Raw genomic sequence first — 71,601 nt, 5'->3', positions numbered from 1 at the left:
TTGGAGTATAAAATCCATGCCATTATTTCCAAGGGTGAGATTATGGTTCCTTAACAGTATGAGGAGAGAATGTTATGAAAAACACATTATCTTCAAGTTATTGGTTTATTGTTACACTCCATGAGTCCATTATATGTGATAAACTTCATGCCAATCCAAGTCACGTGAGTTCTTCTTTTTCCCTTGTAAGTTTGTCTGTCTCAAAAACTGTCCTATTAATGCCATTTAAAATGTGCTTCTAGGTGAACGCAGTAACCAGTGTCCTCATGGCTTCAGTTTGGATTCATCTGGGCCCTACTGTGCCGGTAATGTTTCATAACTAATAACGGAAAGACGTGGCAGTGAGGATACAATATGTCATAACGATGTCAGTAATGGTTATGTTAAAAATAAATTTAGTTAGTGCTGTTCCCTAGATGATGATCTAATGGCTTAAGGAGTGCCTTTGAAGCGGTCCAAATGTGTACAACTCGGCTACACTTAAACCTGTGTTGACTATTGATATGTTGCACTGTAGATGAGAATGAGTGTGAAGCGGGTAACCCCTGTTCTCATGCCTGCCACAATGCCATGGGCACCTACTACTGCTCCTGTCCACGAGGACTTACGATCTCTGCTGACGGCCGGACCTGTCAGGGTACACAAAATACACACACTCACGCAAAGTATTCAATCAGTCAAAAACAAGACGATGCTTTTTATATATATATGCATATTGGGACAGGCCTGCTTATGTGCCCAAATAGTATAATGTACACGTTTATAGCCACAGGTATGTATAAACACACATGCCTGAATACACATCTACACCTGAAGCTGATAAATAAAACATCCAGCTATTCCCATGTCCTCTTTGTTAATTGACAATATAAGTATTGCTCTGTGACAGAGCCAACATCTTTTATAATTCAGTCATTTTCCATCTTCATAGATATTGATGAGTGTTCCTTGGGTGTGCACATGTGCCATGACGGACAGGACTGTCAGAATGCCATTGGCTCATACCGCTGTGTGATGCGCTGTGGGCGGGGTTTCAGGAGGACGGCAGATGGCCTAAGCTGCACAGGTACAACGATATTCCAATTCCTGGAAAACTAAATTGTGGTCATCACAATCCACTTTACTGCTGAAAAAAAAGTCCAGTTTATTAAAGTATCTAAGGGTGATACACTGCTTTTTCCTCCCACTGATTATCTGCTGTTCAGATGTGAATGAATGTCAGGAGTCAAACCCATGCAATCAGCACTGCCTAAACACCATTGGTAGCTACCGCTGTGCCTGCGAGCCAGGTTACCAACTCAGGAACCGACGCTGTATAGGTCAGACAACTGTCCTTCACTGAATGCTTTATTTGTGATTTAGAATAAAACGTCATATCTAGACGTCAGGCATGATATCAGTTTCCTAGCTTTTTGCTATGAAATGTCCTAATCTTAAATAAGACTTTTTCCTAATTCCTGACAAGTAGAAGTATAATTTGTGTTGACCCTCTTTTCCCTCACTGTCACTCCAGATATAAACGAGTGCAGACAGAGGGTGTGTCGCTTAGACCAGCAATGCAAGAACACGCGTGGTGGCTACACCTGTATTGACTTGTGTCCTAATGGTATGACCAAAGGTGCCAATGGAACCTGTGTGGGTGAGTTTCAGCTGCAAAGCGGAGAGCCAAAGACTGACCCCAGCATTCCCCCAAAAGTCAATCTGGATGAAAGCATCTGCTTAAGAAATCAGGCCAAGACAAGTTTTTCTCTCAAAGTCATTAAATCTCTAAACAAGAGATGGGTCTTTCTGTAAAATGAGATATCATATATGCCTTGAGATGATCACTGAGATGTTTCACTAAGTAAAGTAGTAATCAGGCGTTCAATACAAATAGTGCTGGAATATTTTAGTTCTTTCATAAATTTAGTCAAGACTGTTGTCCTCCTGGCTCTGTGCACTTAGTATAAAAAGCTTGTTGTAACTTATATTTGTTAATGTACCTTTATAAGGATATCAATGTCTGTTCCCCTCCTGCAGACATTGACGAATGCCGAGACGGCACCCATCAGTGCAGATACAACCAGATCTGTGAGAACACCCGAGGCAGCTACCACTGCACCTGTCCCCGTGGCTACCGTTCTCAGGGGGTGGGGCAGCCTTGTGTTGGTATGTGCATTCGTTGTACCGTTTTACTCTTAAACCTTGTTCCCCCGCTCCTCCACCTCGCATCGGGCCTGGGCTAAAGATTCGTTTCCATTTATTTAAGATCAACAAAATGCTCACGATTTTCAACATTATCTATATTCACATACTATGTTGTAGGGATAACACTCCATCAGCAGCGATAATACTGAGCAGTCTTCTGTGTGTCGCTGAAGTGTTACCAGAATTGGGTCCTGGTTTGTAATGTATAAGAAAATGTGACTATCACATTACATAATATAGCTGTATGTAGTATTTTTATTTGCATTTTCTTATATAGCTATATGTAGCATTGTTATGCTTGTTTCCTTATGCAAACCATAAGGTAAGTTTTCACCTTCATGGACTGTCCACCAGTGATGTCACTGGAGGACACAATTTCGGCAGTGTTTCAGAGACACATGGAGTACTGCTCAACATTGTAGTTGCTAATGGAGTGTTATCCCCAAAACGTGTGTGTGTGTGTGTGTGTGTGTGTATGTGTGTGTGTGTGTGTGTGTGAGAGAGATGTTAAAAATTGTGATTGTTTCCATATAGTTTTAATCAAGTCATATTTAAAATTAGAAATTTTGTTTTATTCGGTTGTATTCTGTGTTTGCTTAAATGCGCGTTAAACAAATTTTCAAATGTAAGTTTGCCTTGTTCTGTCCCACATGCTTTAATCCCTTAAACTGCCTTGCTTCTGCCAGCAAATTTCTCTGTGATTCTCATTAATTTCACCTCTTTTCAAAAAATCTCAACAATGCTCTGTTTCTGCTGCCATCTATGTTTTATAGTTACCACATCATTGCTCGCCACACCTTGCTTAAATCACTAAAATGCTGCAATTGAAAACTCCCTTACTAACCTTGACCTCAAAACAGAACATTGAAAGGCAAGAATCGGGTTTCTTTTTATGGAGAAGGACCATATAGTGTTCATTATAAGGTTCTGCTGTAAGTCAACACAGTAAACCCGTACCTGGTCAGACACGAGGTAGAACATGGGGAAAGAAGAACTGCAAAGATGGGAAAAATACAAATGAATTTTTTTTAAGCCGTTCATCACAAAACCAGCACCATCTCTTTATGGCTCTGTCACTCTTACTTCCTCTCTTTTCCACTCTTGACCTTTCCAGTTGTGACCTTTCCTTTTGGGTCTCGCTACTTCCTTAAGCCGCTATGCTTTGTAATGGCATATATCCGTTGTTCCCCCTGTGACATCATTAACACTGTCTGTCTATGTGACATATTTCAGCAATCAGTTTGGTCGTATACCTGATATCAAATATGAATATTTGATATTTTTCAACAGGAAAACATGTCAATATAGTGATCATTATTGCAACAATTTGAACTGTCTTCAAATGAGCACTAGTCGTCTATTTGACATGAGAAGTAGTTGTCTTGCTCATTCACGTTGAAAGAATGCATTTACAGTCTCGATACATTTCTGTCTTTTGGACGTGAAAATGTATTGACTTTCAGTGGGGTAATTGACATATCCCCTTTTCTTTTTGTCCCCCCTCCTCAACCTTATCTTCATCTCCTCTCTTTCTGACCTCCTCATTATTTTAATTCATTCATCTTTCCTTATCCACCTCTTCATTCGCCCTTTTTATCTTCCCTGTATCTGTCACATAATTTCCTTTTTCCTGTATTCGTTCTATTATTCCTGTATCTTCCCCTCCTCTCTTCCTTTCTTAATCTTCTGCTTTCACTCGTCTCCTGCCTTCTACACTTGCTCTCTCTCTCTCGCTCTCTCTATCTCTCTCTCTCTCTCTGGTGCTGGTCCTTCTTTGTGCTGAGGGCAGACATTAATGAATGTGAACGGCTGCCTCAGCCCTGCGCCCACCAGTGCGTCAACACTCCTGGCAGCTACAAGTGCACCTGCCCACCAGGACGCCACCTGTTGGGGGATGGCAAATCCTGCGCTGGGCTGGAGAGGCTCCGCAGCTACGAGAGCTATTTATACGGCTACCGAACCTCACAGTCCTCTCCCGAGCGAAGTTCCCATCACCGCTTTTACCACAACCTAGCCTCTCAGAGCTACCACTCTTACGCAGCCAACACAAGGGAGCACAATAGAGGTCGTAGCCGCAGGGAGACCCACACACAATCTTCACAGCAGGTCTTCCTTACCTGTCTGCAGGGGTTTGAGGCTAGCAATGGCCAATGCTTAGGTAACTACAGAAGAGAGGTAGGGCTGTGATGAGGGATGAGGGACGGCTAATAATGGGACTGTCTGTCAATCTATATGCTTGGCTACGCGGCTGCTTTAAGGTTTGCTCTGTTTACTTGATTTGAATGTGAAATGTCAAATCAACTTTATTTTGCTCACTGATGTCTGCATCACATTTCTGTGCGTATGTGTTAACAGACATAAATGAGTGTGAGATGAGAGACACCTGCCAGCATGAATGTATGAACACTCCAGGGAGCCATAGGTGTCTCTGTCCTGCTGGCTACCGCCTCATGACCAACGGAAAGACATGTCAAGGTGAGAATTCTATAACTGCAATTTCATTCTTAAAATCTGAACTGTTCCATCAGGTAAACAACATCTGAAGTATCTTAACCGAACATTATAACCCTTTTTTTTGTAGCAAGTAATAATGCGCGTGTGAGACAAGTTGTTTAATGTGACCGCAGATATTGACGAGTGTCTGGAGCAGAATATACAGTGCGGGGCCAACAGGATGTGCTTCAACATGAGAGGAAGTTACCAGTGTATTGACACACCTTGTCCGCCGAATTACCAGAGAGACCCAGCCACAGGGTAAACCCCCACTGAACTAGAATGGGAACAACTCACCTGTTAGAAACGCTGCTCTGCGACAACAAAAGTGAAAAAGTGACATATCAGCAAGGCTGTGTTTTCAGTTTTTATTTTTCAAAGCCATCCGGCATGCCGGATTTCGCCACAAGAGGACACTGTTACATAACCTCACACGAACAGGAACAACTTTTGGATCCGTGGAAACATAAAATCCGGGTGAAAATCTGCTTAAACATATCTGCTCCTTTTAAAAAATCTGGGTATTTTTCGGTGAAAATCGGTAAAAACCGAAAACACTGAGCCTTGTATATCAGTTACAACTTAGTTCCTACCACCTTTTGAACTGTACTCAATTGAAACTTGTTGTACAACACTTGCATAACCTGTTATTTAATCCCGTGTCTTAGATTCTGCCTGAAGAACTGTCCACCCAATGACCTGGAGTGTGCACTGAGCCCCTACGCTCTGGAATATAAGCTGTTATCCCTCCCATTTGGCATCGCAGCCAATCAGGACCTAATCAGGCTAGTGGCCTACACACAGGACGGCGTGATGCACCCCAGAACCTCTTTCCTTGTGGTGGATGAGGACGTCACATTACCTTTTGCTCTGCGGGATGAGAACCTGAAGGGTGTGCTGTTCACCACGCAGGCACTGCGGGAGCCCCACACTTACCGCATGAAGGTGCGAGCGCTGTCCTACAGTGAAAACGGAGGCATCGAGTACCAGACTACGTTTATTGTCTACATTGCTGTCTCCGCCTACCCCTACTGAGAGCACTTTACATGATGCGAGAGGAAGAGGCAGAGACAAATCATCAACATCCTCTGTGTGCAGTACCGCTAAAATAGAGCAAGCCCGTGAGTGGGTCAGTGTGGTCTGGAAAGATGGCCACATCAGTAAATTGACTTTTTTTTTTAAAGGGAGACTTTCTCAGAGTGTGGGAGAGAGGCCAGTGTGGGAGAACCGTACTGAAAAACCTACAAAGTAGATTGACAGTGTGTGTAATATTGAGCACCAGGTGCGTTTTACAAAGGTTTAATACGGGGGCTCTTTTTATGGGCAAACATGGCTCATAACTGGCCTGATTCCCCAAAACCCTTTTGACAATACTTCATCCGGACTTTTCTGTTTAAATGATGAGTAGTTTGTCTAGATATGCCCCCCCCCCGTCCCAAAAGAACGTTATTTATGAATTATCTGGAATGACTCCTTAGAGTCGATAGGTCCACAGCTGGCCCAGAATGTAGCCTCCCACCCTCCTCACACCAAAGGTCAGCGTATATTTACATCTACCTATTATTAACTTATTGGGAAGTGCTTGAACATGAAAAATGGGCAGTTCCCATCCTTGCTTAGGCCCTGTGAGACCAGTCCCTTAAGCACTGATGTGACTGCATACAAGTAATTTTCATCAGCCTTGTAACGTGTTTTATCCTGGTATAATAAAACTTGACTGACAAACACTCATTGTCCTCAGGTAATTGCCCATCATAGTATCCCTGTTTCACACAGCATATCCATTAGAAACCAGTTGTCCTTACCGTCCTATAATATCCCATCCATAGTCAACTGCCAAGATGTATTGTATTTTTATGATTTGTATATAGGTGTTTTTCCTCATTGTATTGCTATACTGTACCAATTTTTTATAAGAAAATGTAATAAAAGAACCAATATACAATCAAACTGAGCATGGTAATGTAAATGAAGGCGAACAGCTGATGCATGATTTTTCATATCAAGATCACCAACCTGCCTTTTGGGGGGGGGGGGTTCCCCTTTTTCTCCCCAAATGTACTTGGCCAATTAACCCCCACTCTTCCGAGCCGTCCTGGTCGCTGCTGCACCCCCTCTGCCGATCCGGAGAGGGCTGCAGACTACCACATCCCTCCTCCGATACAGGTGGAGTCGCCAGCCGCTTTTCCCCTGACAGGGGACGTAGTGACCAGAGGAGGCACTAGTGCAGCGACCAAGACACCTACCCACATCCGGCTTCCCACCCACCCGACAGAGCCGGAGGTAACACGGGGATTCAAACTGGCGATCCCCGTGTTGGTAGGCAACGGAATAGCCGCTACACTACCCGGATGCATTGCCAAGCTGCTTAAATGAGCCCCCCCAACACTAAAGATAAACAAACCACTTCTTTTTAATTTACGTACCTTTTTTATTTTATCAGAAAAGCACAACATAAAAAAGGAATATCTGAGTAAGGCATTTTGTACATCAGTTTGGTATGTTCCATTGAATTTTCACCCTTGGTTTGAAGAGCATCAGTGGCTAAGATACACAAAGTAACATAAAGCATCCGGCTTTCAGAAATCTGGTCTTTTTCTAGCCATTGCTGCATTAGAAAAGGTGTCTAATGTCCGAATGCATCGCCACTGATGACAATATTCAAACATGAAAACCCATGTCCACTAACTAGTGAATCTAAACGAGCAAAACGTGGGTAATGCTTTTCTGATTTAGCACAAGCAAACTCATTTGAGAGAAACCCCACGAGTTATTTTCACTCTAGATGCTTACACAAGCGAGGCAGAAAAACGAATTTATGATGAACTCATTTCCTCATACGTCTATTCGGAGCACCCATGACTGGTTTATTTCCAGAAGTAGCAGTAATTGGAAATGACCAAAACAAAGCAACATATTTAAAACTGGGCTTTCATGTGTGAGAGTGTGTATAGATCTATATACATATCTATAGCTATATCTATATATATATATATATATATATCTATAGCTATATATATATATAGATAGATAGATAGATAGATAGATAGATAGATAGATATTAGCATCTTGATTTTAGTCTTTAAAATTATTCTCTAATATGAAAGGGCTGCTTAAATCATCAATGTATGCTTCAGTGCTTCCATGAAAAGCAAAATCAATCATTTGGCAACAGATGAGCAGATATGACAGACAAGACTTGGACAACATGTCCAGGGTTTCTCCCTGATCGTATGAAAGGGACGATGTTTGTGGTTGTAAAAACAGTATATTCTCCTTTGGAAAGAGTGGATGGCTATATTATTTTGATTATTCCACACCAAATTAAATTGTGAATCGAAGAGCTGGATAAGAAAAAAAGTACTTTCAGAAAGAAACCCAACACATCTTGTAAACAACATAGAAAACAGGCATGAAACCCTTGAAATAAAACAAGCTCAAACGTTGGATCATACAGATTTGTTTTCAGGGTGAGACCAAGTTACGTCTACCAAACCAGATTAGGAATTTATATAAAAAATCACCCTCCATTCAGGTTGCAGCCAAAATCAGTTCCCTAATGACCGTCTTTGCTGCACAACAAGCAGAGTAATTCTGTTAAACTCCTGAACCCTTATCTTAAACCGGGTTGAATTTGAAAAGGAAAAAAATATGACAACAAAGCAGTGACGGTCCAAAGGGAGATGACAAAGTATAATCCCAGATTATCATTCCTGGTGAAGAGCAAAATCCAAAATGAAACAATCTGAGAAAAACAAAAAACATGGTAATGCATAGTTTTCCTGTATGTACAGAAAACTCGACCTCCAGTAAACAGCAGCGCTACATAACACCCTGTACAGTCTAAGAAGGTGGATGTGGGAGAGAGACAGACAGACATAGGACGTGAGGGGTAATGGGGGATTAAAGAGAGTGGCGGTACAGATAGCAGGATGTGCTGCATCGTGGGTAATAATCCCCAACTAGGGCACGCTGAGTGGATGGATATATGAAAGACCCCCTTAGGCGAGTGGGCAACCCCCCCAGCAAATCCACCACCTTCCATCTGCGACTGCGCTTTTCAGGAGGCTCCTACTGTTAAAGCTTCAGAGAGAAGCAATGGGGAGGATTTACTGAGAATCACACTTTTATTCCATCAGGAAGTCTCCAATCAGCACTGAGGCAAAGGAAACACTGAGAATGATGATAAACGAAGACCGTTTTCTGAGAATTTTCCTGAGAAACAAAGCTAAAATCACCTAACATCTGTATACTATGTGCAAAGTATTTGTATGCATGTGTCTAAGTGTATATGTACGTACACGCACACGTGTGTCTGAGAGAATCAATGGGTTATAAAAATGGCAGAAATCGTGATTATCACTACTCTCAAATGTGTTGTGAAAAAAGTTGCTCATCTGAGTTTAGGTCATGTGTTCGTACCAACTGTTGTGCATCATGTGTGTATGGATGAAATGGAGGCAATGAAACAGATATGGAGCGCGGCACAGATCGATCTGTGGCGTGGGAAGTCATATGTAGCACCCTGTGAGGAATACCATATAGGCTGTGATCGTACAAGGGGAGAAGAATTCAAAAAAAAGAGAAAAAGATTTTTAACCAAACGTGACCTAGATTTGGTGGTCTTTCTATGTCTGGTCTAAGGTGAAGAGCGCTCCCTTGGGAAACGACAGGTTAAAAATCTGTTTTTCTTATTGTCCCTGTGCCATCCGTTAGATTACATTGTATACCAGAACACTACTGCAGTGTAAGTGTCCTCTGCTCTTCTGTTAGACAGTCTTCCTGGCTGTTAGCACCCGCACGATACAGCCCACTCCACCTGCTGAAAGGGCCTGAAGACAAAGGATGAGGACATTTCTGATTATGATTTCTGTGTTTCGAGGAATGAAATTCAGTCTCAAGGAAAGTTATCCAGAATGTATTTCTGTAGCGTCCGTTATATTTTTTTGCATATCTGGGCAGATTTGTATTTTCCTACATTGGCCTTCTACTTCCTGGCCAGGAATACATGCTATGAGGCATTTCAGAGAAGATCATACTTCTATCTGACAGATTACCATTGATGTCCAAGGTCTATCAATAATTCGTTTATATAAGTGGTCAACTTAAATTGACAAATTATGGTAAATTTATTTTATGGCCATATCTGAGAGAAAGGGGAACTTTAAAGGACCAGTCAACAACATGGACATGTTCCATGCTCTTCATTTTTCAGACCAACTAAACCCCTAGAAAAGCTTGGAGCTGGACTGATGGACCGGAGTTGAATTCAAATCTCGCTGAACACATCTGACAAATGTCACGTCTCCTTTCTAATCTGGCTTGTTACTCTTCCACAAGTCAACACGCCACAAAAGAAGCCTTTACAAACAGCAGACCCACCTTTTCATGCCACTGCAGGAGGACAGCACTGCTGTTCTCTGACGGCCTCTCAAAGCCTTTGTAGATGTATTTCATCAGCAGGTCGACACCATTCTTGTCTAGAGACTGCACTGCTTTCTCGATGTCGCTGCTCTTAAAGGAGCTCAGCACTTTCAGTACTAAGCCCTCAGCCCGCTCCTGGTTACAAGAAACAGATCTAGAGATCAGGATTGCTATGCACTTTTCATTCCACATTTCTGGACCTTTTTCAGACTTTGAAGATATGGTTGATGCTCCAATATGATGCATGAAGATGTCAGACAGTAGAGGATTTTTCACTGACACACAGTACTAAATGTCAAATGACAATGGCCTAGAATTATTTACAAATTTCAAATATTATATCCATCCATCCAGCCACATCCATTGTCTTAACCGCTTATCCTGCTCTCAGGGTCGTGCATCAATTTCTACTCTTTTTGTACAGCACTCAAACCCTTCCAGACCTCGAAATTAATAATTTCATTTTTCTATCCTTTGCTATAATTTCCAGACCTGCAGCGTGAACTCAAAAACTCAAATATCATTCCTGAAATGACATAAGTAAACCAGACACAGTATTGATCAAGTAAACGTGTGGTGGGGCATTTGCCAAGGCAACATGGTATAATGCTTCCATAGGTATTCAACGTCTCCATGAATGGGAGTTGAAGTGTTATTTCTTATCGGGCAAGAGGGCGAGAGTCTTCCATTATTTGACAGATACAAAAACTCACTTTAACGTTTTGGTTCTTTGTGTTGATTGGTGGGTTCTTCAGAACTGCTTGCAACGCCTCCATGAGATTCCCTGTGCAGAAGTGGTTAAGGATGAAAACAAATGGAAAGTCTTCCCCAGATAAATATCACAGGGTTCCCACCTCTTTTTTTTTTTAAGAAATCAGCTTTTCATTACTTGTGCTCAGAAATACACAACGGGCGTTGCTGGAAGCAGGTCACATCATTCAGGGTAACAACCAGTGGAAGCCTCAGCAGTCTCTGGATGGACCGTGTGACTTTCAGCTGGTCACTGAACACACGCCTCAAACTGCAAATACAGATGTGCAATCTCATGCAATCTTTATGCAAATAGCTAAAAACATGCAGTCACAACTAAAAACCCCGGTAACACTTTAGTATGGGGAATATATTCTAAGTAAAAAAAACTTAATTACTAGTGAATTAGTAATGATCAAGATGTCACTTTAGTATGGGGAACATATGCTAAGTAACAAAAACTTAATTTAGAGTAATTTAACACTATTAACACTTGTACTTTTGTGTTTTGTTATGTAAGAACAGACCATATTCATTACGTGTTAGTAAGGGAGAATAACTCTTCTTGTGGTACTACCGCCTTATAAAGTCCATACTAAGCAAAGCATATTGAGATGGTACTACTAATAAGCAATAATTCTGAGGTTATAGAGGGAAAACTCAGTTAATGGCTTACTGGTTGTATAATAAGGCCATGCAGAATACGGCATTAATAAGTGCTTAATAAAGACCAATGAAGAGCCAATATGTTGCTAATTTGCATGCTAATACACACCTAATTAATGGTGTATATGTTCCCCATACTAAAGTGTTACCAAAATCCCATTAAAGAAGGAAGTGCAGTCTCAGCGGGCCAAAATGCAATTGTGTAACGTCACTTGGCACTATTCCATGACCTTAAATAACATTCCCAGGACATCAGGTCAATCTCATAATTTCCCAGGTGTTATCCAGGATGTGGCAACCTTGAAAACCTCTAAAAAGACAGCTGCGAAGAACCGAAACGATAAGTCATGATCGCTTTCTGCAAGCAGTGTGCGCACGACGCTGACAGCAACGCTCCTCACATAAGGGAACTTGAGCGATACTGACTTATAAGGTATCGGCCTGCTGCACTTCCTTGTCGAGTGGGGGGGCCTGCTGGCTCGGCACGCTCCCCTCCACTGCCACCAAGTGAAGCTCGGCGCCGTTTAACGTTGCGATGCCCTGCAGTTCAGTTAAACACGGTGCGTTTACGTCTCCCGGAAGCCCGGGTCTCGGGAATGCGGCTCTTGGATGAGTCCGGACAGCGACCCGCTGCGGGGCGCAAAGAGGCAGCCAGGCTCAAGAGATGTGCAAGAACACGCCCATCGCATAGCTTCAACTAGCGCACGCTCGTCGAACATTCCCGCAACGCTAACGCAGAAGGGAAACGGAGGCGCTACGTGTCTTTGTTTGTTTGTTTGTTTGTTTGTTTGTTTGTTTGTGTGCTCTGTTCTGCAGACCATGCTCACGCTCACAGCCCGGCTCGTAATGAAAGGATATTGCCTAATGAGCGAATCCACCTCTGCCTCGTCGGGACCCAGCTGGTTTTCTCCTCCGTCCTCCTCATCCACGAACTTGTTCTCGTCGTATTCGTCCACGTCTACTCGCCGGAAGCGGTCTGACACCGTGTTCTTCGACATTCTGTGAGGTCTCGGTGTTTGGTGCCGATGAAAAGACAAGAATTAAGGCTCCTCTCCGGCCTTCGGTAGTTCCCCCGTCTACGGCTGTCCGTCTGCTTCCTTCCTCCCCCCCCCCCCGTCGTTACTTCCGCATACAGCGCGCCCCACAGTGGTCAGAAGTAAAACTGCGTGTGCGCGTGTGTGTGTGTGTGTGTGTGTGTGTGTGTGTGTGTGCTCTTGTTCGGTAATACTCGTGGGTACCAGTTTGATTTTTTTATAACCATAACAGGATTTTTTTTGCAAAGTGAGGACATTTTGGCCAGCCCTCACTTCTTCAAGGGGGTTAGGATTTGGGTTTCAGGGTTAAAGGTTAGAATTAGGATTAGGTTAAATTCTGACGTTTAAAATTAGGGTTAGCGGCTAGGGAAATGAATGTAGTTAAATGATGGCCGTCACAAGTATAGAGAAAAAACGCGCGTGTGTGTGTATGTTTCCACTTCAGCCACTGGGGGGCGACCACGCCTAAGAAATACAGCAATAAACGGTAGTCTCGTGAAGTCCATGACCACCTGTAAACGTTTGGAAACGTGCTGCTCACCCACTTGACAAACCTGAAAACTGACCGAGACTCTGAGTCGATATAGAAGTATGGTGGGGTGGCACGATTCTTCTTTTTAAGGTGTCATTTAGGGCCACTCAACCCAGTAACCATTTAGAACTTGCACATGCACTGTGTGTGCGCGTGTGCGTGTGTGCGCGCGTGTTGGGTTAGGTACCGAGATACGCACATGTGGGGGAATGTCTGCTGATTCACTGCAGATACTGCCTCCCAAAAAACAACAAAAAAGCTATGGTGGAAGTATCTCCTTAACTTGGTGTGTAATGGGTGAGAGAAAGCGGGTCTTCAGTGGTGGTCCATGATGAAAAAAACCTCCTCGTAAGTCACCAGAGGTTTGACTCGGCAGACTGACTCCATGATGTCAGGGATAGCCCACGTCAAATGAGGTTGCATTTTTTCTTTTTGCAGGGAAAAAAAACTTTCCATTTTGCTAATGCACCCTTTACTTGTCTTTATTTGAATTAGAGAGAGAGAGAGAGAAGAAGAAGAAAGAGCGAGAGAGAGCATGTGGTATAAACATAGAGTCATATGCACTTGACTTATCTTTGGGTGGAAAAGTGATCTAAAATAATACTCCCAACACATTTTCTGACTTAGATCCCCCTTTTCAGTCTGGAAACCAGGAGTCATTAAAACGTAATACTACTGTGGATATAAGGACCCATGGGCACGTTTTTTTTCCCAAAGCGGGCCATGGAAACAGCCGGGGAGATTGTTGCAACAGCCTTTTTCTGGGAATTCTTGGCAGATGGGACATATTGATGGTATTTCATTGAAGTTTTTTTTTAATATATTTTCCTAATGGGCTGTGTCTAGACTGCTGGTTCTTTGCCGTAGGAAAAGACAGGATATCATGCATATACTTTTCCCTGTTTGAGAACGACTTACTTGACCTTTCTACCATATCTCATGAGCCAGACAGGTTCCGGCCTGTATCAGTGGTGTGAGAAATGATTGCTCACTGCTCCGGACATGGCAGAAGGCGTATTTGAATTTGAATAACACAGCCAGAATATCAGGTGGGTGTTAGAGAGGAATTGTGAAAGTGAGGGAAGTCAAAGTGCCTGTAACCACACACACACACACACACACACACACACACACACACACACACACACACACACACACACACACACACACACACACACACACACACACACACACACACACACACACACACGCAGGTATGAATTCCTTAGATACACTGACCTTGAATATAGCCAGATAAAATCAACAAACATGCAGGTGAATGCACACATACGCCCCTGCACTCTCGCTCTCTCTCTGTCTCTCGCTCTCTCTCGCTCTCTCTCTCCTTCTCACACGGTTTCGTGCATTGGTCCTGAGTGTCCTCATTGCGGGCATTGTTTTGTGCCCCAGCCCATCTATGCTATGTGCATGACTCAGCCCATCAAAAGGCAAGTATACAGGCACATACATGACCCTCACGTGAATGTGTGAGTGTGTAATTACCAAGTCACCCCCCCCCCCCCCAAGGAGCTTCAGTATGGAGAGATGGAGAGCGTTCTGTCCCCTATATGGTGAAGTGAGACAGACAAGCACTTTAGAGGTGGTGGATGTCTTTAGGCTATGAAGGTGTCTGTCTGTCTGTCTGTCTGGACTACGGCACTGAATGTCAGTAGATCTATAGGGCATTGGGCCAGATGTTTCCGTGCCTGAGAAGAGGACTAGCGGAGTAGCAAAGTATCCTAAGCACATAATTAATGCTCTCATATGATGGGAATCTTGCTCTTGGATGATAATTTAATTGGGGAATGTAATGATTTACCGGGTGCTGTGTTCAAGCAGGCCTTGAAGCTTGGAGAGACTGTGGGTGGCAACTTTCATCACAGAGGAGAAAGTGTTGCAGTTATTACCCTCATACTGTCGTGTAAAATATCCCAGTTGTAAAGCTGCAATTTAGAGCATGTTGGCAATTAACTTTGGTGCAAATATGTAACGTCTCAAACGAACTGTTTTCCCGCTGGGCATGTTTTAATAAAACGCATCACTTCCAACTCATCATATTGCATTATCACAGGACTTTGGATTAGATGCCACAAAAGATTCCAGTTTGAATGCATGAATAAAAAAAAAAGGTCTTTGTAGTGTGTAAATTTCCGTTTGTACAACAAAGTGTGGTCAAGGCTTCCGTTTGCCGCTAAAGTTATTCTTGTTCAGATTTTATGAGATTTTTTGTTCTTTATTATTATTATTTTTTGTGTTGCCAGGAATGGAACAAACAATCCCCTCAAAGTGATGTATGGTGATATTGAAGTCAGACAGTAAAAAGGACACCGTTGGAATTTCCTGTCCTATCATTGTTAGGTATTTCGCAATAAAAGCCACCGCCCTGCATAGTCCAGTGTAAAATATGTGCGAGCGCGTGTGCGTGCATGAGCGCGCGCGCACACCAAGCGGTTGTGAAATAATTATTCTCAATATGATTTGACGAGACCGCCGTCGGTGCTGTGCCCTCCCAGGGTACCGCCGGAAACTGTCGAATCTGCCGCGGCGACCCCTGGGAAACAGGGAAACAAGCCGTAAGAAGAAGAAGAAGAAGAAGAAGAAGAAGAAGAAGAAGAAGAAGAAGAAGAAAACGGCGTCTTGAGGACGTAACGACCCAGCCCAGCCGTGGCCTGGGTAAACGTCAGCGACGGTAACAAAACAAACATGGCGAGACGCTGCCTTTCTGCGCCTGTCAACAAACACATCACGCAGAAAGCGCTTCAGACACGCTCTTTTACTTCCTTTATGGATGACGCGTATCCTGCGCACAAACACTGTCAGTGGTGTGATTTATTAGTTACAGTACAGTCATGAGGATCATTGTTTTTGTTTAATTTACTGACACCTTCGGAAATTAATTGCAACGGTGTTTGTTTGTGCAACCCAAATTCCACGGGGAGCTTTTCCCAACGAGACAGAGTTGCTATTGTTGTTACGTCACTGCCTTCCCTACCGCCAAACAAACGAGAATTAGGTGGGCCTGAGTTTCCCTCTTACTCTACTATCTGTTGGTGAAACTCCTCCACCGAGTTGTCCCGCATGCCTCCTTGGTATACACAACAACTGTGCATCCTCTTCAGATTCCCTGCCAGATGCGTAATTCTTTTGCCGTGCAACGTCTCGTTTTTTCCAAGGAAGTCCGACCTAACAGGAACAATAAAAATAAAAGAAATAAACAACATGCATTCACCATTTAGCTATTTGCGGTCTTAAACAAGCCAAGCAACGAAACATAACAAATAAATTGGGGTTTTTTTGCATGTGAATCTTCTGGATTGTAACCCCCCCCCTTTTTTCCCTAAATGTTATTGGCCAATTAATTACCCTATTTTCCGCTGCTCCACCCGCTCTGCCGATCCGGGGAGGACTGCAGACATGCGGAGTCGCCAGCCGCTTCTTTTCACCTGACAGTGAGGAGTTTCACCAGAGGGGACATAGCGCGTGGGAGGATCACGCTACCCCCCCATCCCCTCCCCTCCCCTCCGAACAGGCACACCGACCGACCTGAGGAGGCGCTGGTGCAGCGACCAGGACACACCCAAATCCGGCCTCCCACCCGCAGAAACGGCCAGTTGTGTCTGTATGGACGCCCGACCAAGCCGGAGGTAACAGGGGATTCGAACCGGCGATCCCCGTGTTGGTAGGCAAAGGAATAGACCACCACGCTACCCGGACGCCCCTGGATTGTAATTTTAAGCAAAGAAACAAACAGAATAATGGTGACTCAATGTGCACAACTTGGTCCTTTTGGTTTGCCTTTATTTAACAGAGAACTTGCGTGTTTGTAATGTCATAGATGACTTAAAAATGTAACTTATTGACCCAAAACTAAAAACAAAAAATACATACATACATACATACATACATTAAAACTACAGTACTACTTTACATATCTAATACAGTGTTCAATATGTACGTATTCTACATCTATAAAAACAAAACTTATAGCATCATCAAACTATAGCCACACAATAAACCATATACGTGCTTCCACAAATGTCTTCATGAGACAAGTATTGCTTGTTTGCTGCACACAGCTTGGAGGATGACCTCATGTCAGTTTTACACAACGCATCACATGATTCCTCTTAAACATAAATGACAGAAAAGGGAAAGGGTTTTTTTTTAAAAAGAAAAAAAATGAATAAACAGCTCTTAATGGCCACCATGCACAATTGGGACACCGCAGACCACCACCCGAAGACCTCAAAACCCACTTTTCTCAGCTGCGAGCTGGAAGGGTCAGCAGTGTGCCTGTGTGAAATTCCTGCGCTATCTGTGCGGTGCGCGGGCCCCTGCAGGTATAGGTGTAGTGTGTCACATTCCAGGCCTCCCGACCCTGCAGGTGTAGGTGTAGTGTGTAAAATTCCACCGAGCGATGCCACCAAGGCCCGCCATTAAAATGACAAATGGATGCAGTGATAACATCTTGGTCTCACTACCCAACCCCCCCCATCCCAATCCCCGCCCCACCCGGACCCCATCCTTCACTGTAACCCCGCCTCGGGTAAACTGGCCCGTGAAAGAGAGAGAAAGGGGGTCAAGTAGATGTGGAAGGGAGGGCATCTACAGTAGCTGGCTAATGGACGGGGGGGAAATGACTTGACAAAAACAACGGGCGTCTAAGAGGAAGCCTGAAATAACACGGTCAGGAAAACAAACACACTTTGAGCCCGACGGAGAGTAACGAACCACACCGTGGCACCGAGAGAGCATGAATGAGCGGGGCCGTTTCCATGGTATCCAGTCTTGTTTTGTTTTTCAAAATGGTGGCTTCCACGTGAGACACGCCCCGCAGGCAGGGGAACAGGGTGTGCTCCCTGTAGAGCTGGGTAAACATCACCGAGATGTTTGAGGTATCCAGAAGGGGTGCGCTTGGCGTGTTTAAGAGTTGCCATCACACAAATCCAAATCCATGGTTAAGGAGCTTCACTTCCATGTTCTCAAGCAAGATTACGTGTTTGGACAAGCAATCCAGCGGGGGGATCGAATAATAATAATTTAAAAAAAAACAACAGGTGGAAAATTAACCTGTGAGAGATTTAAAATTCCTTATCAAGTTTAGGATTTTTTTTTTGCAAAAACGCTCAGCTGGTTCTTTGTATCAGACCTGCTGCTCCTGTTTCACATTAAAAAAGTGATAACATTTTCCAAAAAGAAAATCTAAGAAAATCACTCAGCTTCGCCTAACCAAATTCTTCTGTTTTAATCAGTCTCGAAAATTTGCCGCCATCACTTCCGATTTTTTGCCCGTGCCTCCCTCTTGAGGAACTTCTTGTTGTTGATCTCACCGAGGGAGAGCGACACGGAGCAGCGGGAAGGAGTCTCCTTCCTGTACACGATGCTCTCCTTGATGGCATCTTTGATCACCTGCAGGTACAAAAATGAGGTTAGATTCAAAAATGCCGTTCTGGATACCCACTGGGGTAAAATCTGCTTGCTGACATTCTCCAGCAATTCTCCCACCCCCATTTTTTTCTCCCCAATTGTATCCGGTCAATTACCCCACTCTTCCGAGCCGTCCCGGTTGCTGCTCCACCACCCCCTCTGCTGATCTGGGGAGGGCTGCAGACTACCACAAGCCTCCTCCAATACATGTGGTGTCACCAGCCGCTTCTTTTCACCTGACGGCGAGGAGTTTCGCCAGGGGGATGAAGCGTGTGGAAGGATCACGCTATTCCCCCGTCCCCGAACAGGCGTCCCGACCGACCACAGGAGGAACTAGTGCAGCGACCAGGACACATACCCACATCCGGCTTCCCACCCGCAGACACGGCCAATTGTGTCTGTAGGGACGCCTGACCAAGCTGGAGGCAACACGGGGATTCGAACCGGCGATCCCTGTGTTGGTAGGCAACGGAATAGACCGCTACGCTACGCTACCCGGACACCCTCCAACAATTATTTCAAAAAGTGTAGTAATTGAATTACCAAAAATTCTAAAACTGTTACTCTTATTGTAAAGGAGAGGTTTAAAAATCAGCTGTGATTTAACAGCTTCCATTAATGTCCCCTACCTTCACAACATGCTTTACTTTTATGACTCATAAGCCCAGAGACAGTGGTAGGTTTTTCTTTTCAATGTACCACGTTTCGGAACGACACTCTTCAAGTAGGTAGAGGAAAAACAAATTAATCCCACACAATTTTAATAAATATAATTAAGGGATTGACCAGAAAAGCAATCTTGATTGAAACACAGCTGATGCACAGATAGAGAAATCGGCCTACACACATTTGTTTAAAGTTGCATGCTACGGGGGGGGGGGGGGGGGGACCCAATTAGTGTTCGCTAACTCAAAAAACTCTGATGTAACTGGGGTGGGTTTTGCATACATTACCGCTAGGTCACTGAATTGACGTTTAGGTTCCTGAATTTTACTTCAGAATCAGCGGCTGTTTTGGTTGACAAATGGGCTTTACGTAGCACAGTGCTGCCTACCTGAGCCCGCGTCCATCGGCGATGCACCGCGGGCTTCAAACAACACTTACAGATCTGCAGCCGCTCTTTGCAAAGTGTATGAAGTTACCTGGGGGAAATCTGGCATTGACACACTCTGAATGAACTTGACTTCTCTCTGATATTACACAAGGTGCATCACATGTAGGAAGTTACTCAGCAGGAACAGGACGCTGACAGTGAGTGAAAGTCAGCCTGACCCATCACATACTCGGCCCTCGCTGAGTGACACATCTACACGAGTCAACTCCTGTGTGTAACCCAGTTATAGTCGGATTCTGGGTTTTGATATTACACAACAGCTGGTCTCAGCCCGTGTGTGAGGGGAAAAAAAAGTATTCCAAAGGATGACTGTCACTTCCCACCAGAGCAAAAATACAAGGCTAATGACTTGAGTAGTTCACAAATGAGTGGAAGATTAAAAGGACTGAAACGACTGAATTAATGGATACTATAGGACGAAGTTTGGATCGTCTGTGTGTGTGTGTGTGTGTGTGTGTGTGTGTGTCTATGTTTGTGTGTTACATGTGTATTAGTGTGTTTTATATCACATAGCACTGACTCAGAATACACTAAAACAATGCAACAATCCTCTGCTGACAGTTGATGTCAGCCATTATCTTGTGGCAAATCATATCCCCTCCATTTACCTGCAAGACAACGCGAGACAATGCAAGCCAATGCGAGACAATGCAAGACACGCCATACTGAAGTACCGGGAGTGAACTGACCTCCAGGTTGTTGAGCGTGTTGAACTCCATTAGGTCATGCAGCTGTGTGTAAGCCTGGTTCGAATACTGGAAGTTAAAGGTGGAGTATGGCGTCTCGGGGTCGTCAAATATGTCAAAGTCTGCCGACTCCTTCTCTTTCTCCGTCTCCCTGGGGACTCCTTAAAAAAAGGCAATGGAGAACAGGCAGACAGTTAAGAAATACATTTTTTTTAAAAAAGACTCGTTGAGGTGCAGGGCAGAGACCGAAAACTGGAAAGTCCAAACATTTGCAGTGTTTAAAAAAAAATCATTAGTAGATAAGTCAAGTCAAGTCAAGTCAATTTTATTTGTATAGCCCAATATCACAAATTATACATTTGTGGGCTTTACAACAACACAACATCCTGTCCTTAGACCCTCTCATCTGATAAGGAACAACTCCCTAAAAAAAAACCTTTAACAGGGAGAAAAACAGGAAGGAACCTCAGGGAGAGCAACAGAGGAGGGGTCTCTCTCCCAGGACGGACACCGCGCGATGGATGTTGTGTGCACACAATTTACACAATACAACATTGAAAGAGGATAAACAGAATTATACTGGAATTATAAAATATATGAAGAATATGATGAGGAGGACGCCAAGCAGTGTCCAGACGCCACTGGAACAGCCCAGGACCCACGTGACCAGCATCACCATGTAAAAAAGATATATACAAGATATATAAAAAGAAAAGAAACTATATATAAGATATATTAAAAGAAAAGATAAATATATATATATATATATATATATATATATATAAAAAGAAAAAATAAAGAAGAAAAGATTTGAATCAAAATGTTAACATTTAATTAAGTACTGTGTGTTATATGGCCTGGTTGCTGGTGCAGACTGTGCATCGCAACAATATATTTATACCAGACAGACTTAACAGTCTCCTCTCCATCCCTCTCTCTCACTCTGTCTGTCTGTGTGTGTTAGAGATGTGTATGGGATCGCTATGCTTTATTTCCAGGGCTCTGTAAACACTGTGATGCTGCATGCTGCTGCATGCTGCACGGTACAGTGCCGTTCAGTGACAAGGTTTAGGGTGGGGTAAGGGGGGGGGTGTTCACGTTTCCTTTCTGCATTGTTTAAGATGTTTAAGATTGTGTTACGATTCAAGATTCAACACTTTACTGCCATATCAGTGCAACACAGAGGATTTTTTTTAAAGATTAATAGATTAAAAAGATTAAAATAAGATCTCAGTATTGCAGTGCCAGTGCATACAGATGAAAAACAGAAAGGACAGGGTGCGTCCCGTTAAAGCTAATAAGTGCTTGTGCTTTGTCATTTGTTGCTAGGCAACCTCCTTGCTTGGAGAGTTCAGGTGTCTGAAAGGGGTAGGAGCTGTTGAAAAGACAAGAGGTGCACCACTGGACACTGATCAGTCTTTTGCCAGATGACGGAGCATGCCGCTCCCATCTACCAATAGTTTCCAGGATGCGAGGCAGGGTGAGAGGAGTCAGCCGGCAGCTGCAGCTGAAGGGAGACTGATCCCTACGATTTTAGAAGTGGTATGTGGCAACTCCTTCAGCTGTTTTCTCTCATGTCAATGAGAATCTCTCATTGTAAATTATAGTCATTAAATGCTTTCTTAAAGTTTCATTTCTAAATCTGTTTTTGCACTGTACACCTTGCTCACTCAGGCACCTGTTTCACATCTGTTGGTTCTGAGGGGGGGGGGATCTCTCATTCTGACGCTCTACCTGAGGTTTATTTCCTTTTTTTTCCCCCTGTGGACTTTTTCCTTACCAAAATCTAGGGTCTACATGTCATCCATTGTCATTTACTGTAGTACCTGTTTTTCATTGTGTGAAGTCCACTGAGACAGTAACTGTGGAATCAAATTCAACATAATTCCATGTTACAAATGTACCAAACACGCCTCTCCACTTGAGACGACCACTTGATGCCTGTAGAGAAACCCCAAAATCTCTTCCACCCGCTCTGCCGATCCGGGGAGGGCTGCAGACTACCACATGCCTCCTCCGATACATGCGGAGTCGCCAACCACTTCTTTTCACCTGACAGTGAGGAGTTTAACCAGGGGGATGTAGCGCATGGGATCACACTATTCCCCCCAGTCCCCCCCCCCAAATAGATGCCCCAACCAACCAGAGGAGGTATTAGTGCAGCGACCAGGACACATACCCACATCCGGCTTCCCACCCGCAAACACGGCCAATTGTTTCTGTAGGGACGCCCGACCAAGCTGGAGGTAACACGGGGATTTGAACCGGCAATCCCCATGTTGGTAGGCAATGGAATTGGTTTTGAGTTTTTAACAAAAGAGACGGTTTTACTGATGTCTATTTTTAATCCACTCTGTTCATCTTGCCACCTTTGCTCTGAACTTCCACACAGCCTCAACCATCCTTTTCCTCTTCTTTAGAATGAACCGTACATCAACGCCACACATGAACAGAGAGAATCTTTGCTGAAACAGAAATCCATTTTTGGGTATCAGTCTTATGGACGTCATTTTGGTTACCGTGGAAAAAAAAGAAATCTTATGCAGCACCCATAAACAGATGAAGCAGTATGTGGGTGGTTGACTTGCTGCATGAGAAGGGCCAGAATGTACCTCATTTTCACTGTGTAGAGGGGAGCCTAAGGCTGTCTGAGTCTATCTGTCTACGGCTAATGATCTATGGGGTGTTTACACACAGAGCATTCCCACTGGCATGAGAGATTCCCCCGGACACCTGGCCGGATGCCGGCTCCTTCAGGGCTGATACTCCCCCGAAGCAGCTCATAAAACACTTAACACAGAACACAGTACGTGTACACTGTAGGGCATGTATTTGCAAAAAAAAAACAACACACACACACACACTAGAAAGAATAACAGTGACCTTAAGGGTAGAATTTATATATAGATCACTTGAAAGAGGGGCCCATCTTTTGATGATACGTAAAATACTGAAACTGACCACCATTAACCAAATATAGTGGAATGTCCCACGTCAGGGAAGAGATGTCTCATATGCCATGGTGGTGAGAGGACTTTGTTATAATTCTCAAAATAGCCCTGGCATATTTTCCTTGTCACAAACAATGACCTACACACATGCAGGCACTTACCCGGTGCTTTGAATTTTCTGAAGTTGATGTTGACGAGAACAAAGTGGATGACCGTGGGGCAATTCCTTTCCCCCTTTTTTGGTTTGAAGACGTAGCACTCTTTCAGGCCCTCGCGGTCGAAGACCCTGGGGTCTATCTTGGGGAAGGGAAGCTTGTTCATCCGTGCCCACTTCTCTGCCAGGAGAAGCTCCTACAGTGCATATTTTCAAAGAGGAAAACCCATTTGAATGCCCCATTCGAACCCCTTGGTTACTCTTTAAGTCCCCTGTCATTATGGGAATTATACGCTGTGGTACCATTTTAGATGCCAAGTGACTCATGACTCTAGTTTCTTTCTTTTTTTTTTGCAGGATTTTCCCCCCTTTCTCACCCCAGTTGTACTTGGCCAATTACCCTGCTCTTCCGAGCCGTGCTCCACACCTCTGCCGATCCGGGGAGGGCTGCAGACTACCATGTGCCTCTTCTGATACATGTGGAGTCACCAGCCGCTTCTTTTCACCTGACAGTGAGGAGTTTCGCCAGGGGGACGTAGCACGTGGGAGGATCACGCTATTCCCCCCCTCCCCCAGTTCCTCCTCCCCTCTGAATAGGCGCCCCGACCGACCAGAGATGGCGTTAGTGCAGCGACCAGAACGCATACCCACATCCGGCTTCCCACCCACGGACACGGCCAATTCACCGTTTTCCTTATTCAGCGTGCCCGCAATGCATTGTGGTACAAGGTGTACAGGACGCGCGCCAGATTGTAAACAAACACGCGTTCAATACTGTCATCGGCTGTTATGTTATGTTACGTTGAGACCGGGTTTAAGGTGTGTCAAAATCTAAACAAAAGACCAATTTCCAAGCTGAAGGCTCTAAACAAAGTATTCTGAGCAACAACAACAAAAAAAAAAAACAGAATCATAGAAGGTTTTACAATTAAATCAACTTAATTTTGCTGTCTATATTTTTACCCTATTGGTCAGCTATCAAAGGTGGCCATAAATTTGTAAGATAAGAGCAGACGACCCAAATTTTATTTAAATCAGATGCCATAGAAACAGGAAAAAGTTTTCAAAATACGAAATGTTTTTATCCTGCTGATAGCTCTCTCAGCATGCACCCTTACAAAGGCTATAGGTCGTGTCTCTGTCTCTTCTTCAGTGGTGAGGGGTGCATTATCTCTCAGGAAGGGTGGAATGTTGAGACATGTCACTGGTGGTAAATCATCCTCTATTGTGAAGCCCTTGCCTGCCATAATGGAATCACCCCCTGCAAGAAGCTGCAAGATTCCATAGGTTTTGTTACAGAAGATTCCAGAATGTTTTGTTATAGCCTTGTCACTGCAACAGCCAGCACACAGGTCTGAGCTCCTGATGGTGCAATTCCCTGCAAGTCCCCTAGCTGTATTGTGACGCTTGTAATTTGAGTAGCTTTCACTTTGCGATCTCAAAGAACTTGGCATTTCAATAAATATTTCTGTGGCATAGCCCTAGTTGATAGGCATGTCTCTCCGAAAAATATGGGCGTGGTTTTGTCAACAGTCTCTCTGGACGGCCATATTGGAAAGGATCGAAATCTTGCGTGAAGGAAGTCAATCCAGGTTGTGAAGATGCGTGAGAAGTGACTTACAGAAATTCCTGTCCTGCTTGCAATATCGTCCTCTCACATTCCACATCGCAATCTTGCCAATATAAGGAAAAACTCTTGATCAGGAGTTGAGAAACGTTTTGGTCCACGCTTGCACGACTCTTCAGTTAACCTTTCCACGTTGGCGTTTGAGTGGTGATAAATTAGCTTATCAACAGCGGGTCCAAGAGGAGTCAAACGGTATTTTGAAAGTCTCATAATCTGCAAGTCCTGTATAAAAATGTGTCATGCTTATAGTTCTCAACAGAAAATGATGAACTGAAGACATGTTCGTTCGAGGTCTTGACCTCGCCTCTTGGCTGAGATATCACACCGGTTGCAGCTCCCACTTCCAACGCATGCTTGTTTTCAGTTCTTCGATCTGTCTTTGTAATGCTTGCACTGGACCCATATTTTCTCACTCCTCCTGTTGTACGTTATCAGATATACTGGTAGCTGGGGAACTACTGCTGCAGTTCTGAACTCTGTTTCTCGGTTTCACTGTTGTCCTGAGAGTAGGAATCGTAGGTCTAGCTGCCTTCGGTACAATCAGCAGTAAATTGTTTAGATACGTCTTTTTCCCTCCAGGAAAATGTGCTGAACAAATTCGATGGTTGTCGTTGGGAACAAAGTCCTTTCTACTGATTAAATTCAACCACCTCTTTCTTAATTCGATTTTTTTTCCTTATGAATATCACTTGGGATGTGATAAAAATTTAACTCCTTGTTCTTCTTCAGATTATTCATGCACCCTGGAACACAGCAAGTGTAACCACCAGCAACATTTTTAGGCCCATCTCGATTTGCAACCACAGAGTCATTCTTGGTTTCCTTCGATTCTTCGCAAAAATGACGTTCAAGTGGATCCCGAGTCCTTGCTGGAGTTTTGAAAAAAAAAAACTAGACTCAGGATCGTTTGAAGATAGCATTGAAGAATCGCTTGAAACTGGCAGGATCCATAACATACCAGCTGATGACAGTACTGGCACGCATCCTATACACCAGTGTTTCTCAACCCAGTCCTCAAGGAACCCCTATCCTGCAGATTTTCATTGTAACCCTGCATAGGTAGCCCTGCTTGTACTTACTCGACCAGTCATCTCGCAGCACTTAATTATGCAAGGTGTGCAACATCTGACAAAATTCATTGCTGATTGGTTGAATAACTACAAACAGGTACCTATTCAGGGTTGCAAAGAAAATATGCAGGATAGGGGTTCCTTGAGGACTGGGTTGAGAAACACTGCTATACACCTTGTACCATGATGCATTGCGGGCGCACTGAATAAGGAGAACGGTGAATTGTGTCTGTAGGGGCGCCTGAACCAGCCGGAGGAAACACGGGGATTCGAAGAGGCGATCGCCATGTTAGTAGGCAACAGAATAGACCGCTACACTACACTACCCAGACACCCCCATGACTCTAGTTTCTAACTCACTCACTCACAAATTGATATTTAGTCTCACGACCCTCTGCGTGGATTCGGATGAGACTACAACCCCTTCACAAATCTTTGTGAGTGCATCTAAAAATGTACTATGCTGTTGCAAGACATTAAAGATTTGGCGTTTTTTTAATTTTTTTATTTAATTAACGTTTTGATCCTCATTAGTAAGATAATTCGCAAAATATATCTTTCTCTGCCCCCAAGCTAATTTTAGCTCTGTTGAGCCGCTGCAAAATCCTCTGTCTTACTATGTCAACGTCCAATACACTATATTTTCTTGTTATGATGGACCGTCAAAATGGCCTCATGACAATATCACAGTGATAGTACTGCTGACCTTGAAGGGAGGACTGGAGTCACTGGGTCGTGCAGAAAAGTCAAATGAGATGATGAGGTCGACACCACGCTGCGGCCGCAGGATGAGGGGGTATGGAAGATTATAGGTCAGACCACTGTCCACCACGTGGATCTTCTTACTCTTCACATCTAGGGGCTCGTAGATGCGATCGAACTCCTCTGGGTCTGAGGAAATTACAGATCACGAGAAAATGGATGGGAAATTTCACAGGAAATTTGTTTTGTCTATGACCACATCTTATCCATGTCCATTTAAAAAGACATGTTTTTTTTAGATTGTGTGTTTTTAGTTTTCAGCTGAACTCTCTCCACATGTGTGAGGACAAGTCAATTACCACCGAACCTTGAATTCCTTCAACTGTAATTCTGTTTCTGCTCACATTATCGCCCCCCCCCCTTTTCTCCCCAATTGTACTTGGCCAGTTTCCCCACTCTTCTGAGCCATTTCAGTGTCTGCTCCACCCCCTCTGCTGCTCCGGGGAGGGTTGCAGACTACCACACGTCTCCTCCGATACATGTGGAGTCGCCAGCCGCTTCTTTTCACCTGACAGTGAGGAGTTTCACCAGGAGGATGTAGCACATGGGATCACACTATTCCCCCCAGCCCCCCCCCGAACAGACACCCTGACCGACCAGAGGAGGCACTAGCGCAGCGACCAGGACACATACCCACATCCTGCTTCCCACCTTCAGAAACGACAAATTGTGTCTGTAGGGACGCCCGACCGAGTCGGAGGTAACACGGGGATTCGATCTGGAGATCCCTGTGTTGGTAGGTAACGGAATGGACCGCTACGCTACCCGGACGCCAGATGACCATTTTTTAACAACGGTTACTAATTTTAAGTTACTAACTGTCATTTAGTCATTCAGCTGTGTTTGACTGCATGTATAAAATGAAATGATGGTTATTCTTACTATCTGTAAACTAGGCCAGCGAGACAGTACTTTTAAACATCTGGAAATAAGTTAACAGTAAATACGTTAACAAAAAACAATACTGCAAAAAGTATATTATACTATTCCTTACTACCCATTTTTCATTCATTGGGATACATCCCTTTCAGATACCTCAGAAAAATGTGTGAATTATTTATGCTTGAGAAAAGACATTAATTGTTTTCACCGCCATTCCTACCTGTAACGGCATCCACCTCGTCTTCTGCTACCTGGCACTTTAGGTCCCCGAAAGGAGAGAAGGGCGTGTTGGAGTTCAGGTTCAAACCCAACATGAAATTATGCACCTGGGGTTGAGATGGAAGATGGAAAATAAGAAGAAATCTGATGTAAATCTGAATGTTACAAAAGGGGATCTCTATTGTGAAAACCCATTATATATATATATATATACCTTCATAGTTGATAAGAAAATTACATTATATTATTGTTATATTATATTATATCATGAGGCACCTTCCCCGCCCGGCCCTCTCGCGTGTTAAACAAGGCGGAGTCACTGAAGAGGGAGGTGAACATTCGCTGAACCCAGCTGGCCTGAGCATGGCGGTAGTATTCGTCCTCCGCCTCCGGGTTCTCTCTGCCACCTGGAGATAAAAAGTGAACACAGGATGAAACTAAAATCACACAAATTTCGTCACATGGAGCCAAGTGTGTGTTAGCAGGGTGAGCCATGTGAAATAGATAGATGGGAGATCCTTCTGCTTGGTAAATGTGTAAAATGTCTTGTTGTGAGGAAGTCACTACACTGAAAAGTTGTTTGGGTGCACCAATGCCCTCTGAATTAATTTGACTCTAAGAAATCTCAGTCATTCTTTTTTATTATTTGGAATTTTCCCTCTTTTTCTCCCCAACTGTATCCGGCCAATTACTCCACTCTTCCAAGCTGCCCCAGTCACTGCTCCGCCCCCTCTGCCGATCCAGGGAGGGCTGCCGACTACCACGTGCCTCCTCCAATACATGTGGAGTCAACAGCCGCTTCTTTTCACCTGACAGTGAGGAGTTTCGCCAGGGGGACGTAGCACGTGGGAGGATCACGCTATGCACCCAGTTCCCCCTCCCCCCTGAACAGGCGCCCCGACCGACCAGAGGAGGCGCTAGTGCAGCAACCAGGACACATACCCACGTCCGGCTTCCCACCCGCAGACACGGCCAGTTGTGTCTGTAGGGACGCCCAACCAAGCCAGAGGTAACACAGGGATTCAAACCGGCGATCCCTGTGTTGGCAGGCAATGGAATATCTGAAATATGAGGGGGTTTTTTTTAGTCTGCAAGGCTGTGCATTTATCACAGCTACAGAAAAAACTCAAGTCTGCTTTGTTACCTCTTTGCACTCTCCCAGTGATTTGCTGTTATTCTTATTACTCATGTAGAAACTGGTCATCATTCAAGAAACGCTGGCCAAAGCGGCGTGCGGAGAACCTTCCAAGTTTGTGTCAGTTCCACAGACACAACAAATTACTATCGCAGATTAATTTTCAAGGATGTGCATTTTTTGAGGTACATTAGTACTTGCGGATGCCTTCCCAAGCAGTTGGCAGAATAGAAAATCTGCATTACTGAGGAGCCCTGAGGACCTGATTGAGAACCACTGCTTTAGCTAATGCGAAGGCTGCCTGATAAAACAACAACTCTAAAAAAATGTAAAAATCATTGGAATTCATACACATACTTTCAGTGTTTTGGAGGTAACACACTATATGTTACTACACTGTTGTAATCACATTGCGTTTACACAATATATTGCGTAAACATCATCATCTCCACCAGGAGGTAGCATGGAATGGGTATTGCATTTGGTCACGTGTGTGTATCTGTCTGCAGCTACTGGGCCTGTCAGCCTGACAATATTTGTGCACAGTTATGACTGTATGATCAAGGACCTCACGTGGTTGCGGTGATTCAAAACCTTTGAAAAACCTGTTTTACACCGCGACTGAGCACTACATCATCTGCTGTGTAAGAGAATCAAAGGTTGAATCAGTTCATCTGGGTACGACGTTTACTGAGAGAGACGTTTCATCACTCAACTAAGTGACATCTCCAGTCTCAGCTGACTGCAGGTATCCCCACCCTTATAAACAATACCGTGGCATAACGACCGAAACCAACGATCGGTTTCATATGCAAATATGGGCGTGAGCATTAACTAGAGTGTCAATGGCCATGTGTACTATTCAGAGGATTTGGAAATGTTTGCAATCACAGCATTGTAAGATGGCAACTGATGCACTCTTAGCCCACCCCCCGGTTCAGGGATGGTCGTTCTCTCTTCACACAGATGACCTCTTTTTTTTATTTTTCTAAATTTATTTCTGATTTTTCCCTTTTTTTCCTCCCAATTTAGTGGCCAATCGACCCCTATTTTAGTTCAAACACCCACCTTCGTACTGCATTTGTTCTCCAACTGCATCTCTCCGGGCAGCAGTCTCGAAGGAGACGCCTCGCCACTTCCGTGACAAGGCGACTCCAGGCCGAACCACTGCTTTTACCGACACACACATTCATGTGACGAACACAAGCCGACTCCGCCCCCCCTCCCGAAGTCAACGTTGCCAATTATTGCTGCTTCATCGAGTCCGGCCATAGTCGGATCTGACGAGACCGGGGCGCGAACCCCAGTCCCCAGTGGGCAACTGCATCGACACAAAGCCTTTGCTTAGACCGCTACACCACCACGGACCCCACACAGATGACTCCCCATTCAAACCAGCATTCTTCCCTATCAAGAACGTGCACATCCTCATCCTTGATAGAGTGGCCACGGGCCTGTAGATGGGTGTAGATTGTGGAGTCCTGGCCTGACGCGTTAGCTCTCCTGTGTTGTGCCATCCTCTTGGCCAGCGTCTGTTTAGTTTCCACAATGTATAAGTCACGGCAATCCTCCTGGCACTTAACAGCATATACTATATTGCTCTGTGCCGAGGAACCTGATCCTCGGGGTGGACCAACTTCTGGCACAGCATGTTTTTTTCTGTTTCCCCCCCCCCCCCCCCATCTTTCTCCCCAATTGTACCCGTCCAATTATCCCACTCTTCTGAGCTGTCCCAGTCGCTGCTCCACCCCCTCTGCCGGGCCAGGGAGGGCTGCAGACTACCACATGCCTCCTCTGATACATGTGGAGTTGCCAGCCGCTCCTTTTCACCTGACAGTGTGGAATTTCGCCAGGGGGACATAGCACATGGGAGGATCACGCTATTCCCCCCAGTTCCCCCGAACAGGTGCCCCGACCAACCAGAGGAGGTGCTAGTGCAGAGAACAGGATACATACCCACATCCGGCTTCCCACCCGCAGACACAGCCAATTGTGTCTGTAGGGACGCCCGACCAAGCCGGAGATAACACAGGGATTCGAACCAGGATCCCAGTGTTAGTAGGCAACAGAATAGACAACTACGCTATCCGGACGCCCCAAGGCGCAGCGGGTTTTGGGGGTTTGAAAGCAACTGAGACGCGATGTTTGGAAAATACACGTCTCGGCTTTTCCGACACTCCTGCCACATACAGAATCACCACTGGTTTAGGCTTAGGCAGCTGTTGTCCTTCTCTCTTCGATTGGCTGGTGGACTGTTTGGACGTCTTCCTGGCTTTGACAAATGCCCAGCTAGGATAACCACACTTAACCAAGGCCAGTTTAATGTAGGATTTTTCCACTTCCCCGGCCGCTGTGTTGGTGGGGACGATGTCAGCTCGGTGGTACAGCGTCCTGATGACTCCTAGTTTGTGCTCCAGTGGATGATGAGAGTTAAACCTTAAGTACTGATCGGTATGTGTTGGTTTATGGTAAACATCAACAATCAAATGTCCTCCATCACCAACTGCAATTTCACAGTCTAAGAAGGCTAACCTGTGATTTTTCACATCTTCCCTGGTGAACTTGATGTGTTTGCCCAGAGTTAATGTGGTTGGTGAAATGTGGTACATCCTGATATCTTAATTTTAACCCAGGTGTCAACCACAAATCTGAACCAATGACTAGGTGGTGTCCCTGGATAGGACATCAGAGCCCTCTTTTGACTGGGAGAGAATTGGAGAGACTAAACAGATGCTGGCCAAGAAGATGGCATAACACAGAAGAGTTAACACGTCAGGCAAGGACTCTGCGGTCTACATCCATCTGCAGGCCAGTGGCCTCTCTTTCAGGGATGAGGATGTGCACATCCTTGATAGGGAGGAATGCTGGTTTGAATGGGGAGTCAAAGGCCATCTATATGAAGAGAGAACGACCATCTTTGAACCGAGGAGGCAGCAGGGGTGGGGGGGGGGCTAGGAGTACATCTGTCACCATCTTACAATGCTGTGATTGCAAACACTCCCTAATCCTCTGTGAATAGTACACATGGCCACTGAAACTGTAGTTAATGGTCACAACCATATTTGCATAAGAAACTGGTCGTTGGTTCCAGTCGTTATGCACCTGTATTGTTTATAAGGGTGAAGATACCTGCAGTCAGTTTAGATTGAAGAGGTCACGTAGTTGAGTGATGAAACATATCTGTCAATAAATGTTGTATCCAGATGAACTGAGTCAACCTTCTTTGATAAATCCTCAGGTGGTTTTTCACCTAAGTCCAAACACTGGAGAAGGGGAGATTCGCCCGGTGGGGATCTGCACTCTACTGAGTGCACTCTTCTTGTTACCGATGACAATGTTCCAGTGTTTTACAACTAAAGAAATTCTCAAAAGATGTGAGACTGGTCCAACAAGAGTGATAAAATCTGCAGCTTGAAGGGTCGAACATAATGTTTGAGTTTGTATTCAGGTGTCTTAACAGCTACTAGCTAGATCAGTGAAGTCATCCACGAGGAGTGTGCTGTCATCACAGATGAGAGTTGATGCTCTTTATTTTGATGCTGACTTTAATGGAAATCGTATTAAGAGACAGCTAAACCATTTTCTGTCAGCATATACATAGTTCTGTATACATATTTTGAATAGTTTGAGCCGATGCTGTGTTGAGTGCGGTGTATGTATTGAACTTCTTCTTTCGGCTTGTTCCCTGTTTCTCGGGGGTCTCCACAGCAGATTTTTGCCCTCCATAGCTTTCTGTCTGACGCATCCCTCTCCTGCAGTCCAACCCTCCTCATGTCCTCTTCTATCTGGTCTCTCCATCTTTTCCTTGGTCTTCCTCTTTTTCTTTTGCCAGGTATTTCCAGGTCCAATACCTTCTTTCCTATATAGTCTATGCCTCCTCTGTGTACATGTCCAAACCATGTCAATCTTGTCTCTCTCAACTTCTCATCCATTCCTCTGATCTTGAACGTGGCTCCCACTTCTTCATTTCTCTTTCGGACTTTTCAAGTCACTCCCAAAGACCAGCGCAGCATGTTCATCTCTGCTACCTGTAATGTAGATTCCAGCCTCTCTGTTGTTGTCACTGCTTCCATACCATAGAGCATGGCAGGTGTAACCATTGATTTGTATACTTTGACCTTTACCCTCAATGGCATTCTTTTGTCACAAAGTACTCCAGCTACCTTTCTCCATGAATTCCACCCAGATTGTGTCCTTTTCTTGACTTCCTTCTTACCACCACCTTCTGTCTGTATTGTCGATCCCAAGTACTTGAATTCATTAACTTCTGGGACATCTTCTCCTCCTAAGGTCAATCCTGGACTTTCTACCTGCTTATTTATACACAGGTACTCAGTCTTTGTTCTGCTGATCTTTAGTTTTCTAATCTCTAGCACTTCTCTCCAACCTTCAAGCGCTCTCTCCAACCTTTCCTTGTCATCGTTTGCTAGCACGATGTCATCAACAAACATCATTCTCCATGGTGGTTCTTTCTTAAGATGTTCTGTGAGGCTGTCCATCAGTATCACAAACAGTATGTATTATGTATGCATGTATGTATGTATGTATTGAAGATGATGTAAAAAAAACATCTATATTGTATTGTGAGCAATCAAAACGATCTACTCCTTACACTGTTATAGATACATCAACTGATTTAAGAAGATGAAAGAAGTCTTCTCTTTTTGTCATATAGGATTCAACACTGACTGTGATAAAGTTAAACACTGATTATGTAAACATCAATTATGCAAAGAGATTTTAAATAAAATTCAATCTAATGAAGTTGGTAAAAGGTTTCCAACTGGCTGTGTACTAAGTGGCTTTCGTGAATCATGCCCGCCTTGAATCTCCTCACCTTTGCGCGGCTCGTCATCATTGTCCAGACTGTCTTCTCCAACAATGTGCTGTGGTTTAATCTGTTCTGTAAGACAATGCATGAGAGTTGCTTTTACAAAGAGCTTCAATTTAATAAATCTACATTGTGCCAGAGAGACTGTTTCTGTTTAATCACTGAAGGAAATCAAATCGCTTGTCTATCACTTATCTTTATCGAATATGATTTCAAAGGAAGGCTACCAGTCCTGATAAACTGGGTGTAGATATTTTTGCCATTTGTGCCCAAGACACAAACAATGTTGTCATAGCGAGAGCGTTTTTCTAATGTTTGATTAAAAAAAAAATCTGATGATGTGCCAAGATAATTGTAGGAAGCTGATATCTCTTCATTCTTCTGGTGAAAACACAAACATTTTAGTACATGCACGCAGCACATACAAAGCCACACATGACACACCCAATACTGTTCAAGGCCAAGTGTTAATTTTGAAGGCTGTTTTCAAGGTGTGAGAATATCCACCTGTCAAAGTGAGTGAAACTAAATCTACCATTAGACAACAGGAACAAGTTAACAGGGAGAGGTTCAGTTATGATTAGTGCCATCTGAATGTGGAGGACGTAAAGGCCCACAGGCCCTGCCCCCTCAGTCACCATCAGTAAAACACCTCTACATGGGAACGTGTGGACATTTTGCAAAATCCTACTGTCCACGCTGTACCATCAAAAAATCAGATGTACTCAAAGAAATGTAGTATCAGTCAAAAAGGTACAACTGCATCTAATAGTAGCCCAGTAACCTGCCTGGTATGAATTGCATACTTAGGAACTGAGTAAGTCTATCTGACGTAACTTGGAAGAATACACTCATAACTAAGAAAAACCTTATTTAGAGAAAGTCCCCTCAACTGACCTACAGTCCACAACAAAAATCAGTGTGCACTCGGTTCTATGTCAGTCACTAGATAGAGACTCAATATTTTGTACTCAAAATAATGGAAGCATGTACAGTCAAAACATCTAAGCATCGTTAAAAGCTTGGCTCATTTAGATAAACGCAAAATAACACAGTACAAGCCTAAACATGAAAAAAAGAGAATCAGAAATATTACCGAGCTCCTCCTCCATGGTGGAACCATCAGATGTGTCTTTGACTCCAAGCACTCTGTTGAAAAGGATAGAGAAGGCACTGCCCCAAACACCTAAGAGAAAAAACAGCATCAATTTTACACCAAGAAAGTCTGTGTTGTTAACTGTGACGTAGTGGTCATAACGTAGGGCAGTATACTACTGAGGGGAGGTGGGAACATTTCTGTTCATTTTACTGTTTGTGTGGTAGTTAGGCTGATAGCAGTGTGTGTGTATGTGTGTGTATGAGTGTATGTGTGCATTTTTGGTGCATGCATGTGTATGTATTGTATGTAGGATAGCCATGTGTGCGTCTGACACCAACAAATCTCTCTCACCCATTAGAAAATGCAGAGGGTTTTCTTCATATTTCTTTACAACGGTTCCCATGAAGAACTTGCTTCCAAACAAGTCTGGGGTCATGAAGGTGCCATACTTGGCCATCCCAATTTCATACGGGCTGAATTCCACCCAATCTGTCAGGTGAAACCTCAGTATCAGGGTGTTATTCAGAACCAACAGCAACAATACTACCATAACTCCTACCACTAACAGTACTGCTAATGCTACTGTTACTGCCATTGCTACTACTCCTACCACAATTAATTAAAAAAAAACACCAATAAGAAGAAAAATAAGAATAATGAATAGACAGACAGACAGACAGACAGACAGACAGACAGACAGATAGACAGATAGACAGATAGACAGATAGACAGATAGATAGATAGATAGATAGATAGATAGATAGATAGATAGATAGATAGATAGATAGATAGATAGGATAGATAGATAGATAGGAGAAAGAGAGAGAGCAAGAGAAAGACAGACTTCCAATTTTCCCAAAAAAGACACTGATTCTTAACACACGCACTGTAGTACAGCATGCGGATTAAGTATGTTTTCTCATGCATGATAGATTCTCTGCATGATATCTGTGGTAAATAGGATGCACGCGTTCGTTTACTATAGGAACAAAGCCGGAGGGTGTACTTTCACTACGGCATCTGCAAGAGTCAAATTATTGAATGTCAAAAGCACACAATGCACAACATACTAAGCTGGTAAGTCTCAAAAGTATGCAGATTAAGTTACTCCTTAGTGTTGCTTTTTTTTCCATTTTGACGAAATGGTATTTTCCATAGAGTCATGTAACAGGTAAGGTGGTGATTTACAGGTAAGAGGAGCAGCAACGGAATACAGAGGAGCTCAAAGTTGCATACATCTATTTACCACTTAAGTGACTCATCACAGCTCAAATGGCTCGTCATCAACTATTCAGAGTTTTTGTGAATGAAAATATGATACTGAATGTGAGTATTACACAAGCAAGAGCAGGGTCCAAGAGCTGAATTTAGCATCAGGTCAGCCTTTCCCTTAGGCATATATCATATTAGAACCACACATTCCACTTACTGAAAGTGTGATTCACATACACACCTTGATGCTCCATTTCCCAAGAATAAGAAAAAGGAGGAAACATGCTCAAGGTCAGGTTGTGGTTAGGAATGTAGTTGATTAACTTAAAAGGTACTGCTTTGCAAATACTGGTTAATGTTTACATTCCTCGCATTGAGATATTGTAACCTTGATATATTTCAACATTTCACAAAGTTGGCAAATTATCGTTGATCGAACAACTTTTTAGCGTGTGACACTGTGGGCTTTAGTTTACGGGAGGTGCAAGGGTGACGGTAACGCTAATGCAGGCATCGTGGCAATTTCATTAGGCACAAGGTGGTTTTTCTCTCGCCTGGGCACGTCTACTCATTTCTGCGTGCGCCGTGACATTGCTTACACCAAAATGGGTGCGGGGGCGCAGTAGAGGATGTGTCAGTCAAAATCAGGTGGCACAGTGCTGGTTTGGTGTCAAATAAAACCAAATATTACACTGACGTCTCCGCCTGGTCAGAACTCTTGGCACAAACGCAGGTGTGTGGTAGTTTACAGACTTTAGGTGAAGGTGTGAGACGCTGGTGAGAACAAAGACACGTTAAACAGTAGCCTGCCAAATAATCATGTTTGCATGTTGTCTCATATCACATTGGAATTGATGTTAATGTGTTTTGTATGTGCATTTGGCGACTCTGCACCTCCCGAACAAGGACATCACTTCCCTCCTGAGAGAAGCTTTTTTGCCTTAGCCGGTCTGGACTGCTGCCATCCATTACAAAATTGGCAGTTTGCCATGACAGAGGGCGCTGTTTTTAAAGGGAATGAGAGGAGCTGATTTGATTGGCTGTAATTGAAGACAGCCCCCACCACTTCTACTGATTTATTCCTTCTAATCCAACTCTTTTACAACTGCACCTCCATTGCCCCAAACAGCTGCCAGCACAGCATGTCCTAACATTAGCAAAAAAGTATTGGCCACACCTTAGATCGACTTGCACCATGAACTAGCGCCAGCACCTTCGACTGTGCAACGACCCGGAAACTAGAGCCCTTTGAGTCTTGGTTGTTTGGTTTCTTGGTTGCTGTTTTGGAAGAAAGCGACACATGATCATACAATTAAGACTACTGAAATAAAATGTATATAGCCCCCTGAAAACACAGGCTGTCTCATTTGCCCATACTGCTCCCTGGTACACACCAGAATTACATCAGCTCAAGGCTATAGGTCAGTGCCTTGAGAGGCTTTGCACCAAGACAGGACTTCTTGTTCATAAACAAATGTATTCAGATCATATACTCCATTACAAAAATGGTCTTTCAAAAGCTAAAACATAATTTTATGGAAATATCATTAGTACAGTTTAAGGGAAAACTAGAACTCTCTTCTCCATAGTGAAAAGGACTAAATCCACCTGAAACCAATATGAACAGTAAGTAACTTTTCTAATGAACAATGCTCTGCTTTTTGTGACGTTTTTCAACTCCAATAGTGCCATTCATGAGCAGCTAGCCTCTGCTAACATCATGCAAACTGACTTACCATCAGCAAGTACCATGAAACTGTCCCCATCCACTGTCCTATGCGACTTCAGTCTTCCAACTGATATCACATATTTGAACTTATTACCACGTCTAGCACATCCACATGTCACATGGATCTAATTACCACAACCCTAGTTTAAACATGCCTGCCCTCGATCATCTCCCTGATAACCTCCATCATCAACTCCTCTCTGTCCACTGGTACAGTTCCCCCTTCACTGAAGGTTGCCATAATTAGATCAACTCTGAATAAACCAAATTTAGATACTAATGACCAAAACAACTACCGGCCTATTTAAAATTTACCATTCATCTCCAAAATCCTTGAGAGGGTAGTTGCATCTCAACTCCAGATCTAACTTGATAAAAAATAATCTCTTTGAACAATTCCAGTCTGGCTTTTGCCCCAAACGTAGCACAGAAACAGCCCTGGTTAAGATCACTAATGACCTCCTTTGTGCAGCTGACTTCAGTCTACTCTCTATCCTCATCTTCCTTGACCTCACCGCAGCCTTTGATACTATATCCCATCAGCTTCTCATGGATAATCTGGCTAGCACTGGAGTTGGGTGCACTGTGTATCAGTGGTTTGCTACCTTACAGACGGGACACATTTTGTATAAATTCAAAATTACCAGTCAGAAAGTTTGATAGCTCCTCGCGGAGTTCCACAGGGTTCCGTGTTGGGGCCACTCCTGTTTATCATTTACCTCTTCCCACTTGGCAACATCTTCCAGCACTTTGGTATCCATTTCCACCGTTATGCTGATGATACACAGCTTTATGTGTCCACTAAGCCCACTTCCACTCCCCCCCCCCCAGTACCCTCACTGCTTGTCTCCAAGATATATACAGATATGGATGATGAAAAATTATCTGAAATTCAACAAACAGTAGTAAAACTGAGCTACTCCTCATTGGCACTACGCTCTCAAAAATATTTGCTCACTCCCCATTGCTGGAGCCACCATACATGTCTCCTCTCAGGCTAAGAGCCTTGGTGTTATCCTAGATAGCACCCTTTCCTTTTCTAGACATATAAACAATGCCTCCCGGATTGCCTTTTTTGATCCGCAAAACATCTCCAGACTATGCCCTGCTTTAACACAAAACTCCACGGAAGTCTTAGTCAATGCCTTGGTCACACCATGCATTGACTACTGCAATGCAATCCTGGCAGGCATCCCCAACAAACTTATTCATCAACTTCAACTCATCCAGAATTCTGCAGAACAGATTACTACATGTTCAAAGTCCATTGACCATGTCTCTCCCCTGCTGACTCAATTACACTGGCTTGCTGTGTCACAGTGTCTTAAATTTAAACTTTTATTATTAACATTCAAAGCTCTTCATAATATAACCCCTGCTTATCTCACAGACCTCCTTCAGACTTACACTCTGTCTCACTGCCTGTGGTCTTCATCAGCAGGTCTATTGGCACTACCAACTATCAACCTCAGCGCAATGGGTGCCAGGGCTTTCTCCTATGCTGCTCCCAAACTCTGTAACTCCATTCCCCATCACATCCGCATACTGGACTCCATCACAGAATTCAAAACTGCTCTTAAAACCTGCTTTTTTAAACTAGCATACTCACTTTAACAGCATTAACAGCATCAAATTCATCTTTTTTTAACTCCTGTTGATATATGCTCTATTGCTTATTGTGTGTTTTATTGTTGATTGCACTGTTTTTTACTGCTTTGTTTTATTGTATTTGATGTAAGGTGACCTTGACTGTCATGAAAGGCCCGTTTAAATACAATGCATCATCATTATTATTATTATAATTATATTGGTTGTGGCTTTCCCTCACACATTTATACATCAAATTGGTTCTGTACTAACTTTGAGGAAGTACAATATCATACTAACACTAAGCATATCATGACCTTGTGTGCGCAATTCAGTTATCTTCCCATTAGTAGGGCTGCTATCTAATACCACTAACAAGATGCAGAAACAGGATGACTGGCGATCACATTGCGATGCATCCTTCCTTTTTGCGGTGACTTAGTGGCACTGTAAGGAAGTATGTGCAACACAGTTACTTTGCATGTGGCTAAGCTCATTTGATCACCTCTAGTTACTCATTGCATATGGAAATCAGCTGCAGTCAAGTGAATGCATACAGCAGCGCGTGCACGAGCACACAAAGACACAGAGACACAAAGGCAAATACATACACATTGTATACGAGAGGCAAGTTTACCCGCAAACATGAGCTCGGACACATCAGGCTTGACATGGAGACAGGTGAAGAGAGGGAGGGGACACTGGGCCTCATTCACCTTCTCCTGAAATTCAGTCAGCTTGGTGTCCATTCTCTGATGTCAGAAAACATACAACAGTTCATGTAGACTCAGTTTCATTTATTTACATAACATAAACTGATAGTCATCTCCAAGTGACCCTGATTACTAGACAGACAGACAGGCAGACAGATAAACATGGAGGCAAGAAGGAGGAATAAAAAACAAAACAAAAATCTACAAAGGAGTTTGGGGTGTCAGATGAGGATTGGCCTAATTTGAGATCTGAAACAGGGCAAAATAGATTAAATGAGAAGCAAACTGAAGAAGTAAAGAATGACAGACTGACAAGCAATGGGGAGACAGAAAAAGAAGTACCAGACAAAAATTGAACTAAGTCTTGTTTAACAAGTTTTCTGATGCTCTTACACCCGGTATAAGTGTCTCTCCAATTAGCATGCCAAAGATATCAGTGAAGGTAACCGGCTGCCCTGCTGCCTTCTTTGTCCAGAGGGCCTGGATGTAGTTGGTGATGTGCTGGGGCAGCAGCAGCCTTAGTGGGTTACTGCTAACACTCTTCATCAGCTCCTTATTGATTTCCTTAGGGCCTTTAGAGGGAAACTCTGGATGGGAATAGAGAGTAGACATGTACCTACAGGAGAGCAAGAAAGAGAATGATAGACAGACAGACAGACAGGAAAAGAGGTTGAAAGAGAGAGAGAAGACAGATTTATATAAAATTCATATTTTTACTCTTTGAATGTTCTGAAAAGTGCTACATTACGTAATATATATATATATATATATATACATACATATACTCATATATACTCATGGGTAAAGCATACAGGAATTGGTGCTGGGAAATTACCTATGTGTAATTAAAAAAAAAAAGCAATACCAAACACATACAATTAGGGAAGTCGAAACCAAAAGTCTATATAATAACAGGAGAAGACAAACTTTCCAGCGGGGTGATGAAACAAGCAAGGAAGGAGGTGTAAAATATGGGAGTGATGAAATTGAAAGTGGAAATAAAAAACAAAGACTGACCGAGAGATCATGCAAAGAGAGATGGAGCTGTTGCAAAGACAGAGTTAGTAAGAGACCCAGAGACCAAAGACAGACGTGTATATAGTATATATAACTAACCATGTGGATCCAGACAGCCCAGCAACGTAGGTGGCACAATCCAGGACTCCAGACTCATACAGGGCCTTCATCACTCCTGAAAAGCCAACCATGGCTCGAAAACCTCCCCCTGAACCCACTATAGCTATCACCGGCACCTGTAACAATACGTTACCAGAAAAGACAGAAAGGTCAAACAGGAAGAGAGTAAAAAGGGGGATGGGAGAGGCACAAGATGAGTATTATGTCATAAATTTGCACTGTAACCTTCTAAAGAGCTAAAAATTAGACTCTTATATTTCACACTCATTCTTTCAATGTAAGCAAATTTTTCAGTTGGGCCAGCGGGCAACCTTAACTCTAACTCTCAGCCTTAGGTCTGTGAGAACCGCTTCACCGTAAACAATTGCATCACTCTTTTGCAACTTTTTTCAACTATTTCATAACCTTTGGTGGGTCACATCTCTTCCTCTTTTTTTTGCACTCTAGCCAAACACCAGTCTGTGCTGACTGTCAAGTCTATTCTGAATAATCTGACAATAATATTTCCATAGGAGTCATCCAAGAAAGGGAGTTGTGGAATGTTCTAGCACGGCACAAGAGGGAATGCTGGCCGGTGTGCCTGCTATGCTATGGTTGGGCATCTCATCGCGCTCAAGTTTCCACACCGTAAGGGCATAACTAAAGGCTATAGGAGGTTGTGCAGCCAGCTTCAAGGGAACCCTGCCAAAACCACAGCAATAGGAAAGCAAACTCAGGGAAGCAGAACCCAAGAGACTGCAGAAATTCCACACTTTGCCTGCTCATTATAAGATAAATGTTGAACGCTGCATGCTGCACACACAGACCACAAAGTATCATAAATAACATTTCCTAGCCACATTTTATCCATTTGTAAGCAACCAGCTCTCATGGAACTGTACTAGATGCATCTAGATTATGTCCCCTTGCAAGCAGATAGGTACTTTATAATCCTACACCAAAGTCCTAACTAACAATATGCTTTTTGTGTAGCTCTTGAATGATAAGAGGCTAAATGTACAAGTTAAAAGTAATGAAATCCTCTGTTGTTAACACATAGAACTAACTTGAAAATAATAAAAAAAACACAAAAAAAACAAATCTCCTTACGCAATATTTATGTTACTCAATTTCCACCACATCAAAACTTTGCAATCATTTTAAAAAGAAAATTCTCACAGCCAATGGAGATTATTCCACCAAGAACAAGCTGATTGTTATCGCTTGACCACATCGATGAGAGAATGGCGAAACTTGTTAGACCGGTGTCAGACCCTTAACACATTTGAGACTCGTTTGGCTTGGTAAACCACATTGCAATGTCAACCTTAGATTGGTTGCGGAACTATGGTTGGTTGTGACAGCTTTTTGTGTCTTTTCAGAGAGCTGAAGGGAAAAACTTTTACCGTGCAAGAAAAAATACCTAACAATTGACCAAAGGCCTGTGTGACAGTGAATGCTGTGTGGCTGACTGAGAGGGTAGCCAAACGGTGACTGGTATCATTTTATTTAAGCGACAAAAAAAAAACCAAAAAAAAGTTCATTTAAAGCATTCTTCTTGAAAATGTTAAAACATCACTTCTGGTGCTTTGTGGTCCCACCTCCTGAGGAGAGCTTGGGAGAAAGCGAGGCTTCTCCATGTCCAGCAGCTTCTTGATGCCCAGCATTACTCTCTCTCTGCGGGTCTGTCTGTACAGCTTCTCTTCGTCACACAGGGCCAGGCTGAACCTCAAGTCCAGGTTGGCACTGAGGATACAAACATCAGCAGTTATGGTTACCTAACTCTGTCTGTCTGTCTGTCCATCCATCTGTCTCTTATCTGTCTGTTTGTCTCTGTATGTCTGTCTGTCTGTCTGTCCATCTGTTTGTCTCTCTTTCTCTCTGTCTGTCTGTTTGTCCGTCTGTCTGATCGTTCATCTGTCTGTCTGTTTGTCTCTCTCAGTCTGTCTGTCTGTCTGTCTGTCTGTCTGTCTGTCTGTCTCTCTCTCTGTTTGTCTTGCTCTGTCTGTTTGTCTCGCTCTGTCTGTCTCTATCTGTCTGTCTGTCTGTCTGTCTGTCTGTCATCCATCTGTCTGTCTGTCTCTATCTGTCCATCTCTGTCTGTGTGTCCATCTGTGTGTCTGTCCATCTGTCTGTTTGTCTCTATCTGTCTGTCTCTATCTGTCCATCTCTGTCTGTGTGTCCGTCTGTCTGTCTGTTTGTCGCTCTCTGTCTATCCCTCCGTCAGTCTGTCTGTCTGTCTGTCTGTCTGTCTGTCTATCTGTCTATCCGTCCGTCCATCTGTCTGTCCGTCTGTCTGTCTATCTTGCAGGCAACCCCCCCCCACACACCTTTTCTCACAGAGACCCATTCATTCATTCATACTCGTTCAAGAAAACAGGCACACACAAAAAAATAACAATACTTTGAAATTAAATGCAAAATATGTAATTTGATTTGAACAAATATTCAAGAGCCACTTTCATGGCATGCTCTGCTGAGTCTCTTCGCTGAATCACTAAGAGGAAAGTTATGAAGACGTGCTCATTTATGTAAATCTTAATAGTGATCAATAAAATCTTTTTTGGGGGGGAATTTTCCCCCCTTTTCTCCCCAGTTGTATCCAGCTAATTACCCCACTCTTCCGAGCCGTCCTGGTCGCTGCTCCACCCCCTCTCCTGATCCGGGGAGGGCTGCAGACTACCACATACTTCCTCCGATACATGTGGTGTTGCCAGCCACTTCTTTTCACCTGACAGTGAGGAGTTTCACCAGGGGGACGTAGCGCGTGGGAGGCTCATGTTATTCCCCCCAGTTACCCCTCCCCCCTGAATAGGTGCCCCGACCAACCAGAGGAGGCGCTAGTCCAGCGACAGGACACGTACCCACATTTGGCTTCCCACTCACAGACACGGCCAACTGTGTCTGTAGGGACGCCCGACCAAGCCGGAAGTAACACAGGGATTCGAACCGGCAATTCCCATGTTGGTAGGCAACAGAATAGACCTCCACGCTACTCGGATGCCCATGATCAATAAAATCTTCTCTTTTTTTTTGTGCTGGATGGCATCTCTAGCTACAGCAAACATCATTCAAACAAGCAGTATTGTCCTGACAGTCCGTCTTGAACAACAACCAAACAGATGTGCCAATAAGATATGACCTATCTCCAGTCTGAGGCAGACATATAACGACAAACGCCATCATGATCTCTCGCCTGTTTACCCCTCAGCCCGCTATTAGTACCCAACAACAGCCTTCCCACTAATCACTGTGATGATGATGATGATGCAACGGTACTTTAGGTGTTTTTTTTTTTAAAAACACACGATTTGAATGAAAACCAGTCTCCTATTACTGTCAGCATCACGAGGGAAACAGAAAACAGATTTGAGTGCTGCCACACAGCTTTAAGCTCTCATTTTGAGCGCTGCTCTGGGTGAATTCCTGAGTACCAATGAACTGTTGCTGAATTACATGAGCTTTTCTTGCAGTTTCCCCAGATACTTTCAGCCTATTTTGGGGCTACAGTCCACAGTGCTTAAGATGAACACAGGGACACCGAGTGTATTCCTCTACTCACAGGATGGAGGATTTTGGAGGGAAAACTTACCACACCTCCAGGGACATCTCTAGATACACATTGGTCGCCTGTCAAAACAATAAAATCTGCATTTATTTTGTGTTTAAGGAACCGTCGATTAATATTGATTTTTTTCTGTCAACAGATAAGCACCTAAGGTTACAAAGCAGCATTTAAAGGAGAAAAAGCAAAAAGTGGGTGAAGGGGGCAGGAAAAAAAAAGCTCGGCACCTGCGATAACGGTAGCTGTTGCAGCTAATATGAAATTACACAGACAACTGGCTTTTTACGTCCCATTTTTCCTATTTCTACCACAGGCATCTGGTTGTAATAACTTCTATCAGCTTATACACGGCGAAGAAAACCTTGTTTCTCGGTTCCCTGAGTGCTCATAAGCCTGGGTATCTTAATCGCTCGGTCACACGGTTTTCCTACTTGAATGAAACAAACGGGTGTCTTACTTTGCCGATGAGGAAAGGCACAGTCTCCATCTGGCCTACTTTGAGCTTGGAGATGTCGTACGACGCCGTCCCAAGGGTCTCGTCCATCACATAGTTGGCGTCCATTAAAGTTAACTGATTAGAATGAACACGGAATTAACACATACAGTGCAAATTTAAATGCATAAGTAGAGCATTAATTATTTGTGCATATTAATTTGTTTTATCCATTACAAACCAGCAAAAAAAATGTTTTATGTTTGCCCCCTTTTTCTCCCCAATTGTATCCGGCCAATTACCCCACTCTACCGAGCTGTCCCGGTCGCTCCACCACCCCCTCTGCCAATCCGGGGAGGGCTGCAGACCACCACACATCTCCTCTGATACACGTGGAGTCACCAGCTGCTTCTTTTCACCTGACAGTGAGGAGTTTCGCCAGGGGGACATAGCGCATGGGAGGATCACGCTATTCCCTCCCCAGTTCCCCCTTCCTCCCGAACAGACCGACCAGAGGAGATGCTAGTGCAGCGACCAGGACACATACCCACAGCCGGCTTCCCACCCACAGACACGGCCAACTGTGTCTGTAGGGACACCTGACCGAGCCGGAGGTAACAAGGGGATTCGAACCAGCGAGCCCCGTGTGGTAGGTAACGGAATAGGCCGCCACGCTACCTGGATGCCTCGCCAGCAAAAGTTTTAAGGCAAACCACCAGCCACATAAATTCTCTCACCTCCAGGGTATTCTCCTGGTTGGGGTCCAGTATAAAATGAAAGGTCTCGTTCCATTGTGGGTTGATGTCATTATCTATATGCCGAGTCCTCTTCCTACTTTCAGGGGCAGTAGGGATGAACAGCTCCACATATGGATCCGGGGTGTCTACTGCAGACACAAATCCACAGCACAAGTTTTCCTTACCATTAAAGTTAATGAAACCCCTTTCCTGGGTGGAGCGGCTTTATTCCCTGGCACCCTACCCAGCAAAACACAGCTGGTTTCAATTGAAAGTTCAGCGGTGATCGAAAAGGTTTTGCAGGGGCCTTTTGTCCACCGGGAAATATTGCCCCAGAAAAGACACTCAAGCAGAAACAATCTGTATATTGTACACACTCGCCATATCTAGAAAGGCTGTACTGAAATCAGCACGTTGTAGTGACCTACTTTGACGTTAAATAGTCCCCATGTGGAAGAGACGGTCCCTTTAAGACAGGGGGTTCAGGGGTTAGCCGGGAGGGGGAATTGTGGGTAAACTTGAGGGAGTGCTTTGGAATATAAAAGTCTGTTGACTTGAAGTTTGTTTGGTGGAATAAACGACCCCACAGTTGTGTGGTCAAAAGGAGAATTGGTCTCGTCTCCTTCCTTTCATCCTCCACAACGTGACACTGAATTTGATTTTGCATTTAAGAATTGAATTCACGCGAATATTAAAACTAAGAGAATTTCTGCGGTCAAAACTGAAGTCTAATCACTGTAGGTTATTCATTCGTTGACACACTGTGTGAATGTCAAGTCATTTGCTTGTGTGCATGATGTACCACAAAGTAAAAGAGACTCACACAGGTCACCCAGCGCTCCCTTGGTGACACTCTCAGCACGCAATACCGTCACTCTGAATCTGTGAGAAAACTGCTGCTCCACCTGCGGCACAGCAGAAACCCACTAAGTTAGGTTTAGTTCAGCATCACAACTCGTCTCGTCCCGGCAGCAACGACGGGTCTACAAACTAGGGAGAAATTCCCCACAAAGAGGCCTGCATGTTAACAAATCAACACGGGTTATGTAATAACCACGGCACTGCTGGACATGTTTAGAGAGACGTTCACTCGGACCTGTGGCAGGTTTGGAAACACGGATTTCTCCATTCTCCGTGACTCCTTTCCCAACTATTGTTAAACTGAGGTTAGTCTTTGCTTTTGTCCTACGTAAACTGAAGTTATTACTTAAGGACAGCTAACTGGTTAATTTGACAAGGCGACGTGTGACGTAAAAGAGGCTACTGTGTGCATGAAGTGTACTAGTTTTTCCTGTGTTGAGTAATATGTCATTCCGATTAAATCTGCCTTGAAGAACGCCAGCGGAATCTCTGTCATCTTCAGAGATGGTTTTTGTCAAAAAAATCAGTTGCCTGATCCCCTCTGTCCAAGGGATAAAACTCTGCAGGGATAATAAATCCCATATTTTGATGATAGGCACCACTGATGTCATGGTGTTGGTTTGTTTGGGTTTCGCCTTGCGGCGGCCTTCTCTGAGCATATCAGCTTTTCCCTTGAAATCTCTGGATCTGGTCATGGTCACTGGGCATTAATCATGTGATAATGGTACACGTTACGTGTATTCACTGGAAATACATGCCCTCTAAGGCTCTCTTGTGCCATAACTTGGGGTGTCTTCTCAAAATGGATGGATCCACTTCAGTCAAAAACTAGTTTAATAAAACATTAACACTTCTTTAAGTTTTTTTTCTTCTTCAAATTAGCAAACAGAGCGACTTAAAGGACATGCAATCGATTTAAAGAGCTGTATTATTATGACTCGTTCATCACATTTTGACATAAAAGCACATGTCAAATAAATGGAGCTGTCTATTGTTTCTTTCGTTGTTTTCTGGCACCATCTCATTGTCTTCTCTTCTTAAGCATGACAACTTACAAACCAAAGGAAGTAGTTATACAGCAAACTTGTGTTATTGTTGTTTTTGAGAAAATGTCAATGCAAGGACGTAACCTCTGCAAAGTCTGAGAGAAACCACACACAAATAGTAGGGATACGTGCACTCCTGTAAGTCAATACATGAAACAAATCCAAATGGGCGCGTTTTGGTTTTTTGTTTTGGTTTTTTTTGGAGCCATTTGTGTAAATTCTTTATTGGGCATGTGTGAAAGTGAGAAATTGACATTTTTCATGTGTTGGTTGGTTTCTCTTTTTTTCTACAAGGTCAGGTAGTTAGTGTCACAAAGTTCGTAAAGACCCCAAATAACGAGGAGATAATTTATCAAACAACGATTAAGCATGGCTTCATTCAAATTTCTACAAGGTTCAGTTTTTTTTGTGTCTCCTTGTTAAGCTTGTGTCAAAAATGCAATGTACTCACAATGATGTAAGGGTCTATGGCAGCCATTGGGCGCTACTGGGAGAGCAATTGTCAGTTTGCAGGAAGACCTCAGTCCAGTTGTGAACTTAAAACTCAGGAAGATGCTTCAGCTTTGGAAAGGAAGCATTAAAAGACTGTTGGGTGAAACAAAGAATTAGACTGTATAACACGCAATAACATTCTGTTTAATATGATGCTGTGACATTTAACAGCTTGGGACCTCTTCTTACGCTCTTAAAGCTCACGTCACTTCATTGGAAAGACAAAAGCCTTAAACTGTGCCAACATTCACCACAAACGCAGTTTGTGACAGGCAAGGGGAAGTGTGCTGAGCCACAGAACCAAGATAGGTTGTGTGTGTGTGTGTGTGTGTGTGTGTGTGTGTGTGTGTGTGTGTGTGTGTGTGTGTGTGTGTGTGTGTGTGTGTGTGTGTTTAGGGTTAAGGTTAGTATTAGGAATATGTTAACGTTTGGTAAACAGACAGGTTTAGGTATCTTGTGTTGATGGTTTAGGTTAGGGCCTTGGGAATGAATGTAGTCAATGAGGGGCCCCCAGCAAATATAAAAAGACAAAACTCTGTGTGTGCGTGTGCGCCTACGCGCTTGCATGATAGTGATAGAGAAAGAGAGAGAGAGAGAGAGAGAGAGAGAGAGAGAGAGAGAGAGAGAGAGAGAGAGAGAGAGAGAGAGAGAGAGAGAGAGAGAGAGAGAGAGAGAGAGAGGGAGGATTGAGGAGAGTTATCAGAAATAAAGGATGTACCCAATGCCTCAGCAGGCATGATGGTTTTGTCATTTTCAAAATTATTATGCTTACTTCTAGTGGGTGAATGAGTGCGATAGCAACATTTGCATATACTGTGTACGTGCATGGGAACGAGAGTGTGTGTGTTTGTCTATATTGCAGATTACATCCGAAGGTCAACCAGGCTTTTCCTCAGCCGTCCATCCGAGCGTATCATTACTGGGGGGACTCTCAGCACGTACAGTGTCTGTGTGTTTGCAGTACTAGTCACGTAGTTTGCAAAAATGGTCCAAGTTCTGCAAATGGCAAATGCCAACTCTCTCTCTCTCTCTCTCTCTCTCTCTCTCTCTCTCTCTCTCTCTCTCTCTCAACCTGTGTTCGATTCAATAGTTCACAAAACTGAAAAAAAAGAAAAGCTGAATGGCAAAGTCTTGGGGGCCGCAGAATACTCTTCAAGTGCCAACACTAACTGGAGCAGCAGAATATTCTTCAAATGCCAACACTAACTGGAGCAACAAAAAAAAAGTTACCATGTCTGTGTCATGCCTTCCAATTTTCTACTTCATTCAACACCAGTTAACCTATTTGGTGTGTCTGAAAGAACAAGTGTCATCCGATGGGGATTTTTTTTTTCCCTTTCTTCTTCACCGGAACTTCCCAAATGTTATGTGAATGACCATAATGAACATCCTCAGCCTTGGCCACCTGATTGACTCAGCCGAATCAGGTCAGATCTGACACACGGCAGTATCACTATGAGTAGGCCATGCAGTTTGCAAACATGGCTAAGACCGGAGCAGGATATGGGAAACCGACAACACTTTTAGCTATCTGACCGCTTATGACACACGTCGTTATCATTATTTAGCTCATTATTTAGCTGAGTCCATTTTGCATGCGTTAACCCTCCTGCCGTTATTGCACATAACTTCCAGGCCTACTGAATGCCCTTCGGAAGACGCACTTGGTCGGTTTAGCATGAAGTGGTGACTAGTATAGACACACTAATGCTGCTCTGCGTCGGCTCTTCATAAAACCAAATGTTGCACAGAAAGATACCAGTTCGGCTACTATAGGCGACGTACTGGTCGCCAACTTCACCGGGATCGGATTTTTTTTAAGGAAAAAAGAAACGGTTTCAGGTCATTTTGAATGAGAACGGGTGCCCACATACCTTGAAAAGAGTGCGCTATCAACTCACAAATCCTGAGAAATATGTCATGCTGTACCCAAAAAAAATGGTTCCACTGTACACTAAGAGACGGAGGAGGTGCTATTAAAACCTGGGGGAAAAGAGACGCGCTACAAAAGACGGTCCGTCACGCCAAGTCAAACTCGGGAATAGGAAGTCGAAACTTTTTTTTTTACACGAAAGAGAGGAGTGTGTGGTGGAAAACCCCCCGTTTTTTTTTAAAACCGGTGTCAAAATACGCTCGGAAGAAGGAAAAAAAATGAGTGAAAATGTTCTCCGATCAAACCTGAGTGAGTAATGGCCAACACACAGGACGAACCTGCTACAACCCGCATTCCGTCATGCAGCCGTGTCCCAATGCGCTGCCGGGTTTCCGCGGCAGACTCCGCTGCTGCCGTGCGTCGCGTTTCCGCTTGGGGGCGCAAAAACACCGGCGTGTAATAACAGCGTTAATCCGCAGTCCCATATGGAATTAATCAAAGGAGACCCGACGGGGCTGCTTGGTCTGTCGGGGGGGGGGGGGTTTACTTCGATGGCTAATGCGTCGGTCGCGGGTATGACTAAACGCCACTCTCAACTTTGCCGACCCCGAGCAAACTGTTCCTTGATGCTCTCCGCAGACCAAACGTTCTCCCGAAGCACACCGGGCTACTTACAATGGACGGTGATTTGTTTCCAACGTGTAAATAAACAGGACATAACATACGGACAGATAAACCGCTGCCAATAATCTGAAGTGATCAATAAATCCGCACAGCGGGCAGATCTCCGTATGCATTAGATTATTTGCTACTTGTTCGAAAAAGAGTAAAAGGAAGTATGCATAATGCGTATATATAATTTGTAGGTACATACATATAAGTGTGTATGATTGTTTCAAAAAAGTGTGTTCTCATATGATCGATTACATTTGTTCAAGGCAACGCGAAATTCTTTGACTTCTTTTCTTAGAAAAAAAAATGACATTGAACAAGTTTAATTATTTTTCGCGTAGGCTTCTATATATTGTAACGTGCATGGATAAGAAGACACGCTGGTCGCTCACCAAAATAACCGGTTACATTGGTGAGCGGCCAGCGTGTCTTCTTATCCATGCACGTTACAATATATATATATATATATATATATATATATATATATATATATATATATATATATATATATATATATATATATAATCCAGTGAGTCAAGTAAATTCTTTATGAGACAGTGCAAGCCTATATTTTGCTCCTTGTTTGTTGAGCACTTTCCCTACCGTTGAGTGTTTCTTTTAACAAAGTTATATATATAACTGACATATATATGACATATATATTGTTCGCTACTTTATATATATAAAACATTTATATGTCATTTATTTTTGTACTGTGCTTTCATGGTCATTTAAGGTGAGCGGTCGCTGTGATCCACAAGATAATATTTTTCTTTACGTTTGTTTGCCTACTAAAGGAGACATCTCAAATTACCAATAATGCCTCCTCAATGCCATTAACAGACCAAAACAACCCGAATTCAATGATCGGTTAAGAGAGAGAGAGAGAGAGAGAGAGAGAGAGAGAGAGAGAGAGAGAGAGAGAGAGAGAGAGAGAGAGAGAGAGAGAGAGAGAGAGAGAGAGAGAGAGAGTTTATAATCTGATTGTTGGATTGTCAAATCATTTTTATTTGTATAACCCAATATCACAAATTGCATAAGAAGACATCATCCGCTTGTCGATTTTTCGGTCATTTGTCATCTGACAATTTCATTCATTCAACTCACCGTGTACGTAAAATACGAGCGACACCGGATAGGCTGAGAGCTTTGCGTCAAGTATGACTGACCAGCGAGCAGCGTATAAAAGCAGGGAAGCCGCCTTGCCGGACCATTCACAGCTTCACGCGCCTTGGCAGAGAAGGGAAGAGAAGAAGCGCTGCAAGAGAAGAAACACTACAAGACAAGAAACACTACAAGACAAGACAGCGCGACAATCAACGACACCGGAGTATGAATACAAGCATAGCTACGGTTCTACTTTTGGCACTGCTGGGCTTTCTCGTCTGCGAAGGGGGTAAGTAAGAACGCCTCTTATTTAAGAACACGGTCATAGGCACCTATCTTCTCAAGGAGCATGTGAAGGCTGAATGAAACTGGTCCAGCACCATACAGCACGGCCTGTCCAAACTATTTGTTCCGACATGGGTTTAGACTTCCTGTAGCTACAGCACTTGTCTCCTTGGTTGGTTCTTCGTTTGATGTCGAAGCTTACTTGAGACTTTGGGTTTTGAACAGGTAATCCGTGTTGCTCAGAGCCATGCCAGAACAGAGGAGTGTGTACAGCTATGGGATCCGAGAGCTACGAGTGTGATTGCACGCGCACCGGTTACTATGGGCAAAACTGTACGACGCGTAAGTAAAAGTTCAGACTCTCCACTCTCGTGTCTCCTCTCTGTTGTCGACGGTGGTACTGACATTCTGATTTCCCCTTGGCAGCTGAATTCCTCACATGGATTAAAGTCTCCCTGAAGCCCTCGCCTAACACCATCCATTACCTTCTCACCCACTTCAAGGGATTTTGGAACATCATCAACAACATCTCGTTTCTCAGGGATGGCATCATGAGATACGTGCTGACATGTAAGTCTTGGTAAATGATTGGCCGAATGCAAATGAAGAGTCTGAATTGGAAATGCCTCAAACAACTTCCTTGTTATTTTGTACAAACGAAGACAAAGAGGTGCAGTGTTTTTTGTTAAAGAAAAAAAAGTAATGTTTTCACTTTATGTAAGTAACGTTTTCTATTATTTCATCTCCAGCCCGATCTCACCTGATTGATAGTCCCCCAACCTTCAACGCAGATTATCACTACAAAAGCTGGGAATCTTACTCCAATCTTTCCTACTATACACGTACCCTCCCCCCTGTACCACAGGATTGCCCCACCCCAATGGGGGTAGTAGGTGAGTGTTCATTGCGCTTCTCTGCATCAGAAAAACCTGTTTTCTCAGATTCTTGAGTACTGAGCAAGGCTCTCTTGGCCCAGATCCATCGTAATATGCACACGCCGTGTAATCTGTGCACCTAAATCTGTACCAACCAGCCGAAACCACAAAACTCACATTTTAAAACCCACACAAACCACTTAAAAGGTTCTGAAGCATCAGAACCAGTGTTTGTGTAGATAGACGGTAATTTTTGTTTTTTGTTAAATAACACATTTGAACCAACAAACCACTTTATGAGAACGTGTTTCGAGGTCAGTATTCTTGAAACATGTCTAATAGCTTACCATGGGCATGTATTTCAGAACCATTTAAAACATACCTTAAGCAGTTCCTATATACTATTACATACCTTACTATGGCTCAGTGATCATTTGTGACAGCCATATTTAGCCATGAAGTTACACCTTGGTAACTAGCTGCGTTGTATATTGTTTATTTATTCATAAAATATATGTATTTATGTAGGGATTTGCTTTGTCATCTATGCAGTTTTATATGGTATCATTTAATGATTGATTTTCCAGGAAAGAAAGAGCTGCCTGATGCCAAGATGTTGGCTGAGAAGCTCCTGATGAGGAGGCAGTTCATCCCAGATCCTCAGGGTACAAGTCTGATGTTCGCCTTCTTCGCACAGCACTTCACTCACCAGTTCTTCAAATCCGACATGAAGATGGGACCCGCCTTCACAAAAGCTAAAGGCCACGGGGTGAGGAAACTTACTATTGTTAAAAAAAAAAAGATCAGTAATGAAACCATGAAATTAAACACACATTCATATTAGAACACCTTGTGTGAATAAAGTATTTCCGTTAGAGGGAAGGAGAGTTGGGCGAAGGGACCAGAGTTGCAACTAACTGAAAATGTGTTTGTGTTTCCAGGTGGACCTCAGCCACATCTATGGAGATACACTGGAGAGGCAACATAAACTTAGACTTTTTAAAGACGGAAAGCTGAAGTATCAGGTATGGGACACTTATTACTCGGACAGCCATTTCCTTTACCAGGTCCCAGGACTCCATAGTGAGCATTTACACAGGAGCCCAATCCAGTGACCGATTTCAAAATATTCCTCCTGCAGAGCACAAATGTTTCTCACGGTTGTTCCTTTTCTTCCATTAATCTGTAGACACTCGATGGAGAAGTGTATCCCCCAACAATGAAGGACATTGGTATCGACATGCATTACCCTCCTAATGTGCCCGAATCTGTCCGCTTTGCCGTGGGCCATGAGGCCTTTGGGCTGGTGCCTGGTCTGATGATGTATGCTACCATCTGGCTCCGCGAACACAACCGGGTTTGTGACGTCATGAAGGAGATTCATCCTGACTGGGATGACGAAAGGCTCTTCCAGACAACGCGGCTTATTCTGATTGGTAGGTGTGAGAGCACCAGACATCCATCCTTTTGTAAGGGCAGGATCCCAGATGAAAACAACGCATCTTGCTAAAACAAAATTGTGTTTAAGAAAACTAACGGGCTACAACAACTTGAAATGTATATGCTATAGAGTTTTGTGTTGGAAAAAAATCCAAGTGCCGTTGACATGCATGTCCACTAGAATAGCCCTGGTGAACAAATCATCCCCATAACCTATTGAATTATCTATAATATCTGCCATCAACAGCATCATTAATAAGAAGATTCTGTCTCCCTTTTAGGTGAAACCATCAAGATAGTGATTGAGGACTATGTGCAGCACCTTAGCGGCTACAACTTCAAGCTGAAGTTTGACCCAGAGCTGCTGTTCAGCCAGCGCTTCCAGTACCAGAACCGCATCGCATCCGAATTCAACACCCTGTATCACTGGCACCCACTGATGCCAGATGCGTTCCACATTGAGGAACAAGTTTACAACTATCAACAGTTTGTCTTCAACACCTCTGTGGTTTCTAATCACGGCATAAACAACCTGGTGGATTCTTTCACCAAGCAGGTTGCTGGACGGGTAAGAACAAGACAGCTTGTAGTAGCTGTAAATGTTGTAGTATTAATGGCATACCACTGTAATAGTAGTAGTTGTGGTTGCTTTGAGACTGTGCAACTGACTTCTTGTCATCTGCTTAGGTTGCTGGCGGTCGAAATGTCCCCGGGGCGGTGATGTATGTCGCCATCAAGTCAATAGAGAACAGCAGAAAAATGCGTTACCAGTCTCTCAATGCCTACAGGAAACGCTTCTCCATGAAGCCCTACAGCTCCTTTGAGGATCTTACAGGTAAGTGAAAGCGATGCTCTCTCAAAACAATATTGCTGTATGGTGAAGATAAGATCAGACAATAACAGATTATGGGAGATATTCTTGTCAGCGCAGCAAGATAAGGTGGAACTGCCTGTCATGGGCACTGTTGACTGAGGCATAATTTTCTTAAGTGGTGACTCTGATTGTTTGTAGAAAGTAGACGTAACCCTAAAAAACATTTGGTTTTTAGGAGCCAGTATTGCTGACTGTTATGCACAGTAAATAAACACTATTGAAAATGTTTAAGTATTTAATTACGAGTGTGCTGGAAAACCATAAAATCTGCATAGACAGATTTCTGGTTCCCATAGCTGTGAGTTATAACTTAGTGCAGTTGGCATTCTTTGCCATTTATGCATAAAACAGATGTTCACTAGGACTTCAGCTAGTGTAAACAGGCAGAGGAATTTATAAACAGAAAAAAAGACCTCCTTGACAATATACTGCTTTAGAGAAGGGGACTTCGGTTCCAAGGGAAGAGAAGTTCCGATACTGATAAAAGAGAATCTGTGTTGCTCAAGGAAAGTAAAATGTCTGTTTGTGAGAGAGAAAGCGGCCATGGCAAGAAGAGCACTCACTATTTATTATTTTCAAAGTGCCGGATTTCATTCAGATAAAACACAGGTGGTTATATTTGGTTTAGTTGCAAGCTCTGCGGCTGCAGAGGCAATGAGAGGCTTCAGGCTGAGAAACTAACCTATCTTATTTTCCTCGTGTGTGTGTTGCTCAGGAGAGAAAGAGATGGCTGCGTTGCTGGAGGAGTTTTACGGAGATGTTGATGCTGTGGAACTCTATCCAGGCCTTCTGTTGGAGAAACCCAGGCCCAACGGCATCTTCGGGGAGACCATGGTGGAGATGGGGGCCCCTTATTCCCTCAAGGGCCTCATGGGAAACCCCATCTGCTCTCCAGAGTACTGGAAGCCCAGCACATTTGGAGGCAGCGTGGGCTTTGATATTGTCAATACCGCGTCTTTGCAGAAGCTGATCTGCGACAATGTCAGGGGACCCTGCCCCGTAGCGTCTTTTCACGTGCCTAACATTAAAGACACAGGGTCCATCACCATCAACTCGAGCACGTCACACTCACGCAACAGTGATGTCAACCCCACGGTCATTTTGAAAGAAAGGACTAGTGAGCTCTAATTTTTCTTTTAATCGTATTTTTTCCCATTTATTTATTTATTTATTTATTACATATTTATTGCTCTATTTATTGCATACTAGAAACACTGTATACCCCAATTTTTATACAGAATTTTGTATGATTATAAAAACGTTGCTTGTTTTATTTATTGAAAGGGTAAATGTGTTGTATGTTGTTACAGTAACTGATGACCTCAGACATAGTACTGTGTTTTTAATGGCAATGTTTTTAATAACTTGATACTTGAATAATGTTAGCATAACGTAGTTTACAATTTCGACTGCACTGTCCTAATGCTGCCTTAAAACCTCTGCTTTTTCTATTTAAAATCCTGGAGACGACCTCCACATAGCTGTTGCAGTGAAACCTATGTATGCTGAGCAACATCCCCCTTGACTGTTGTATTTTCTGTATCTGCAATGAACTACTCTGCCAGTGTAATCTGATCAGTGTTCTGATCTGTTTTTACAGTAAAAAAAGAAGCAAACTATTCAACTTTACAGTTTTCTCTTGTGTCGTGTCATATTTTTTAATGCACATCCTTCAGGTGTTAAGGTTTGCTATTATTTAAACATGAAATACACCATATAGGATAAAGATAAAATATTTTTCATGTTCACATAAATGACTGAGGCAACAGCATTGCTAAAAAAACACTGAAAATAAACACCATGGCATGAAAACTTAAGAGTCTTAAATCGCAATATTTAATTGGCAATCGGAAGCATTTAGCTTTGACGTCAAAGAGGAATGCCACCCGGTTCAAGAACTGTCAAACTAATGTCACCGAACAGCCCAACAGATACTGATCATTATAACCTGCTGTGAAAACCAAGAAACAAACTACAGTCTGATGTTAAACAGATACACAGCTTGTGGCTTTTGTGTAGATAACCAGTGACTATGCTTACGTGCAGACTAACAATACTGTCATAAACTGATGAAGGCCAATACTATGCTTTTAATACCTCTATCCGATTATCTCCATCAGGGTAAAGTCAAAATTGAAGTAAGCATAGCACGATTAAAACAGCTAGATTTTTGTTCACACTTTTGATTTATTGGTGGATGTTTACATCTTAGTAGAGCAGCTTTCGGCTTTTTGAACCTGCATGTGGATGGTCACCAGATGCAGTGAAGCTGATATTGTTTGAACAATGCAAACATGAAAACAGCTAACAGTTAACTTTCCAACAGGGTGGCAATTAGGAGCACTCCAGTTAGGGTATCTGCAGTGACAAATTGGAAAAATTAAAGTAAAAAAAATAAAAATAAAAAGCACAAAGACGTGCAGAGAAAATTATGTGACATGACTGCTTGAGGTCTTTGACAAGCGAGTAATTGTGTCAGTAGACTGTAGTCAGAGTATTACCTACCCGGTAACAGACTGACTTTGCGAACGTCAGCAGTTCACCTGACATGTTCTTCTACATCTCACCAAGCGTTGGTGAAATATATGATGTGAATTTTGTGTCAGCCCTGTGATGGCCTGGCGGCCTGTCCAGGGTAAACAGGAATATGTCTCGTTAGATATACCCAGAAATCATCAAAAAATTATATCAAAGATCTGGCGACCGGGTAGCGTAGCGGTCTATTCCGCTGCCTACCAACACAAGTAATCGCCAGTTCGAATCCCCGCGTTACCTCCGGCTTGGTCGGGCGGGAAGCCGGATGTGGGTGTGTCCTGGTTGCTGCACTCTAGCGCCTCCTCTGGTCGGTCGGCTCCCCCTGCTCTAGACCTAGCACGAGGGATGGTTAAAAGACCGCTGCTATTGGACCCGAGAGTTCTTGATGGGTTGGAAGTATACTGCTCAAAAAAATAAAGGGAACACCTAAAAACACAATATAGACCTCGATGAATGAAATATTTCAGCTGAAAATCTTTATTTATTAGACAGAGGAATGTGTTTAGAGCAAAATAACCTAAGAATGATCAATGGAAATCAAAATCATTAGCCCATTAACGTCTGGATTCAGAATCATACTCAAAATCAAAGTGGAAAATGAGAACATAGGCTGATCCAACTTCTGTGGAAATTCCTCAAGACGATTCAAAATGAGGCTCAGTAGTGTGTGTGGCCTCCACGTGCCTGTATGCACTCCCTACAACGTCTGGGCATGCTCCTGATGAGACGACGGATGGTCTCCTGAGGGATCTCCTCCCAGACCTGGATCAGGGCATCGGTCAACTCCTGGACAGTCTGTGGTGCGACATCGCGTTGGCGGATGGTACGAGACATGATGTCCCAGAGGTGCTCAATTGGATTCAGGTCTGGGGAACGTGCAGGCCAGTCCATAGCATCAATGCCCTCGACATACAGGAACTGCTGACACACTGGCCACATGAGGACGAGCATTGTCATGCATGAGCAGGAACCCAGGGCCCACTGCACCAGCATATGGTCTGACAATGGGTCTGAGGATCTCATCCCGGTACCTAATGGCAGTCATGGTACCTCTGGCTAGCACGTAGAGGTCTGTGCGGCCCTCCAAGGATATGCCTCCCCAGACCATCACTGACCCACCGCCAAACCGGTCATGCTGGAGGATGTTGCAGGCAGCAGAACGTTCTCCACAGCGTCTCCAGACTCTCTCACGTCTGTCACATGTGTTCAGTGTGAACCTGCTCTCATCTGTGAAGAGCACAGGGCGCCAATGGCGAATCTGCCAACCAAGATGTTCTCTGGCAAAGGTCAATCGGGCTGCACGGTGTTGGGCTGTGAGCACAGGCCCCAATTGTGGATGTCAGGCCCTCATACCATCCTCATGCATTCTGTTTCTCACTGTTTGAGCAGAAACCTGCACATTAGTGGCCTGTTGAAGGTCGTTTTGTAGGGCTCCGGCAGTGCTCCTCCTGTTCCTCCTTGCACAAAGGACCAGATAGCGGTCCTGCTGCGGGGTTGTTGTCCTCCTGCGGCCCCCTCCACGTCTCCTGGTGTACTGGCCTGTCTCCCGGTACCTCCTCCATGCTCTGGACACTGTGCTGGGAGACACATCAAATCTTCTTGCCACAGCACGCATTGATGTGCCATCCTGGATGAGCTGCACTACCTGAGCAACTTCTGTAGGTTCGCAGATACCGCCTCATGCCACCTCTAGTGGTGCGGGCACTAGCAAAATGAAAAACTAACCAAAGATCGGCCAGAAAAGATGAGGACAGGCAAATGGTCTGTGGCCACCACCTGCAAATCCATTCCTTTTATAGGGGTTGTCTTGCAAATTGTCTAATTTCTTACCAAAAGGTGAAATTGATTCACAAATCAGTGTTGCTTCCTAACTGGACAGGTTGATATCTCAAAAGTGTGATTGACTTGGAGCTACATTGCATTGCTTATGTGTTCCCTTTATTTTTTTTGAGCAGTGTAGTTACCACGTCTTTTATATAGTGTAGCGAATTCGGGAGGCAACGCAACCACAGGAACTGCCGCGGCCGGGAGGCGAACCTGTATCGCCCGCAACGCAGGAGACGTCGCTAACCGCTAGACTAAAGGGTCAGACCCGCCAGCCAGCGGCCAGCGTGTCTAGTTATCCATGCACGTTACACTAGTGTGGTGCAAGGGCATTTAGCGCTTTGTATACAATTAATTTTAAAATCGATTCTAATTTTGACGTGTAATGTGTTCATAACTTTTTAGTTCCGGTGAGAACACGTGCTGCCGCATTTTGAATTAACTGTAGCGGGCGCACAACTGATTTTGGGAGGCCGGTGAATAGTCCATTACAGCAGTCTAGTGTACTTGTTATAAACGCATGGACTAATGCCTCACAGTCTGATTTTGATAGAAAGCCCCATAGTTTTGAGATGTTTTAAGATGGTAGAAGGCTGATCTTGTGGGATGACTGATGCGGCTCTTAAAATGTAGATCACTGTCCATGATTGCACCAAGATTTCTAGCTTCGCTTTCGCACTCCAGAGACAGCGAGCTGAGAAGAGCGTCTGCAGCCCTCCGCGGATCGGCAGAGGGGGTGGAGCAGCGACCCGGACGGCTCGGAAGAGTGGGGTACAATTGGGGAGAAAAAAGGGGCGAAATAATAACTAACTAATTAATTAATCAATTAATAACAACAACAATAATAATAATCAATCGTTAATAATAATTAATCGTTATTAAGGACAGAAAGGAAAATAGGTGCATGCTCATCGACATGGCAATACCATCCGGAAAAAAACACCTCAGTGAAGGTCACAGAGGAGCTGACCAAGTACAAAGACCTGGAGATTGAAATCAACAGTGTAATGTCCGTAGACGCCTTGTCTTACTGACATAAGAATAATTCAAGAACGAGCCGACTTCGTAGGTTCTTAACTGCGTAGCTTTTACTAGCGTTCATCCAACATACAACCTTCATAACATGCGCTTCTAACTTCCTGTATACGTCACACGCACTGCACGTACACCCGTGAGTAGGTCAAGTTAAACACGTGACCTTTCATTCATTACATCTCCCCCTCTAAGATGATTTTCTAACCTGTATATCACCCCCCTTTTCACAAAAAATAAAAAATCCCCCACAATACACAAGTCCATACGCCTCACAAATCCAGCCGGATTGCAGGCTTGCTCACCCTGCCAGAGCGAGTAACATATGGTGTGGAAGTTGGCATTTCTGCTGCTCGGGACTCATCCGTGTTTCCACTCTCCCCTGGAGTGACATGGACAGGATCCCTGCTGACAAAGGTGAGTGTTTTGGGTGTGGCCAACAGGTGGCGCCTGTTCCTTCTGTAATGTTCACCTTGAGCTGTCTCCACTATGTAGGATCTGGGAGTGGAGCTCTGACTGTGAACAACTGCTGGCATTGTCCATGTTTTCTGTCCATCAAGTTTGGTGAGTACTGCGTCACCCGAGTTCAGTGGGCGCAGTGTCCGCACGCCGTTCCTGCGGTTGTAGTAGAAAGCCTGCCTCGATTTGGCTGCGGCGTCAGCGGTTTTGATCAGTTCCTCTTTAGGCCAGGCCGGTTTCAGGTTATGCTGCAATGTGGGTAAGGTGGTTCTGAGTCTCCTACCCATGAGCAATTCCGCTGGACTGGCTCCAGTGGAAGAAGAGGGTGTAGCTCTGTATGTCAACAGGGCGAGGAGAGGGTCTTCCTGCCTTAATATGCTTTTGGCTATCTGAACAGCCCTCTCTGCCTGTCCATTACTCTGGGGGTAGTGTGGGCTTGAAGTCACATGGATGAAATCATAATCCTCACTGAACCTCCTCATCTCTTCTGAAACTAGCTGTGGCCCATTATCGCTAACTACAATTTCAGGGATACCAAAACGTGCAAATGTAGCCTTCAGCCTAGCTACAACCTGACTGCTAGTAGTTGTTGGTAGATTTAGGATCTCCAAAAACCTGGAATAATAGTCAGACACTATCAAGTAGTTTTGCTTTTTGTACTCACACAGGTCTATGCCAACTTTCTGCCATGGTCTGGATGGGAGCTCACTTGACATTAAAGGCTCTTTTCTCTGTGTGTTCTTGTGTTCTCTGCAGAATTGACATTGCTGTATCTTTGTTGTAATGTGCTCTGTCATTTTGGGCCACCACACTGACTGGCTAGCTCTCTCTCTGCACTTAACTATCCCCTGGTGCCCGTCGTGTATTCTGTCTAAGATCACCTCCCTCATCTCTGTGGGAATGACGATACGACTGCCTCTGATGACTAAACCATCTACCTCAGATAACTCCCCTCTCACCTGATAAAAGTCTCTGACTGTCTCCGGCACTTTATCGACATACTCAGGCCAGCCGTGTCTGATGAAGCCCAACACTGTCTGGAGCTGCAGATCCCCATCCGTGCTCCGTTTTATCTCCTGCATCCTTTGAGGTGTGGCAGGCACCTGGCACACGATGGCATCAATGTGCGCTGCAACATCATCATGAGAAGCACCATCTCCGTAGCGCTGCTCTGGGCCTCTGGAGAGTGCATCAGCTACAGCTAAAGTTTTGCCTGGTGCGTATTCAGCCACTGCATTGAAACGCATCAGCCTCATTAACAGTCTCTGGCACCTAATGGGCACATTATCCAAGTCTTTGCTGTTCATGAGAGGCACTAGTGGTTTATGATCGGTGACAAGTCTGAAATTGTCAAGCCCAAACAAGTACTTCTCGAACCTTTCACATGCCCAGACGCTGGCTAAGCACTCTTTCTCGATCTGTGCGTACCTTGTCTCTGCGTCACTCAGCCGTCGGGAGCAGTAGGCCACGGGCTTCCAGTGTTCCCCGTGCTGCTGGAGCAGAACGCCTCCCAGCCCGTAGCTGCTGGCATCTGCTGACACCACCGTAGCCTTAGTGACGTCATAAAAGGTGAGTACCGGGGCGGTGGCGAGTGCTGCTTTAAGGTCTTGGAATGCTGTGTTCTGTGCAGGTCCCCACAGCCACTCTGTCGTTGCTTTAAGCAGTCCATAAAGCGGCTGACCTACAGTGGACAGCTCTGGGACGTATTTTGCCAAATAGTTCACCATCCCGAGGAACCTCTTGAGTTCCGTCACGTTCTGGGGCTGAGGAAAGTTCTCTATTCCGGCCACTTTGTCCGGGTCAGGTCTGATGCCTGCCTCGTCGATGACATGACCAAGGAAGCGGACTTGTTTCTGTTTGAACTTGCATTTCGCTTGGTTCAGTTTGAGACCTGCTGTTTCAATGACCCCCAGGGCCTCTGCTAGGCGCCGGTCATGGATTTCCTCAGTCTCTCCATGTATAAGGATGTCATCCATGTACACCTCTGTGCCCTCTAGCCCGGTCAGAGTTTCCGCCATCTTTCTCTGGAAAATCTCTGGAGCACTCGTTATACCAAATGGAAGGCGGCAGAAAGCAGACCTCCCAAATGGGGTGATGAAAGTGGTGAGCCCCCTGCTGTCTTCATGCAAGGGGATCTGGTAAAACCCACTTGCTGCATCCAACGTTGTGAAGAACTTTGACCCTGCGAGCCTTGGCATTATTTCCTCCATAGTGGGCAGCACGTATTTCTCACGTTTCACCGCTCGATTCAGCCTCCTGAGGTCAGCGCAGCAGCGAACCTCTTTCTTGTTCGGTTTCAGCACCGGCACCATAGCGGCGCACCATTCTGTGGGCTGAGTCACTTTTTCAATAATGCCCTCATTTTCCATGCGCTGCAGTTCTTTCTTAACCAGTGGTACAAGTGGCAGCGGTATCCGTCTGGCTGTATGCACCGCGTATGGCTGGGCACCCTCCACCAGAGCTATTTTCACTGGGTCTGTTTTCAGCAGTCCACTTGAACCGAAAACTCCACTGACCTCATTCATCCGCTTCACTAGACCCATCTCCACTGCCTCTGGACGACTCAGCAGACAGCTGCCTCTCCCCTTGATCACATACACTGGAAAGGAGTATTGTTTCTCCTTGTAGTTGGTTGTGGCTTGAAACTGTCCTATGCAGCTGATGTTTCCACCTTGGCTTATGAAGCATGTGTCAGGAGGTCCCAGTTTTATGTTTGGCTTCAGCTTTTTAAATGTCCCTTGGTTGATAACAGTAGCGTCAGCCCCCGTGTCAATTTTAAAGGTTATTGGTACATCACTTATTGTTAAACTAACAGTCCAATCTTCCTGACTGCTCTCTTTGCCAACTTCTCCCAGAAAGTACAGCTGTTTAACCTCTTCAGTGACTTCTCTCACCGCTTTAGAGTGACATACACGCTCCCAATGTCCCTTTTTATGACACTTGTTGCACTTACTGTTCGTTGCAGGACATTTCCGCTCATCGGTGTGCTGCGTCTTGCCGCACCTCCCGCATTCATCTACTTTGTTGGTTGCAGGACTGCTGCCACCATGACGCTGTCCGCCCTTTTTGTTTTGGCGTCCGTCCCGCCGTCGGACAACATTGACGTTAGCCAGCTGGGCCTCTGGTTGGTTAGCTTGGAGGCTGAGCTGCTTTGTTATTGCCTCCGCCTGGCGCACTTGTTCAATGACTTTCACCAGAGTAAGGTCCGCTGTGAGCTGGAACTGACGGGAGAGCACCTTGTCTTTTGTGCCCACTACCAGACGATCTCTGATATGTTCATCCCTCTTGTCCCCAAACTCACAGTGTTCAGACAGCTCATACAATGTCCGGATGTACATCTCCGCTGTCTCTCCTGGCTGCTGGCTACGTTGATAGAAGCACGCCCTCTCATGTATGATGTTACGGCGGGGAATAAAGTAGTCATCGAACTTTTTCAGTACGATATCATAGTCCACTTTATCATCCTCCGCCGCGAAGTCAAACGAGCTGAATATCTTTTCAGCCTCGCTGCCCATTGCATAAATCAGCGAACTCACTTGAATCTCCCCGTCGTCTTTATCCAGCTTTGTCGCGAGCCTGAAGCGCGAAAACCGTTGTTTCCACTCCGGCCATTCAACGGGGCAGTCAAACTTGAATTCACTCGGCGGATTAAACTTCGGCATGACCGCTCGTGTTCCGATACACAGACTATTCTGACACCATGTAATGTCCGTAGACGCCTTGTCTTACTGACATAAGAATAATTCAAGAACGAGCCGACTTCGTAGGTTCTTAACTGCGTAGCTTTTACTAGCGTTCATCCGACATACAACCTTCATAACATGCGCTTCTAACTTCCTGTATACGTCACACGCACTGCACGTACACCCGTGAGTAGGTCAAGTTAAACACGTGACCTTTCATTCATTACAAACAGGATGTGGGGAATGAAGACCGAAACAACACCAGTGGTCACTGGAGCGCTGGGACTCATGAAGAAGGGAATGGAAAAGTTCACCAACCGTATCCCTGGCAACATCAACAGCCGTGCAGTCCAGAAGATCACCCTCCTCGGAACAGCCCACATATTACGACGAGTACTGTCAATCAAGTGACCTCTGCCCTATAGTGCCCATAGTTTGGACCCGGCTCTACAGGATGTAAAACAGGAAACATGAAAGAAGTTGTAATAATAATAATAATAATAATAATGTCAAAGATCATCAATTATCAGGAATCATGAACATTTGTTTGTCATTTCATTCCATGCATGTACGTACACACATGAAATGAAATGAAATATCATTTCCCCCAGCCCACAGCAGTGCAACACAAAGACAAAAACATCCAAACTACAAAAAAAAAACTACAAAAACACATATATCCAACATATCAACAAAAAACAAAAAACAAAATCCCTGTCCGAGAGAGCGAACGCCAGGATGACTGTTAGAACTTCTGGTCTGCATGGGCTAGCAGTTAGCTGAGCCTGCCCTGCTTCCGCATCCCGTCAGACCACCCTTGGTGTTTCCACCTCGGGTGCAGCTCCAGACAGGGCCATGGTCCCTGGGCCCACCGGACACAGCAGACCAGGCTCCCCGAGCCGATCCAACGCCAGCTCTCCCAGCCAGACACCTTCGACACACCTCCCCACACTCCACATGACGACACCAAAAACACAGTCAACACCAGGTGAGGCCACCACCAGACCGCCCTCAGTGTTATCGGAACTGCCAGTCTGCATGGGCTAGCAGTCAGCTTAGCCTAACCTGCTTTCGCATCCTGTCAGACCACCCTCAGTGTTTTCTCTTCAGGCGCAGCTCCAGGCAGGGCCGCAGTCCCTGGGCCCACAGGATACGGCAGACCAAGCTCTCCCAGCCGATCCAGCGCCAGCTCTCCCAGCCATCAAACAAAAGCACAAACTTTGATGCAGACATGAACAAAGACACTGCATGGACGGTACTGGGTGAGGCTACCGCAAACGTAAGTTCACACCATCATCTTCTCACACCAGGAAAAAAAATTATGATCACATTTTCAATCTTTTCCAGTTCATTCTCTATATGATTTACATGGTACATCTCTGATTAGGGAGGAGAGGTGAGAACACAGCGTTCCCAAAGCATACAAATAAAAAATAGAAATTATAAAGTAGCTGGTCAATGCCACAAGTCAGTATCACAAATATATAATAGCAAAGTGTACATGTATACGTGCATGGACATCAGTAACAGTTGTGGGGGAGTAAAATTACAAGCTGTCAAGACAATGCTGCAAATCAGTTAGTCATGCTAAGAGACAAAGTTGGGCCCAGAAAAGGCAGTTTTTTTTTCTTAGAGCAAGTAAATGAGTGTATGGCTCTGATGGAAGAAGGGTAGAGGCTAGTTCCCATTGATGCAGAGAACGGTCAACTGAGCATGCGCAAGTACTCATTGCCTCCGTTGTTTTGGGTAGGTTAAGGTTAGGGTTAGGGCGGGGTTAGGGTTAAAGTTAGCTAATCAGACGCAGAGTAGGGGTGGGTCTTCCTAGAATCCTAGCGCCTGGATGCTACGCGGGGCGTGTGGAGGCATGGTAGAGGCATTTCGCGCCTGCTCAGTTGACCGTTCTCTACTCCATTTCCGTTCTCTGCATCGATGGGAACTAGCCTCTACCATGGAAGAAGGAAGTTTATTCCACCATTTTTGGACCAAGTGAGAGAAAAGTCTGGATTTAGAGCTTAACATTTGTGAAGTGTGCATAGACAGCAGCCTTATACAGAGCTAAAACAAACAGGCCATGTGGGAATGTACATGTTCATAAATTGATGCAGTTCCTTGAATTGCCCAAAAAGCCAGTAGCAAGTGGCAGGGTCCCTTGTAGATCTGTAGGGCATGATTGTCAGCACAGATTTGTCAGGGATGACCAGCAACTCGGTTATGGACAAGCTGCTGTCACTCTCTTATACAAGTATCTACTTGTACACAGTATCAGTAGCAGATACATCTTAACCAAGTAGATACATCAGTGAGGCAAGCCGCAACTTCTGCAGACACCTCATGTGTTCTGCCAGAGCAGAAAGGTAGAGTTAGGTGCCATCGGCATAGGAATGATAGAAAGAGCCATCTGCCAAGATGACTGGGCCATGTGAGGTGGCATAGAGTGTGGAAAAAAAAGTAGGCTGAGCACTGAGCCTTGAGGCACACCTGTTGTAATCTGTCGAGGGGTGGACACCTGACCCCTCCATAATACTTTGTATCACCTCCTCGTCAGCTACTAAGGTGGTTCCTGAGAGGAACCACCTTAATAGCGAGCCGAAAATGCCCAGAGTTATCGATGTCACCAGTACAATCTGGTGATTCACTAAATGACACACCGGCGCACAGGTCTGGCCCTCTTAAACATTTTATGGTAGTTTAGTTAATGATGTTTGTGGTGCCAAGTTTAAATACTATTGAACTGAATGCTGTCGCAGCGCGCCATGTAGTATCGTCAATCATGTTAGTCTGCTTTTTAGCTGAAGTTAACCAGAGTTTGTGAAGAGCAGTATAATTACATTTAGTGTTTGTGAAATGTTAACTGACCAGCTATATGTTATGGGCCTGTGTAAGCTGAATTGAAGGAAGGAAATACATTATTAATGTGACTGAAATTATGATGATGGAGCCATATTGTAACTGGAGTTGATAGTTACTAATAAGAATTACTGTGACTGTCTGTATAACTGATGTGGATATAGTATGAGTCAGTATGAGTCAGAGTATGTAGTCAGTATGATGCAGTGCCATTAAGGGAGATTATTTGAAAACATTATGTGATTGTGTTTAACTCTCAGTTGTGAGTTGCCTAGTGACTGAATGCAGACTGTCTCACCCCTGGACAAATTGCTCTGCAAATAAGCGTTTGTTATCATCATCTTTCAAATAAAATATGTGGCATCAGCTTATATCCCTTCTCGTCAATCTGCACCTTCCACGTGTTGCCGGTGAAATGAGCCAGTAAACTAATGACGGCATAGTCTGATCTTGACTGACAGGTTAGTCGGTTGGGTCAGGATTTAGTCAGTTGTCTGAGTTTATCTTCAGTGTGAATGCTCCCTCTAGAATGTGACATAAGCGTTGTCAAAACAACACTATTGTTGTTTTGCTAAAAGCTTTTGTAAATTAAGTTCAGTCATGATAGGCAGAGCCTCTACTGGCAGGAGGTTTATTGTGTCTGTATTTATGTTAAAGCACTGACGTGTTGCTCTTACTAAGGGCACTTAGATTTAGCCCTTGTTCTCAAGAGAGTCCTTTAACTTAAAGACATATGTGAGAGCTTTAGCCTCTTGTTTTACTCAGTTTAATTCTATGTCAGCTTACATATCATGCCCATACTGATGAAATCACACACACACATATATGCATGCAGAGATGTGCATGCTCATACACACATTCAAATGCACACAAGCGCATGCACACACACACTTTGGGATGTTTTACAACACCAGTTAATATATAAAATATGTGGATACAAGTCAGTTTAAGGGATGATCTTCATTGAAATGAAATGAGCTCACTGGATCTAGTTTACTGATAAGCCGTGCGAGAGAAGACAAACCTGGTTTAGGAATTTCCCTGAGATTAATTCTTTCCCGTAGATAGGTCGTTTATTAATTACAGGAAAGAGTATATCTACATGCAAAGACACAGCACTTTGAGATAATACAATTAAGTCTAGTCAATTTTATTTGTATAGCCCAATATCAATTACTTGGTCTAAAGTATTCCTTCATGCTGAATTTCGATTACTAACATTGAAAACAAATACTGGACGGCATGTGTAAGGAATAGTGAGACGCTCATAGGAAATGACAGGGTGAGTATACAGAGACTGCACTAAAAAGGGGTATGGTAAAATGTTCCACAGATCTGACGTCAGCACTGTCGGGAAAACAGTATGGCGAAACAAAGAATGAGAGGTGAGAGAAGTGATGCCTCGTCCAAAAGTAAAATAGCTCATAATAGCATAGCGCAGCTCGAGGGAACCTTGCCCAAGAGGCCCTGGTCTGGCGGTGCAGCAGGCCATGTTACTTTTCTCAAGTAGTCCATCCAAAACTAACATGGGGGAGCAGAGCCGAACGTAAAGTGGGTTCCCCTGAAGGAACAGAGACGTGCCTTACGGCACAGTGAGCTGTGAGTCAGGGAAGAAGGTATTACCCTTCTAAACACAGACAATGACAAGCCAAACTTTCCCACCCATTCACACACTTTATCCACTGATACACAGAGCGCATCAACAACTCTCTCTACACTGGGCGACCCCAGTGTTTGTGCTGCCTAACTCGGAGAAGCGTTTAAACACACACATGCACACAAACACATATACTTACACACACACGTACACACGCACGCACACACACAGAGTCGGGAAATGGGATTAATTGAGTTATGTGCATCAGTTGTCATTTCAACCAAACCTGGTGGACAGTCTCTCCAACTCATAATCTTTGTCCTCCACTTCAAAGGGCTGGGCGTAAGATGACCTGTCAAAGGGACTTTGGCTTGGCCCATCATGGCAGGAAAATGACCTAATTGTGCATGCACATTATTAGTTTTCCCCACTCGCTGTGGCCCGGGGGTAAGTACTATTCCATTGAACAGCAATACGTGATGTGCTCAGGTCCCGGTTTATGAGATTGAGCAGGGAAACACATCTTGCTTTGTGTGTGTCTAATGAGCATGAGCAGCTCGTGGGCCTTGGTGTGGGAGAGGATCAGTGGATTGCACTGTGTGTTTTCCCTCTGACTGATCCTGGCCTTCTCTGTTAATGGTTTGGTGTGGAGGCCATGGTCTGAGAGGAGTGGTACGTGACACCCTGCAGGCGACAGGGACTGGGGACTGCTGGCAGTTGGCATCAGTTTCCTCTGCACGTGAAGCACTGCCAGTGACCCACAGGGAATTGTGAAATTGACTTGCTGGTCTAATATATGCAGATAACAGTGGGACATAGTATTTTATTACATTAACTGCATACATGATTGTAATTGAAACTCCCCATTAATCTGTATCTATCACATGTGTCCCTGAGATTTTTATATTCAGCGGGACAACATTGTGACAACATTTAACCACAGGTCATATAGGTTCATTTTGAAGTTTACCCCTGTTGTGTAGTAATACTATTTTTAACACTTCCCACCACATCTCTCTATAACTATGTCATGCTGTATTTTGTAAGTAAATACAGCTCACTCTCACAATCTCACACTCTCACAGCCTCATGATCATCAGAATAATCATAATGGTGAATTATTTAAATTCAAGATTAAGCACAACTACAATAGGCACAATTAGACCATTACAGGCAATACAAGATATAAACAATTGTTCGAAATAATAAAACGAATCATGGTGCCCCCATCTCCCTGTGGTTTGCGCCTGCCCTGACGTCAGCGCTGACGCGACAATGTCGGAAAGAATGGCGCGTGGCAAAAAAAAAAAAATGGCGCGCAGCCCAGTATAAGTTATGGTGAGAGCGGCAATGGTCATGAACCAGCTAATGCGGCAAGAAGAATAACGGTACTCGTGCAGATGTATAACAAACTGAACTGTAATTTCGTTGCTGGATTCTGTCAGCATCATTTTATGATCCGTTTGTAGTTTAGGCGACGATACAGCGCTGCTTTAAAAACGTGTGAGCGCCCTCTAAAGGCGCACCTAAATAGCATGTCATAACAACTCCTGTAAACCTTGTTGTCTGACTTTCTGTCAGTTTGGAGGAATCCGACGACGACTTTATAGTTCAGTGTCTTTATTTCAAAGGTGACGGTTACAATCATACAGTAGCTAGCTCCGCAGTAGTGACTCGTCTGAGTGCTAAACATAGACTGACGATTATGTGGTTCCCCTGCGTCCTCATGCGTCAGATGGACCAATCAGCTTGCAGCTAACTTAACAGCCAATAGGAGTGCTTGTATCACATCAACCTTATAGCCAAACGGGCTATTATATTCTAGAGAATATTACATCCCCCTTCTTAAGAAATTGAAATCAAACATTAGACTCCCAACATTAATAGCACATGTCCTATGTCAAACATATGAACAATCAGGACGAAAGAAAACACATTTTATAGTAATCACTGATAGAGTCAAT

The 71,601-nt window shown here is 44.1% G+C and overlaps 4 protein-coding genes across 4 annotated transcripts in view; 2 read left to right on the top strand and 2 right to left on the bottom strand.

Moving 5' to 3' along the window:
• hmcn1 (hemicentin 1) overlaps positions 1-6,611 on the top strand; it is a 208,005-nt gene extending 201,394 nt beyond the window's left edge. Inside the window, 11 exon segments of the mRNA XM_056275570.1 lie at positions 1-34; positions 243-305; positions 518-637; positions 932-1,066; positions 1,206-1,319; positions 1,514-1,639; positions 2,020-2,148; positions 3,977-4,279; positions 4,530-4,662; positions 4,815-4,941; positions 5,349-6,611. The exon segment at positions 1-34 is cut by the window's left edge and continues 204 nt beyond it. Of these exon segments, the coding sequence (XP_056131545.1) occupies positions 1-34; positions 243-305; positions 518-637; positions 932-1,066; positions 1,206-1,319; positions 1,514-1,639; positions 2,020-2,148; positions 3,977-4,279; positions 4,530-4,662; positions 4,815-4,941; positions 5,349-5,792 (1,728 nt within the window). The 3' untranslated portion in view covers positions 5,793-6,611.
• A 486-nt stretch (positions 6,612-7,097) lies between these two features.
• arpc5b (actin related protein 2/3 complex, subunit 5B) lies at positions 7,098-12,619 on the bottom strand. Its single transcript, XM_056276242.1, has 4 exons — positions 12,379-12,619; positions 10,818-10,890; positions 10,063-10,239; positions 7,098-9,512 (listed from the first exon to the last, which is right to left on the bottom strand). Exons 1-4 carry the CDS (start codon positions 12,516-12,518, stop codon positions 9,450-9,452), a joined length of 453 nt encoding a protein of 150 aa, XP_056132217.1. The 5' UTR covers positions 12,519-12,619; the 3' UTR covers positions 7,098-9,449.
• Positions 12,620-17,634: 5,015 nt separating this feature from the next.
• Positions 17,635-50,538, bottom strand: pla2g4ab (phospholipase A2, group IVAb (cytosolic, calcium-dependent)). The gene is made up of 17 exons (XM_056277453.1): positions 50,409-50,538; positions 48,494-48,627; positions 46,959-47,040; positions 46,136-46,284; positions 45,423-45,536; positions 41,401-41,537; positions 40,678-40,900; positions 40,209-40,323; positions 35,395-35,532; positions 35,041-35,130; positions 33,957-34,016; positions 28,255-28,385; positions 27,980-28,085; positions 26,822-27,006; positions 23,426-23,615; positions 20,317-20,474; positions 17,635-18,495 (listed from the first exon to the last, which is right to left on the bottom strand). The coding sequence occupies exons 2-17, from the start codon at positions 48,518-48,520 to the stop codon at positions 18,358-18,360; spliced, it is 2,043 nt and encodes a 680-aa protein (XP_056133428.1). The 5' UTR covers positions 48,521-48,627; positions 50,409-50,538; the 3' UTR covers positions 17,635-18,357.
• Positions 50,539-52,321: 1,783 nt separating this feature from the next.
• Positions 52,322-57,409, top strand: ptgs2b (prostaglandin-endoperoxide synthase 2b). Its single transcript, XM_056275717.1, has 10 exons — positions 52,322-52,475; positions 52,697-52,813; positions 52,898-53,041; positions 53,221-53,364; positions 53,934-54,115; positions 54,288-54,371; positions 54,536-54,782; positions 55,068-55,354; positions 55,474-55,621; positions 56,376-57,409. Exons 1-10 carry the CDS (start codon positions 52,412-52,414, stop codon positions 56,786-56,788), a joined length of 1,830 nt encoding a protein of 609 aa, XP_056131692.1. The 5' UTR covers positions 52,322-52,411; the 3' UTR covers positions 56,789-57,409.
• The last annotated feature ends 14,192 nt before the right edge of the window (positions 57,410-71,601 follow it).

This window comes from Lampris incognitus, chromosome 3 (assembly GCF_029633865.1).
Source record: "Lampris incognitus isolate fLamInc1 chromosome 3, fLamInc1.hap2, whole genome shotgun sequence".
Lineage (NCBI taxonomy): Eukaryota > Metazoa > Chordata > Actinopteri > Lampriformes > Lampridae > Lampris > Lampris incognitus.
Note: the sequence above shows the minus strand (reverse complement) of the source record. Positions and strands in the feature narration are given on the sequence as shown.

Bases quoted from the DNA above. Each gene is read 5' to 3' on its own strand.
- arpc5b (XM_056276242.1), bottom strand. From the start codon at position 12,518: ATGTCGAAGAACACGGTGTCAGACCGCTTCCGGCGAGTAGACGTGGAC. The intron at 10,240-10,817 runs GTGAGTTTTTGT...TCTTGTAACCAG, and splicing joins CAAAGAACCAAAACGTTAAA to GAGCGGGCTGAGGGCTTAGT. The intron at 9,513-10,062 runs GTGGGTCTGCTG...CTTTGTCTTCAG, and splicing joins TCCTGCAGTGGCATGAAAAG to GCCCTTTCAGCAGGTGGAGT.
- pla2g4ab (XM_056277453.1), bottom strand. From the start codon at position 48,520: ATGGCTGCCATAGACCCTTACATCATT. The intron at 45,537-46,135 runs GTGAGAGAATTT...CATTCTAATCAG, and splicing joins ACCAGGAGAATACCCTGGAG to TTAACTTTAATGGACGCCAA. The intron at 35,533-40,208 runs GTAAACTTGCCT...TTCACCTGACAG, and splicing joins GTCCGAGCTCATGTTTGCGG to ATTGGGTGGAATTCAGCCCG.
- ptgs2b (XM_056275717.1), top strand. From the start codon at position 52,412: ATGAATACAAGCATAGCTACGGTTCTACTTTTGGCACTGCTGGGCTTT. The intron at 52,476-52,696 runs GTAAGTAAGAAC...GGTTTTGAACAG, and splicing joins CTTTCTCGTCTGCGAAGGGG to GTAATCCGTGTTGCTCAGAG. The intron at 55,622-56,375 runs GTAAGTGAAAGC...TGTGTTGCTCAG, and splicing joins CTCCTTTGAGGATCTTACAG to GAGAGAAAGAGATGGCTGCG.